Source organism: Oncorhynchus mykiss, chromosome 13 (assembly GCF_057628025.1).
Source record: "Oncorhynchus mykiss isolate SJ-2025 chromosome 13, ASM5762802v1, whole genome shotgun sequence".
Taxonomy (NCBI): Eukaryota; Metazoa; Chordata; class Actinopteri; order Salmoniformes; family Salmonidae; genus Oncorhynchus; species Oncorhynchus mykiss.
In genome coordinates, this window is record NC_143034.1 from 34397323 (window position 1) to 34469411 (window position 72089).

A 72089-nucleotide genomic window follows, 5' to 3' on the forward strand; every position below is an offset into this window, starting at 1 on the left:
CCTTCTCAAATATATATGTTTAGTCACTTTTTGGAAACGGAACGGAGAAAACAAGGGGTAGCTTGTTGTCTACGTCTTCTGATTCTAGACATATCAGTCATCATAGTAGGGCCGTCCGTTTTAGAGGTATTGACGAGCCAACTCCGAATATCCAAAGTAAAAAACACATTTAAGGCGGTACTTACTGGTGTTAATCAGATCTCCTATCTCCACCTCTTCGTCTTTCAATGTGACAGTAATCTCCCCTTCCTTCTTCACTCCAAAAACTGCATCCTTCAATCAGAATAATCAGAATACTGTTATGTTACTGTATATGTATGAATTTTCTTTTAATCCTAGTACTGAATATAATGTGTGTAATTATAATCAAGAATTAGAACAATGACTGTCTGTTCCTTGGTAGAAATGAATGAACTTATCGTCCGACTGGCTAGAATGCTTATCTACACAGGAAGACCTTGGCTCAGTCATACATTATGTAAATTGGTGAAAACGATGCGGGAAGGCTTGAGAACTATACTGCCATTGTACCAGAGACGGGACAGTTCGAAAACTAATGACGTTATTTTCAGTTTATAACCTGTGGTAAATTGTATCGTGTTCAGTACTCTCGAGAATAAACGCTACTGATTGATTTTGAGACTGGTCTCTGTCCATTTTATGCAAATAAGGGTCTTACAAATTCTTAGGAGTGGGCAGAGTGTTTAATTTAATTGGTTAAATGAAACATAAAGGAATTTAATTCCTGTAACAAGAGGTGGCCAAAGGAGGAATTGGCTTTGGGGGTGACCAGTGAGATTTACCTTCTGGAGAGCGTGCTACGGGTGGGTGCTGCAATGGTGACCAGCGAGCTGAGATAAGGCAGGACTTACTAAGGCAGGACTTACTACCTAGCAGGGTCTTGTAGATGACCTGGAGCCAGTGGGTTTGGCGACGAGTATGAAGCGAGGGCCAGCCAATGAGAGCGTACAGGTCGCAGTGGTGGGTAGTATATGGGGCTTTGGTGACAAAACGGATGGCACTGTGATAGACTGCATCCAATTTGTTGAGTAGGGTGCTGGAGGCTATTTTGGAAATGACATCGCCGAAGTCGAGGATCGGTAGGATGGTCAGTTTTACGAGAGTATGTTTGGCAGCATGAGTGAAGGATGCTTTGTTGCAAAATAGGAAGCCAATTCTAGATTTAACTTTTGATTGGAGATGTTTGATGTGAGTCTGGAAGGAGAGTTTACAGTCTAACCAGACTAGGGGTCGACCGATTATGATTTTTCAACACCTATACCGATACCGATTATTGGAGGACCAAAACAAAAGCCGATACCGATTAATCGGCCAATTATAAAAAAAAAGGTATTTGTAATAATGACAATTACAACAATACTGAATGAACACTTATTTTAACTTAATATAATACATCAATAAAAATCTATTTAGCCTCAAATAAATAATGAAACATGTTCAATTTGGTTTAAATAATGCAAAAACAAAGTGTTGGAGAAGTAAAAGTGCAATATGTGCCATGTAAAAAAGCTAACGTTTGAGTTCTTTGCTCAGAACATGAAAACATATGAAAGTTGGTGGATCCTTTTAACATGAAACTTCAATATTCCAAGGAAAGAGATTTTAGGTTGTAGTTAATATAGTATTTATAGGACTATTTCTCTCTATACCATTTGTATTTCATATACCTTTGACTATTGGATGTTCTTATAGGCACAATAGTATTGCCAGTGTAACAGTATAGCTTCCGTCCCTCTCCTCGCCCCTACCTGGGCTCGAACCAGGAACACATCGACAACAGCCACACTCGAAGCAGCGTTACCCATCGCTCCACAAAAGACGCGGCCCTTGCAGAGCAAGGGGAATAACTACTCAAGTCTCAGAGCAAGTGACGTTTGAAACACTATTAGCGCGCACCCCGCTAACTAGCTAACCATTTCACATTGGTTACACCAGCCATTAGGCTGACAGGCTTGAAGTCATAAACAGCGCTGTGCTTGCGAAGAGCCACCTAACCAAAACCCAGGATAAACCTCTGGTAGTAATTGGCAAACCCTAAAAACCGCTGCACCTCTTTCACCATGGTCGAAGTCGGCCAATTACGCACGGCTGTAACGCGGTCACCCTCCATCACCACCCTGGAGGTGGAAATACGATAACCCAGGAAGGAAACGGCCTGTTTGAAGAACACACATTTCTCCGCCTTGCAATATAGGTCATGCTCCAGCAGTCGCCCAAGTACCTTACGCACCAGAGACACATGCGCCGCGCGTGTGGCAGAATAGATCAAGATGTCATCGATGAACGCTACCACTCCCTGCCCGAGCAGGTCTCGGCGAATCTCATCTACAAAGGATTGGAAGGCGGCTGGAGATTTGTTCAACCCATAAAGCATGACATGGTACTCATAATGGCCAGATGTAGTACTAAATGCGAGGTAATGGGTAACTAAACCCCACTGTGATGGAATTTAGACCTCGATAATCAATGCACGGATGCAGACCTCCCTCCTTCTTCTTCACAAAAAAGAAGCTTGAGGAGACGGGTGATGCGGAGGGCCGAATGTACCCCTGTCCCAGCGATTCAGCAACATATGTCTCCATAGCTACTGTCTCCTCCTGGGACAATGGATACACGTGACTCCTAGGAAGTGCAGCGTTCTCCAGGAGGTCTATCGCGCAGTCCCCTCGACGATGGGGTGGTAATTGGGTCGCCCTCTTTTTTACTGAAGGTGATAGCCAAATCGGCATATTCAGAGGCAATGCGCATGGTGGAAACCTGGTCTGGACTCTCCACCGTAGTCGCACCAACGGCAACTCCTATACACCTGCCTGAACACTCCTCTACCACCCCTTAAGAGCCCCCTGTCGCCAGGAAATCACCGGGTTGTGCTGAGCTAGCCTTATGACTCCCCTGGGTTACCATGTCCAGCAGCACCGTGGCCTCCCTGACCACTCCTGACCCTAATGGTCGGCTATGTAAGGAGTGCACGGGAAAGGTAGGTCTAACGACACAAGGGGAATCCCTAGCCTTAACGCGAGCCCCTGATCCATGAAATTCCCAGCTGCGCCTGAATCGACTAGCGCCTTATGCTGTAGAGAGGGAGAAAACCCAGGGAAAGAGGTTAACACATACATATGACCGACAGGAAGCTCTGGGTGAGTCTGGTTCTGACTCACCTGGGGTGATCGAGTAGTGCTCCGCCTGCCCTCCCGACTCCCAGACGAGTTCCTCCAGACACTCCTCCTCCGGTCCCCCTCGAAGCCGCCCCCCCTAACTCCATAGGGATAGGAGCAGAAGGGCTGCGAGGTGGAAACGACAGGACCTGTTCCGAACGCATGTGGGCAGCCAGCAGGTTGTCGAGATGGATGGCCATGTCGATGAGTTCATCCAGCGTGAGGGTGGTGTCCTGACACGCTAGCTCCCTGCAGACGTCCTTCCTGAGGCTGCATCGGAAATGGTCTATCAAGGCCCTGTCGTTCCAGGTCAATGAATACGGCTGCACAGTATTCTTATTGATGGCAGTTATGATATCGTTTAGGACCTTGAGTGTGCCTGAGGTGCACCCATGACCAGTTCTGAAACCAGATTGCATAGCAGGGAAGGTACGGTGGGATTCGAAATGGTCGGTAATCTGTTTGTTAACTTGGTTTTCGAAGACCTTAGATAGGCATGGTAGGATAGATATAGTTCTGTAGCAGTTTGGGTCAAAAGTGTCCCCCCTTTTGAATAGAGGTATGACCGCAGCTGCTTTCAAATATTTGGGAATCTCAGATGACACATAAGAGAGGTTTAACAGGCTAGTAATAGGGGTTGCAACAATTTCAGCAGATAATTTCAGAAAGAAAGGGTCCAGATTGTCTTGACCGGCTGATTTGTAGGGTCCTGGTTTTGCAGCTCTTTCAGAACATCAGCTGACTGGATTTGGGAGAAAGAGAAATCGGGGAGGCTTGGGCGAGTTGCTGTGGGGGGTGCAGTGCTGTTGACCGGGGTAGGGGTAGCCAGGTGGAAAGCATGGCCAGCTGTAGAAAAATGCTTATTGAAATTCTCAATTATAGTGGATTTATCGGTGGCGACCGTGTTACCTAGCCTCAGTGCAGTGGGCTGCTGGGAGGAGGTGCTCTTATTCTCCATGGACTTTACAGTGTCCCAGAACTTTTTTGAGTCTCTGTTGCAGGAAGCAAATTTCTGCTTGAAAAAGCTAGCCTTGGCTTTCCTAACTGCCTGTGTATATTGGTTCCTAACTTCCCTGAAAAGTTGCATATCACAGGGGCTGTTCGATGCTAATGCAGAACGCCACAGGATGTTTTTGTGCTGGTCACGGGCAGTCAGGTCTGGAGAGATCCCAGGGCTATATCTGTTCCTGGTTCTAAACTTCTTGAATGGGGCATGCTTATTTAAAATAGCGAGGAAGGCATTTTTAAAGAAAAACCAGGGATGAGGTCAATATCCTTCCAGGATACCCGGGCCAAGTCGATTAGAAAGGCCTGCTCGCTGAAGTGTTTCAGGGAGCGTTTGATAGTGATGAGGGGAGGTCGTTTGACAGCTGACCCATTACGGATGCATTCATTGAGGCATTGGTCGCTGAGATCTTGGTTGAAGACAGCAGAGGTGTATTTAGAGGGCAAGTTGGATAGGATGATTATCTATGAGGGTGCCCGTGTTCGTTGGTAATTTGTTGGTAGGTTCGTTGGTAACAAGCTTAGATTGTAGGATGGCCGGGGTGTTAAGCATGTCCCAGTTTAGGTCACCTAGCAGAATGAGCTCTGAAGATAGATTGGGACAATCAGTTCACATATGGTGTCCAGAGCACAGCTGGGGCAGAGGGTGGTCTATAGCAAGAGCAACGGTGAGAGACTTGTTTTTAGAGAGGTGTATTTTCAAAAGTAGAAGTTCAAATTGTTTGGGTACAGACCTGGATAGTAGGACAGAACTCTGCAGGCTATCTCTGCTGTAAATTGCAATGATATAGTTAGTATGCCAAAAGTTCCCGGATGTCGTACTAAATTCGCCAAAATATGACGTAAACACTCAGTACGTTAGGGCTGCGTGATTCAGGAAATGGGCGTGGCTTCACATCGTTTTCAGATTTTAAATAAATGGCGGAAAATATTCAGCCGAAGTCCAACGAGAGCCGATACAAATTCATTGCTTTAACTAATTATGACAAATGTTAAGAAAATGTTGAGCAATGTAATAAAGTAATGGCTTTTCAAATAAGTTACCTTACACGTTATTTTGGCTGATAATTTGTTAGCATATTATTACAGCAGTATGTACCGGTATGTTAACTAGCTACCTAACATTAGTTGGCTACTTATACATCAAACTTGCCAGTATATTAACTATACTCTATCTAACTAACTACCCAACGTTTATTGACTTGATTATTCCCGTCATTCTTTGCTAAATGGTATAGGTGTGCTTTCTCAATGGACATTCGGTTGCTTTCATAAATCCTCTCTGTCTTTCTACTCCGATTTCAGAGCTCTCTCGTCTGAGTACCAGAGAGCAGAATAATGAATTTACTAGCGCTCAACACCCGTTCAATATGTCCAGGTGTCAGGAAATGGAGGCAAAAAAAAAAGTAATTTAAATGTTTTTACAGCAGCACAGTTACAGTCACTCTGGATAACATAACTGCCTAACCAGCTAAAATGGTATTCAATATTGAATTTAAAAACGCACCCGAAGTCTTCAAATGTCTAAACTAGTAATGTGTTATGCTAACTAGCTAGCAAGAGGTTGCATAGCAACAGTAGGAACTTCCGGTAGACAGGAGAAGAGTGCTCAACTGAAAGGAAACGGTTTGGTTACAGTTTACTACAATTAAATAATAGTATGTAGTATATACTCATTAAGTATGTAGTTACAGTATACTACAATCAACTAATAGTATGTAGTATATACTCATTAAGTATGTAGTTACAGTATACTACAATTAACTAGTAGTATGTAGTTTATACTCATTATGTATGTAGTTACAATATACTACAATTAACTAATAGTATGTAGTATATACTCATTAAGTATGTAGTTACAGTATACTAAAATTATATAATAAATAAAATTAACTAATAGTATATACTCATAACGTATGTAGTACACAGTATGTTAGTATGGTTATCCAAACACAGCTATTCGCCTTTTTTCTATTTATTTTCAATGCCATTACATTAAAGGCGAGATATACCTATATTCCATAAAATGTATAAATTGTTTGAAACCTTTGTATTAAACCCTTCTCAAAGTTGGTGCCTTGCCGGATTTGTATATATATTCTTTAAATAAAACACTACTTGACGTTCCTTGTATTTATGGCAGTGTAGTTCCCTTAAGGCTCAGTCAACTTTGGTACAACATACTATGGCGAGTCGCGACTTTGGTTGAAGAATCTAAAATCACACCTGAAAAGGCCAATGAAATCATCAACAGGCTGGAAGTCCCGTCTTCCACAGGTGATGAGCATCAGACTCGGATTCATTCCTTTAATTATTCCACTCTTCACCTCGGTGTGAACAGGAACGATTCATGCTACTAAAACAAACAATTGGAACACGAGACTGTCTTACATTGTACCAACTAATCTGACCCGAAGTGGTAGAGTGTGGTCAATCCCTGGACTTTGTGTGGTTCTCATAGTTTCCTAATCACAATGTCCTGGCTATAGCAATGAGTAAAATGGCTAAAAATGAGACCTGAACAAGGAAAGTTAAGCCGGGTTAGGTTAGAGACCATGCCCAAATGAATAAAAGTTCAAGTTTCCAACATGTTTCCATTGAAATGGCAGCAGCGGTATGAGAACCAGCTCGTTCTGGAGCAATACGGCTTTCCTCAGTAGGAAATCCTGGTGGACCCACTGTGATGCCAGACTGATAATGCTCATAGGGCTGACATCACTGGTTCAAATGTCAGTCGTGGCGCTAATAGCAGTGGCGCTAATAGCAGTGACGCCTGTAGCGAATAGTGGTGACGCCCGTAACGAATAGTGGTGACGCACGTAGCGAAAGCGGTGACGCCCGTAGCGAACAGCAGTGACGCCCGTAGCGAACAGTGGTGACGCCGTAGCGAACAGCGGTGACGCCGTAGCGAACAGCGGTGACGCCGTAGCGAACAGCGGTGACGCCCGTAGCGAACAGCGGTGACGCCCGTAGCTAATAGCGGTGACGCACGTAGCGAATAGTGGTGACGCCCGTAGCGAATAGAGGTGACGCACGTAGCGAATAGCGGTGACGCCCGTAGCGAACGCAGTGACGCCCGTAGCGAACAGCGGTGACGCCCGTAGCGAACAGCGGTGACGCCCGCAGCTAATAGCGGTGACGCACGTAGCGAATAGCGGTGACGCCTGTAGCGAATAGAGGTGACGCACGTAGCGAATAGCGGTGACGCCTGTAGCGAATAGCGGTGACGCAAATAGCAAGTAGCTCATGGATATGAGTTTTAACAAGACTGTAACTCTGGTAGGGCAACATCTGTAAAATAACGCCCACTTGGGAGTGTGTACAGGTGCTCGAACAGTCGGCGAAAGCCCACATCCTCCACGACAGAGAACTGTTGATTGTCAAGGGCAATGAATTCCATTATCTTGGCGTTAAAATGGGATTTCCATTATCTTGGCAGTAATGTATTTGATAAGATGGTTGTTGCTGTCAGGGGGAGGTTGAGGTGAAGTTATGGGTCCTACAGTAGGTATATGATGTTGTGGGTCCTACAGTAGGTCTATGTTGTTAGGTGAAGTTATGGGTCCCACAGTCGGTCTTTGTCACTGTTAGGTGAAGTTATGGGTCCTACAGTAATCTATGTTATTGTTAGGTGAGGTTATGGGCCAATTTGTTAAACACTTAGTGGACGAACCCTCATTGTCAGGCTGATGGCAAAGCTAGCCAAAGAGCATTATACTGGTTTAAGTGTTTCTTAAGTATAAAGCAGTTGATTTGCAACAATAACACAATAACACACAGGCCATTCAAACGAGCCTTACAATTATAATCCAAAAGTAATGTGAAATGCACTCATAATCAACCTGTAAATGGAGGCTATATTTGCTGTCAGCCTATGAGAACTCTCCTGAGTTTTCCGCCATGGTGGTGAATTAGTCAATAGACACAGAGCTTAATGTGAGTTTCCTTCAGTAGCACTCCTGATCTTCCACTGTAATATTCAGAATACTTTGTGAAAAACTAAAATCTTTGCTCACCATTTTTGCTCCATAACTAGTGGTTTCCTCATTACCAGAAATACTACATCCATAACTATTGGTTTCCTCATAGGCAGAGAGGGGTTTCTGCAATCAAACTGCGTGCGCATCGCCCTCATGCTGCAATTTTAGCAAACACAGAAAGGGGCTTATATTGAGATCAAGTCGTCTGGCGCAATGCTTAGGACTTCAACAACTTTAATAACTCTATTCTAGCCTACAATCATCGATGTTGCTACTGATGTGAAAACAAGACAAAATAGGACTTTCTTACTTGACTGTCTTAAGACAATTGTCAAATAATTGTAACATTCATTTCATACGCCAATTGTTGGACAACATCATGGCTATGCTGTTGGCATCACCTTTTAGTGGATTTCTGATGTTGTGGGCCTTTAACCATCTGTCTGACTTTGTTGTTCACACAGGAGAGAGCCGTGACTATCTTGGATCCTCTGGGGAGCCTCAACGACCTCATGATGCTGACAATGCAGCTGCTCTGACTGTGGAAAGAGTTTTGTTTCTTCAGGATGTTTAGAATCACACCAGAGAATACACACAGGAGAGAAATCTTATAGATGTAACATATCTATTCCCACATTGATCACATCTAGCAGTCTGACTAAACATCAGAGAACACACACAGGAGAGAAATCGTATAACTGTAAACAATGTGGGAAGACTTACAGTCAGTCATTCAGCCTGATATCACACCAGAGAACACACACAGGAGAGAAACCTTATAGCTGTGTTCAATGTGACGGGAGATACTCAGATAAAAAAATTCTGATCAAACATCAGAAAATACATACATGAAGGAGTTGTTTCATGATATCAATGAAATAATGTCACAATGTAGAATGTTTTAACATTGTAGTAGGAGTATTTTAATGATGTCACAATGTAGAACCCTAAATGTTTGTCCCATGTTCTATTGATTTTAGCCTCAGTGGAAAAATCCAGGCTCTGAATTGAAAAGTGTACTATTTATGTGGTCTAACAAAAAGTGACTAACAAAAAAAGAGTTGTGTTGCACTTACAGCATTGGTGACCCACTTGAATCAATATGTAGCTAGCTGTTTTCTACAAGTTGTCTTCTAACCAGTGATGTTTACATTATTCCCAGATTCCGTGTGGTTTTTGAGCTGTTAGTTTTAATGAACAAAGGGGTGTACATTTGGTGTTGATATTTTATATTTACAATTCATGTAATATTTAGCAATCATGATTATTTATGCAACCAACTGACCATTTTTGGTTGCAATTATATTGACATTGTTGCCCTGCTTTTAGAATATCATGGTTCATTCTCAGATGTGCCAACCCAAATGTACAAGAGCATGACATTGGGGACTGGGCCCCGATCCAACGACATGCCTATCGAGTGAACCCTGAAAAGAGAGAGAAGCTCCACAGTGAGGTGGAAAGTTACTAAGGATATTGCAGGAGCTTCCTCTTGAAATCAGACATGTCTGTGGTAAGGACAACTTGGTTGCTGATTGTCTCAAGGGTGGGCAGTCAAAAAGTTTAGTGTTTGACAGTGCGTTACCATGGATCACAATTTATTTTGACTGCAAGTTTTTCCGTATTGGAGATGAGTTTTGTTTGAGTTCTGGAGTTCTGGCTCTTTTTTGTTTGTTTAGCACGTAGGAAAAGGGATACCTAGTCAGTTGTACAACTGAATGCATTCAACTGAAATGTGTCTTCGGTGCACTGATTGGTGTCACCTCATTAGTCAGTATGTGTTACACCTGTGCTGGCTTGTCCATCTCGTTAGTGGGAAGGTGTTTCACCTGAGCTGGTCCAGGTTCAATTTAAGAGTGTCTGGCCCAGTGCTCCAGTTGTCTGATAGATGTGGAGAGTCAACACCTTTAGTTGCGCCACCTTTTAATTTTAAGATGTTTTCATTTCAGGTTGAAGCTTCTTTCTGAAGAGAGCTTTTTTTTTTTTTGAAGAAAAATGAATACAAACAAGCAAACCTGGTCGGTTCCGGGGATTGGTATAGCAAATACCGTAAGATTTTCATGGACTGAAAAGGAGATGGAACCTTGGGGCAGGGAAACTTTTGGAAGGACCATATTGATGGGATGCCTCAGGATAGAGGTGAAGGAAGTACTCTGCCTTCAAGGCAACCCAAATGAAAAGGGTTTTGATGTGACGTTTCACAAGCAAGAGAAACATGATGATGTATTGAAGATGGCAAAGGAAGCGGAAAGAAAAGGACCCCTGTGCCATTATGCAGTCAAGAGCACACCTGTGGCGTGATTGCCCGGCTCGTCACAGGTCATACGCGTCTGCAGCTGGGGGGGGAGCGGGGGATGGGGGGAGGAAAGAAAGGACGCGTGCGGATTGCATGGATGGCACAGGGGAAAAGACGGCGCAGGAAGAAGATGGGAAGAAGGATGAGGTGGGAAGAAAGAGGCGAGGAGAAGAAAAGAATGGAACAGAAGGAGAGAAGAAAAAGGGGACGGAAGAAGGTGGAGGAGCTGAGAAGAGGGAGAAGGGGACAGTGGTACGAGAAGGAGTGGAAGAGGGAACGGGGACAGTGACGGAGAAGGAGGGAGGAGTGGAGGTGGGAGGGGAGGGGGTGGGAGGGTGGGGGGGGGAGATGGGGGGGAAGGAGTGGGGGGACAGCCTGCCAGGCTTCCTCGAGGTCGAAATGAGGGATTTGGTGGAGGGGTTAGTGGGGATGGGACGTTGTGTCTCCCCGCTACCTCCTTCACCAAAGAAGAAAGGGATAAAGAGGGGGAGCTTGGCAGGAAGTGAGAGGGAGGGGGGTGTGGAGGGGGAGGGGGGGGGGGTTAAGAGAGTGGCGGGGGGGGGTAATTTGTCCTCCCGATTTGCCTCAGCCCCTTGCATTTTAGTGGATGACTCCAGTGAGGGGTCGGTGGGTTGTTTGCTAGAGGGATCCCAACTCCTGTTTGGGGAGATGGGGTCCCCTATATGCAGCCCCGAGGCAAACAGGGAGGGGGGGATGGTGGGTGGGGAGGGAGGACCCAACACACTGCCTGGATCATGGGTTGGGATGGAGGACGGGGGGGCGTCAGGAGAGGAGAGGACGTCCCCGCCGGTGGAGATGGACCAGGGGAGCATCGGGTGAGTCTCCTGGTTTTTCTTTGGGTTTTGGGGTTTTTATTTGTTGTAAATAATTAAATGAATAGTTCTGTTTCTTTTTTTAGTCTAAATGTTAGGGGGTTAAGGGATAATGTTAAAAGGAGGGCGGTTTTTTGTTATTTAGAGGGTGTGGGGTTTGATTTCTGTTTTTTACAGGAGGCTCACCTGAGGGATGGTGGGGATGTGTGTAGATTTAAGAGGGAGTGGGATAAGGGGGAATCTTTTTGGGGCATAGGAGGGGTGCACTCAACAGGAGTAGGGATTTTGTGTGGGCATAGAGAGGTTAAAATAGAGAACACTTTTGTAATAATGCAGGGTAGAGTTTTGGGGATAGATGTTAAGTTTAGAGAAGCTAGATATAGGTTAATTGGGGTGTATGGGCCACAGGTGGCGGCAGACAGGAGGGAGATGGTGGACTGTCTGGCGCCCCTGTGTGTTACAAACAGGCACTTGGTGATAGGAGGAGACTTTAATATAGATTTAGGGTTAGGCGGTGATAGCAGTGCAGGTGCCATCTCTGGGCTAATGGCTTGCCATGGTCTGGTTGATGGTGGCCTGCACACTACTCCGGCAATGGTCGGTCCTACATGGCGCAACTCCAGGGGGGTTGCGCGGAGGCTCGACTACATTTTTGTATCCAGGTCTTTGGGTCAGTTGTCTGGGCGGCTGTTGCCTGTTTTCTTCACGGATCACGACTGGGTGTTCCTGCAGGTGGGGTCGCCAGTCTGCCTCTTCGGTAGGGGGTACTGGAAGTTAGATCGGGATATACTGGAGGAGCAGGCTTTCGTTGATGCATTTTTTTGTTTCTTTCGGAGGCTTGACGGCCTCTGGTCCATGTGCGAGGGGGTGTTAGAGTGGTGGGATTTAGTCAAGGGGAGGATAAGGGCTTTTATAATAGGATATTGTAGAAGGAAAAAATGGGAGGAAAGGAGAGAGGTGGATCTTATCCAAAGGTTAATTGAACTCGAGTACGAGGCAGGCAACCTCGGCGGGTCGATTGACTGGGAGAGATTCGCAGCCCTAAAGGCGCAGCTCAGGGAGCTGCAGGAGCAGAAGGCTCGAGCTTTCCTGGAGCGTGCGCATAGTGGCTTTCTAGAACATAATGAGACTTGTTCCGCTATGTTCTTTAAGTCGGTTAGGGCCAGACAGAGTAGGAAGGTAATGAAGGGAGTTAGGGAAGAAAATGGTAGTATAGTAAGTAAACCAGAGGAAATGGTCAGGGTGACAACGGATCATTTCCAAGGTTTATTTAAGGAAAGGGAAATAGATGTAGAGCAGGGAAACGTGTTTTTAGAACACTTGTCCCGACGGTTGCCAGAGGACATTAGAGACGTGATGGAGGCCCAGATCTCACTAGAAGAGGTTGAGAGCGCTCTTAGGAGGATGGGAAAAGGGAAGGTGCCTGGGATGGATGGGCTGCCGGCTGAGTTTTACCTCAAGTTTTGGGGTATACTTGGACCAGTGGTTCTCAAAGTCTTGAAAGCCATCCTTGAGACGGGGGTCCCGGGGGGATCAATGGCTGTTGGTGTGCTGTCACTTCTTTATAAGAAGGGGGAAGCAACTGACCTTGGCAACTGGCGGCCATTGACCATGCTGTGCGTAGATTACAAGATTCTTGCAAAGGTTTTAGCAGACCGGTTGTGCACAGCCCTTCCCTACGTCGTCCACGAGGATCAGACGTGCGGGGTAGAGGGCCGCTCTATAAGATGGAACCTACGGTTGATCAGGGATTCCATCGCTTGGGTTGAAGATAGAGGGCTGCCTTTAATGGTAGTAGCGCTAGATCAGGCGAAAGCTTTTGATCGCGTGAATAGATGAATAGATCGCGTGAATGTTAGGTAGATTAGGATTTGGGGAGAAGTTTATAGGATGGAAGTTTATAGGATGGATCCGTACTTTATATGTCGGAGCGGGGTGTCGAGTTAGTGTAAATAGTCACTTAGGTGACGTTTTTGACCTCTCGTCTGGGGTCAGGCAGGGATGCCCACTCTCGGCTCTCCTCTTCGTTCTGTACATGGAGCCTCTGGGGCTGCCATTAGGGCAGACACAGGGGTGGAAGGCTTGTTGATCCCTGGAAGCGGTGGGCTGCGTGTTAAGATGACGCAGTACACCGACGACATTTCCTTGCTGTTGTGCAAGGACTCGTGCCTGACAAGGTCCCTTGCCATCTTTGGGGATTTCACCCGAGCGTCGGGAGCAGTTCTGAACCATGCAAAGTCTTCCGTCAAGTTTTTCGGAAGATGGCGCGGTAGAACGGATGTGCCTGGGGGGTTATCTCTCTGTGAAGGGGCCCTGAGGATTCTCTGGGTTCATTTTGAGACCTCCGGCTCAGCGACGCTAAACTGGAACATGCGTATCGCAGTGGTACAGAGGAAGCTAGCAATGTGGAAGGCTAGGTATTTGTCTTTTATGGGCAAAGTCCTGGTACTAAAGGTGGATGTGTTGCCGTCTCTTTTGTATGTGGCATACATCTACCCATTGCCGGCTTGTCTGAGGAGGCCTCTAGTGAGGCTTGTGTTTCAGTTTATGTGGAGTGGCAGGTGCGAGTGGGTCGCCAGGGCACGCATGATCTGTTCCATCGGGGAGGGAGCTAGGGGGGTACCACATTTCCCCCTCAAGCTGGACGCCATTTTTGTTTCTTTCTTGTTGACGGAGCTTGCTCGTCCGGTTATACACCCGTCCGGTTACCTCCTGCGGGTGTTCTTCTCGTATAAGGCGAGAAGCGTAATGGTGTGGTCTAACGCGGGTCCTCGGGCGGAACAGCTGTCGTGGCATTTTGGCCATGTGTCCAAGTGGCTGCGTGCGCACCCCGAGGTTGAAGTTGCCCGAGTAGGTTTAGACCACAGGCACCTGTACGAGGAGGTCAGGCAGGCAGGGAGTCCTGCGCCTGTAGCGGGCATCTCGTCAGTGGTCTGGGAGGGAGTGCAGGCGCGGGGCCTGGACAACAGGCTCAAGGACCTGAATTGGTTGGGCCTCCATAAGTGCTTGCCGGTACGTGCCATCTTGTACCGGTATAGTTTGGTGCAATCCCCCACCTGTCCAAGATCCTCTTGTGGCAGGGAGGAGACTGTGCGCCATGCCTTCTGGGACTGTGCCTTTGCCGGACTAGTCTGGGCTAGGGCACGGGTAATGCTAGGTGTGGTTAGGAGTGATTTTGTTTTGACATGGGCTAGGCTAGAGAGAGGCGTAGGGAGAGCAAAGGGAACGGATAGGGACAGGTTTCTGCTGTGGCTTCTCATGAGTCTCTTTAAAAAGGGACTGTGGGAAGCCAGGCAGAATTTAGTCAAGACAGGGAGAGATTGGGGGGTGGAAGGGATAGTGAGAAGGGTGGAAGGTGATTTGAGGGGGAAGATGAAGAGGGAGGAGAGGAAGTGGGGGAAGCATGCGGCACGGGAGAGGTGGAAAGGGGGTTTAGGGCTGGGAGTGTTAGAGTGAGTTTGGTAAGGGGATAGATTAGGGAAGGGGAGATAGGGAAAGGGTTAGGTATTGGTTAGGTATGACGGGGAGGGACGATGCTCCCCTGAGGTTTGTTTTTGTTTGATGTTTTTGTAAATATAATTAATTAAGAATGAATGAGAATTATGATTTTGTAATAGTATGAATGGTATTGATTGTAATAAATTATTTTAACCACTTCCTGTCTTTGAGTTTGGTGTGGGTTTTTCATTTGTTTGTCTCTTCTTGGGCAGATTTAGTGGGTCTCATTGTCACGCCCTGGTCGAAGTATTTTGTGTTTATCTTCATTTATTTGGTCAGGCCAGGGTGTGGCATGGGTTTTTTTATGTGGGGTGTTTTGTCTTGGGATTTTCATACGTATTGGGATTGTGGCTTAGTGGGGTTTTCTAGGTAAGTCTATGGCTGTCTGAATTGGTTCTCAATTAGAGGCAGGTGATTATCGTTGTCTCTGATTGGGAACCATATTTAGGCAGCCATATTCTTTGAGTGTTTCGTGGGTGATTGTTCCTGTCTCTGTGTTTGTTGCACCAGATAGGCTCAGTCATTTGTTTTTTTCTTTTCACTTGTTTTGGAAGAGAAGAGAACGAGCGCCATTCTCCTTGCGGAGATGGTGCTAAATACATCAACACGGTCGGTCCCTGGGATTGGGCTGGCTAACACGATTAGGTTTGCTTGGAAGGAAAAGGAGATGGAGCCTTTAGGACGGGAATCTTTTGGAAGGATAATATTGATGGGGATTCTAAAGCTGACGGTGAAGGACGTGTTTTGTTTCCAAGGCAACTCGTTGGAGGGAGCATACGACGTGGCACTATATACAGAGGCAAAACACGATGATATCCTGAGAAGGGCAAGAGCAGTGGGAGGTGAGAGGCCGATGTGCCACTACGAAATAACAAGCCTGGCGAAGAATAATTTTAGGGTTGTAACTGTCAACATTTACAACCCTTACGTTAAGGACGAAGAGGTGAGGGCTTTTCTGGGGAGATATATGGGTAACGTCTCCTCAGCAAGGCACCTCAAAGACTCCCTTGGGTTTTGGAATGGGAGGAGAGGTTTCCAGGCCCTCCTCAGAGAGGACCCAAAGGGACATGGTGGCTACCTCCATCCTCCTGCTATGTTCTCCCTAGGGGCTGACAGGGGGACGTTGTTTTATGCACGTCAGCCCCCATTTTGCAGACGCTGTATGGCCTACGGTCACATATTCGCCTCATGCAGTACAAGAAAATGCAGATTTTGTGCATCTGAGGATCATGAGGCGAGGGATTGTGACAAGCCTAAGACGTGCCATGGGTGTGGCTCGTCAGCACACCTGTGGCGGGGGTGCCCGGCCCGTCAGCGGTCATATGCGTCTGCGGCTGGGGGGGGAGCAGGGGCGGGGGATGGGGGAAGAAGAGGAGGGGAAGGAAGCACGCCTCATGATCAGAGTACAGGTCCAGAGGGGAAGGCCACAAGGAAGGAGGAGGAGCAAGAAGCGGCGGAAGGAAGAGAGAAGGAAACGGAAGGCACGGGAGTAGGAGAACCAGGAAAAGCGGCGGAAGACGGCAACCGAGTGGAGGAGCATGAGAGAGAAGAAAGCGATGGAGGAGTGGTGGAGAAGGAGACGGTGGAAGAGCAAGTGGACTGGGGGGAATGTGCCCTGGTGGAAGAGATGAGGGGTATGGTGGAGGAGCTGGCGGGGGGGGGGGGGTTGGTATCTCTCCACTGCCGTCATCACCAAAGAAGAGAATGAAGAGGAGGGAGCGATTGGCCGACAGTGAGAGGGAGGGGATGGCCAAGAGAGTGATGGGGGTGGGAGAAACCTCTGGGTTGCTGCTGGTTTCCACAGGCTCTCAATATCTGTTGGGTGGGGACACACCTAACAGGACTCAGGACTGGGTACAGGAGGAGGTGGGGAGTTTTTTGTTTGGGGACTCAGCCTCCCCGAATTTTTTCCAATCCAGCTGCAGCACTGGGGAGGGGGAGGATTGTGGGGGTAGACCCAGGGTGCAGGGCACCCCGGAGCCAAACACTATTCCTGCATCCTGGGTTGGTGAGATGGAGGAAGAGGGGGGGATGTTGGGAGTACAGATGGTGTCATCACCGGTAGATATGGAGCAGGGGAGCATCGGGTGAGTCTCCTGTTTTTGTTTTTTTCTGTCTGGGTTTAGAATTTGAGTGTATTACATGTTTTTATTTTATTCTTTCATGGGGTCTGATTTTACTTTTGTTAGTTTAAATGTAAGGGGTTTAAGGGATTGTGTTAAGAGGAGGGCGGTTTTTAGTTATTTGGAGGGTGTGGGGTTTGATTTTTGTTTTTTACAGGAGGTTCACCTGAGGGATGGAGGGGATGTTAATAGGTTTAAGAGGGAGTGGGACAAGGGGGAGTCGGTTTGGTGTGTTGGGGGGGTGCACTCATCGGGGGTAGGGATTTTGTGTGGGCACAGGGAGGTTAAAGTGGAGGATTCTTTTGTGGTAATGCAGGGGAGGGTTATAGGGGTGGATGTCACGATAAGGGATTGTAATTTTAGATTAGTGGTGGTGTATGGACCACAGGTGGTGGCAGACAGGAGGGAGATGGTGGACTGTCTGACACCCCTGTGTGTCACAAATAGGAAATTAGTGATAGGGGGGGATTTTAATACAGATTTAGGAAGAGGGGGGGATAGCAGTGCAGGCGCCATTGGCAGGCTAATGGCTTGCCATGGTCTGGTAGATGGTGGTCTGCACACTACTCCGAAAATAGACGGTCCTACATGGCGCAACTCCAGGGGGGTTGAGCGGAGGCTCGACTATATTTTTGTACCCAGGTCTTTGGGTAAGTTGTCTGGGCGGCTGTTGCCTGTTTTCTTTTCGGATCACGACGGGGTGCTCCTGCAGGTGGGGTCGCCAGTCTGCCTCTTTGGTAGGGGGTACTGGAAGTTAGATCGGGATGTGCTGGAGGAGCAGGCTTTTGTTGACGGGTTTTATGGTTTCTTTTGGAGGCTTGAGGGTCTCCGGTCCATGTGCGAGGGGGTGTTAGAGTGGTGGGAATTAGTTAAGGTGAGGATTAGGGCTTTTATAATAGGGTATTGCAAGAGGAAAAAAAGGGAGGAGAGGAGGGAGGTGGATCGTATCCAAAGGTTAATTGAACTCGAGTACGAGGCAGGCAACCTCGGCGGGTCGTTTGACTGGGAGAGATCCGCAACCCTAAAGGCGCAGCTCAGGGAGTTGCAGGAGCGGAAGGCTCGAGCTTTCCTGGAGCGTGCGCATAGTGGCTTTCTAGAACACAATGAGACTTGTTCTGCTATGTTCTTTAAGTCGGTTAGGGCCAGACAGAGTAGGAAGGTAATGCATGGCATTAGGGAAGAAAATGGTAGTATAGTTAGAGAACCAGAGGATATGGTCAGGGTGACAACTGATCATTTCCAAGGTTTATTTAAGGAAAGGGAAATAGATGTAGAGCAGGGAAATGGGTTTTTAGAACACTTATCCAGGCGGTTGCCAGAGGACATTAGAGAAGTGATGGAGGCCCAGATCTCACTAGAAGAGGTTGAGAGCGCTCTTAGGAGGATGGGAAAAGGGAAGGTGCCTGGGATAGATGGGCTGCCGGCTGAGTTTTATCTCAAGTTTTGGGGTATACTTGGACCAGTGGTCCTCGAAGTCTTGAAGGCCATCCTTGAGACGGGGGTCCCGGGGGGATCAATGGCTGTTGGTGTGCTGTCACTTTTATATAAGAAGGGGGAAGTAACAGACCTTGGCAACTGGCGGCCGTTGACCATGCTGTGCGTAGATTACAAGCTACTTGCAAAGGTTTTAGCAGACCGGTTGCGCACAGCCCTTCCCTACGTCGTCCATGAGGATCAGACGTGCGGGGTAGAGGGCCGCTCTATTAGATGGAACCTACAGTTAATCAGGGACTCCATCGCTTGGGTTGAAGATAGAGGACTGCCTTTAATGGTAGCAGCGCTAGATCAGGCGAAAGCCTTTGATCGCGTGAATAGATCATTTTTATTCAGAGTGTTAGGTCGATTAGGATTTGGGGAGAAGTTCATAGGATGGATTCGTACATTATATGTCGGAGCGGGGTGCCGAGTTAGTGTAAATAGTCACTTGGGTGACGTTTTTGACCTCTCGTCTGGGGTCAGGCAGGGGTGCCCACTCTCGGCTCTCCTCTTCGTTCTGTACATGGAGCCTCTGGGGGCTGCCATTAGGGCAGACACAGGGGTGGAAGGCTTGTTGATCCCTGGAAGTGGTGGGCTGCGTGTTAAGATGACGCAGTACGCCGACGACACTTCCTTGCTGCTATGCAAGGACTCGTGCCTGACAAGGTCCCTTGCCATCTTTGGGGATTTCACCCGAGCGTCGGGAGCAGTTCTGAACCATGCAAAGTCTTCCGTCAAGTTTTTTGGAAGATGGCGCGGTAGAACGGATGTGCCCGGGGGGTTCTCTCTCTGTGAGGGGGCCCTGAGGATTCTCGGGGTCCATTTTGAGACCTCCGGCTCAGCGACGCTAAACTGGAACATGCGTATCGCAGTGGTACAGAGGAAGCTAGCAATGTGGAAGGCTAGGTATTTGTCTTTTATGGGCAAAGTCCTGGTTCTAAAGGTGGATGTGTTGCCGTCTCTTTTGTATTTGGCGTACATCTACCCATTGCCGGCTAGTCTGAGGAGGCCTCTAGTGAGGCTTGTGTTTCAGTTCATGTGGAGTGGCAGGTGCGAGTGGGTCGCCAGGGCACGCATGCTTTGTCCCATCGGGGAGGGAGGTAGGGGGGTACCACATTTCCCCCTCAAGCTGGACGCAATTTTTGTTTCTTTCTTGTTAATGGAGCTTGCTCATCCAGTGATACACCCGTCCGGTTACCTCCTGCGGGTGTTCTTCTCGTATCAGGCGAGAAGCGTAATGGTGTGGTCTAACACGGGTCCTCGGGCGGAACAGCTGCCGTGGCACTTTGGTCATGCGGCCAAGTGGCTGCGTGAGCACCCTGAGGTTGAAGTTGCCCGAGTAGGTTTAGATCACAGGCACCTGTACGAGGAGGTCAGAAAGGCAGGGAGTCCGGCGCCTGTAGTGGGCATCTCGGAAGTGGTCTGGGAGGGAGTTCAGGCGCGGGGTCTGGACAACAGGCTCAAGGACCTGAATTGGTTGAGCCTCCATAAGTGCTTGCCGGTACGTTCCATCATGTACCGGTATAGTTTGGTGCAATCCCCCACCTGTCCAAGATCTTCTTGTGGCAGGGAGGAGACTGTGCGCCATGTCTTTTGGGACTGTGCCTTTGCCAGAGTAGTATGGGCTAGGGCACGGGTGTTGTTAGGTTTGGTAAGGGGGGATTTTGTATTGACGTGGGCCAGGTTAGAGAGAGGTGTAGGGAGAGCGAGAGGGACGGATAGGGACAGGTTTCTGCTCTGGCTTCTCATGAGTCTCTTTAAACGGGGGCTGTGGGAAGCCAGGCAGAACATGGTGAAGACAGGGAGAGATTGGGGGGTGGAAGGGATAGTGAGGAGGGTGGAAGGAGATTTGAGGGGGAGGATGAAGAGGGAGGAGAGGAAGTGGGGGCAGCATGCTGCCCGGGAGAGGTGGAAGGGGGGTTTAGGGCTGGGTGTCATTTAGATTTGTAAGGGGATAGATTAGGGACGGGGAGATAGGGAAAGGTAGTTTGTAGGATGACGGGGAGGGAAGATGCTCCCCTGAGGTTTTGTTTGGGGTTTTTGTTTTGTTTAAATTAAAATACCACTATTTGAGAGTTTGTATGGAAATTATGAGTTGTAAAGAATGAATGGTATTGATGATAATAAATTATTTTTATAAAAAAATAAATAAATAGGCAGTATAGGTTTTCACGTTACGTTTATTGTTTTGTTCGTGTTCCGTCTTTATTAAAGATGTATCGAATCAACCACGCTGCATTTTGGTCCGATCCTTGCTACACCTCTTCGTCTGAGGAGGAGATAGTAGAAAACCGTAACACTCATGGTGGGTGTCTTTTATGTCCCAGTTGTTGTTACTAATCAATTTTCAATGGACACCCCCATAGTGTCTTTCAGAGGCCTTCCTAAAAAACAAGCTTATATTTTGGGTTGGATATTGCATCCAATTAATATTTTAATCAATGGCATTTCCTTAGGGTGCCCATTAGTCTTTCAGTTGCTAGTCTTCTGTTTGTGTAATAAATATATTTTAAATGTTTTTTTTCTTTCTGTGAAGCCATTGTGTTGCATACATGTCTGAAATGTGCTGTATAAATGAAGCTTGATTTGATTTCAACAAATGAACCCAATTATTGACCAATCAACAGACTCTTGGTCCCTCTTAGTATGAAAATCAGTATCAATCCCACTTTTCAAGCCTGCTGAAGGTGTGGAGGAATGGTAAACACCACCCCTGGCTCTACCAGGGGCTTGAGGTGGTCTCCCACAACTCTGCTTATGTCATGTTCTGTGGCCTTGCTGTTCAATTTCTTGACTGCCCCTGCAACACAGAAACACATTTAGTCATATTTAAAACATTCAAAGTAATGGATATGGAGCATCTACGGCCTCAGTTACACCTGGTACCTAAATGTGACTTCTGTCATCCAATCACTCCAAGCTGCATTAGGTTCAGATCTACCAGGATGGGCCTTTGACATATTCTGGATGCAGTCAGACCACCGAATATACATAAGCAATGTAAAGAGATGTGGGGAAAAGTACATTTGACACAAATGACCTTCATAATATCAAAGAACAAATGTGTGTGCCTGAGGGGCAATTCACTTTCATACAGCCAAAAGGGGTGAGAAATTACACCAATATCAGTGGACAATTTGCACAAATGTAAATAAACATAGATGGAACATATGCCCTTTTGCTGACGTGATGAACCGCTAAGGGGACATAAATATTTATCATCTAAACCATTTGTCACCTCTCACCTCTCTGGCTGTAGAAGTGTTCTTCCTAACCAGTTCCTCAACAGCTCCCTGACTGAGCTCCACTCTCACTGGGTCTTCAGAGAAGAGGAAGGCTGAGGAGGGATGGAGGATGAATGGATCAGTCAGTCAATAAAATGTATAGCTGCTGTCTGACAAAATCACTATTTTAGTAGTTCATTAAAGTAAATAAGGCTTTATGTCTGCTGAATACCAACTATCTATCACTTAGATCATGTATTTTCAGGTAGAGATACATCTTTGGGACGTCCCTGGCCCATTGAAGTTGACATTTAAAATGGTTAAGGTTAGGGGTTAAGGTTAGGGTTTAGGGTAGGGATGTCCCAAGGATCCCAGAAAGCATTGACCATTGTGCATTCTTCTGTCTCTTTTACATAGCAGGTGATGGGTTCTGACTTCTGTACTTTTAAATACAAAATATCCATATTATGTGAAATTGAATGAAACAATGATGAATGTTGATGCGATTATAATGTACAATATTCCCTGATGTTCCTATATGATATCAATAACGTAATATATTTAATATGCCATATAAACTTTTTTAACAGTTTCAATAATTAACTTAATCATTATGATTCAACGTCAGTTCACTGTCTCACCTCATACTGTATTGGAGCAGCAGCAGCTGACTGCCCTGTTCAACATCAGTTCACCGTCTCACCTCATACTGTATTGGAGCAGCAGCAGCTGACTGCCCTGTTCAACATCAGTTCACCATCTCACCTCATGCTGTATTGGAGCAACAGCAGCTGACTGCCCTGTTCAACATCAGTTCACAGTCTCACCTCATGCTGTATTGGAGCAACAGCAGCTGACTGCCCAGTTCAACATCAGTTCCCCGTCTCACCTCATACTGTATTGGAGCAGCAGCAGCTGACTTGATCGTTGATGCTAATCATCATGTTTTGAATCTGAGAGTAAATAGAGCCGACTACACTCTAAAAATGAAGGGTTCAACTGGAGTTGTTCTCAGGTCCCCTAAGAACCGTAGGGTTCTTGGTCAATGAAAAATAGCCCCAAAAGGTTCTTCAAAGAACTTGTTAGAAGGTGGGTTCATCGAGGAACCTCCGTTGTTGCTGGACTTCTTCCGGGAACTTCGCAATTAAAACTGAAAACGATGGTGACAAGTTTGGATGAGACAACAAGTTAAAAAAAAAAAGTTGGGTTGATGTTTGGCTCTGAATATGTCTCGAAATAATTTATATAATAATATAACATACTAATGAATAACGAAGACAATGGTGGTTTTCTGTGAATATCTTCCATAACGTTACTATAGTTAATTACCGTAAATATTAGAAAGCCGGGTTTGACCGTCAGGGTTGTATGAGCTACAGTACAGTACCGTTATCTAGCTAGATAAGATTATGTCCTAACTAGGCACAACTAGGTTTGGATTATTTCTCTCAACTATATTATTTCCCATATATTGTATATAGTTTCCAATATGGCTTTACGCTGATTAAAGTAAGTTTCCAATCTAGAGCAGTTCTCACTTTTGTGATAATTAACTAGCTAACGTTAACTAACTAACTAATGACGGTGACCTGTCCAGACGAGATGTTACAACGAACTGAATCGTCAATGGAGGTCTTCCTCTTTATATAGTCTGCTACAGCATGCAATACTATTAACTCACAAGGGGGCGTAACGTTACATGGACAATACTCTCCCATTTTGGAAACGTTACATGGACAATACTCTCCCATTTTGGAAACGTTACATGGACAATACTGTCGCATTTTGGAAACGTTACATGTACAATACTATCCCATTTTGGAAACGTTACATGGACAATACTATCCCATTTTGGAAACGTTACATTGCCATGCAGCAAAATGTTGCATATAATCTTTCAAGTCAGCCTGATAACATATTGAACAATTTGTGTACCAAGATATCTTGAAATATGATATTAGGTCTGTATGTAAGCAATTCTTCCTTTGGCCGCCTCTCCTTCCAGTTCTCTGCTGCCAATACTGGAACGAACTACAAAAATCTCTGAAACTGGAAACAAAATAACCAATAACCAAATACTTATTTTCCACAATAATTTGCAAATAAATTCATTAAAAATCCTACAATGTGATTTTCTGGATTTTTTTCTCTCATTTTGTCTGTCATAGTTGAAGTGTACCTATGATGAAAATTACAGGCCTGTCTCATCTTTTTAAGTGGGAGACCTTGCAATAATTGGTGGCAGACTAAATACTTTTTTTGCCCCACTGTATAGCCTCTCTACTGTATATAGCCTCTCTACTGCATAACACCTCTCTACTGTATAACACCTCTCTACTGTATATAGCATCTACTGTATAACACCTCTCTACTGTATACAGCCTCTACTGCATATAGCCTCTCTACTGTATATAACCTCTACTGTATAACGCCTCTCTACTGTATATAGCCTCTACTGTATAGCCTCTACTATATATAGCCTCTACTGTATATAGCCTCTCTACTGTATAACACCTCTCTACTGTATATAGCCTCTCTACTGTATAGCCTCTACTGTATAGCCTCTCTACTGTATAGCCTCACTACTGTATATAGCCTCTACTGTGTAGCCTCCCTACTGTATATAGCCTCTCTACTGTATATAGCCTCTCTACTGTTATTTTTCACTGTCTTTTTACTGTTGTTTTTATTTCTTATCTATTGTTCACCTTATAGCTTTTTTTAACTTAACAGTTGTATTACATTTCCTTTACAGTTGTGTTACATTCCCCAGTTTCTGTGTGTTGTGCATGCGTGTAATTTCAGGAAATAGCTTCCTGGATTCCAAAGCAGCTGATTGGTCGGCCCATCACTAATTGGAGTTCTGAACCTGCCCTCTTGTCAGGGGATAAAGTTTTCTGCAATTACCAACTCCTTCTGCAGCTTGAAAAGCCAGTGTTCCTTTGTTAAGAGGGAGAGCTTCTTTGTATGTCCTGTGTTGGTTGTTGGTCTGGTAAATTGGTTAGAAAGTGTTTTGTAGCCGCTCCTGTAGAGGTATGTGTATACCATAGTACCTAGTGTTTTTGATTTATTCAAATTGTTCACTAAGTTGGGTTAATTATTTGGCTTCGTTTTTTCCCCGAGGGGGGGGGGGCATCGTGGGAGTGTTTAAGCAAGAGGCCTGAGGGCATACATATACCCATAGTATGTACTCCGTCTATGCACACTAGGTAAGACCTGGGCGGACCACCCCCCGTATTTTGGTTAGGGTGCCAGGCAACCAGTGGATAGGCAGGTAAGGTAGGAGAGGGGGAACTTTAACTTTCTTTACTTTGGTTCCGTCTAGCCCCTTTTCCCCACATTACCGTGTGAAGGAAGAATAAATTCCCTGTAAACAGTAATATTCTCTGTCTCTGTCATCCTTATCCGCCCCTACAATATCATACCTTTTTTCACTCCACGGGGAGTTGAGTTATAGCAAGGTGTTATGTTCCCTCCTCCAAGAGGCGTACATAACAGTTGTATTACATTTACATTAGTTACATAGTTGATTTACATTTCCACTCTAGTTACATTAGATGTGTTACATTTCCATTAGTTGTCTTACATTTACATTAGTTGAATTACATTTACACTACAGTTGTATTACATTAGTTACATTTTATTTACACAACAGTTGTTATTACATTTCCACTACAGTTGTTATTATTATTTAGTGGTCAGCCAATGTGATGCAACAGTAACAATATACCGCTCCTAGCCTGCCGGAGAACCGTTGGATTCACTGCTATTTATTTACCCGGTAGGGTCTGGTTTTCCAGACAGATTTTGTGGCATAATGAGTGAAGTGTTTGTCAGTAAGGAGGCGGTCTGATAGCTAGCTAGCTGAGCCCATGGACAACACTCGTCTAGAGCAGATAGCTAGCTAGCTGAGCCCATGGACAACACTTGTCTAGAGCAGATAGCTAGCTAGCTGAGCCCATGGACAACATTTGTCTAGAGCAGATAGCTAGCTAGCTGAGCCCATGGACAACACTTGTCTAGAGGAAATAGTTAGCTAGCTGAGCCCATGGACAATACTTTAGCTTACAGACATCGCAGAGGCGAGTTGCAAATTACCTGACTCAGCAGCAGTAGTAGTCATGTGCCTTTTACTGAGGAGTGACTTCCAACTGGCCACTCTACAATAAAATACCTGATTGTTGGAGTTCTGTAGAGATGGTTGTCCTTCTGAAAGGCTCTCCCATCTCCACAGAGGAACTCTGGAGCTCTGTCAGAGTGACCATCGGGTTCTTGGTCACCTCCCTGACCAAGGCCCTTCTCCCCCGATTGCTCAGTTTGGCCAGGCGGCCAGGTCTAGGAAGAGTCTTGGTGGTTCCAAACTTCTTCCATTTAAGAATGATGGAGGCCACTGTGTTCTTGGGGCCCTTCAATGCTGCATAATTGTGTTGGTACCCTTCCCCAGATCTGTGCCTCGACACAATCCTGTCTCGGAGCTCTACGGACCATTCCTTCGACCTCATGGCTTGGTTTTTGCTCTGACATTGCACTGTCAACTGTGGGAGCTTATATAGACAGCCTTTCCATATCATGTCCAATGAATTCAATTTACCACAGGTGGACTCCAAATTGTAGAAACATCTCAAGGATGATCAATAGAAACAGGATGCACCTGAGATCAATTTCGAGGCTCATAAAGGGTCTGAATAAATAATAGTATATTTGCATTTCTAAAAACCTGTTATCGCTTCGTCATTAGTAAGAAAATGTGGAAAAAGTCAAGGGGTCTGAATACTTTCCAAAGGCACTTGTATGTATTTTTATATTTCACCTTTATTTAACCAGGTAGGCCAGTTGAAAACAAGTTCTCATTTACAACTTCCACCTGACCAAGATAAAGCAAAGAAATGCGACACAAACAACACAGTTACACATGGGATAAACAAACATACAGTCAATAACACAATAGAAAAATCTATATACAGTGTGTGCAAATGTAGTAAGATTGGGGAGTTAAGGAAATAAATAGGCCATAGTGGCAAAATAATTACAATTTAGCATTAACACTGGAGTGATAGATGTGCAAAATATGAATGTGCAAGTAGAGATACTGGGGTGCAACGGTGTAAAAAAAACAATATGGGGATGAGGTAGTTGGGTGGGCTATTTACAGATGGGCTGAGTACAGGTTCAATGACCGGTACGCTGTTATGACAGCTGATGCTTAAAGTTAGTGATGGAGCCAGCTGGGAGGAGGTGCTCTTGTTCTCCATGGACTTTACAGTGTCCCAGAACATTTTGGAGTTAGAGCTACAGGATGCAAATTTCTGCTTGAAAAAGCTGGCCTTTGCTTTCCTGACTGACTGCGTGTATTTGGTTCCTGACTTCCCTGAACAGTTGCATATCGCGGGGACTATTCAATGCTATTGCAGTCCGCCACAGAATGTTTTTGTGCTGGTCGAGGCCAGTCAGGTCTGTTCTTAGTTCTGCATTTTTTGAACGGAGCATGCTTATCTAAGATGGTGAGGAAGTTACTTTTAAAGAATGACCAGGCATCCTCTACTGACGGAATGAGGTCAATATCCTTCCAGGATACCCGGGCCAGGTCGATTAGAAAGGCCTGCTCGCAGAAGTGTTTTAGGGAGCGTTTGACAGTAATTAGGGGTGGTCGTTTGACTGCGGACCCGTAGCGGATACAGGCAATGAGGCAGTGATCGCTGAGATCCTGATTGAAGAGGTGTATTTGGAGGGCCAGTTGGTCAGGATAACGTCTATGAGGGTGCCCTTGTTTACAGACTTACGGTTGTACCTGGTGGGTTCCTTGATGATTTGTGTGAGATTGAGGGCATCTAGCTTAGATTGTAGGACTGCTGGGGTGTTAAGCATATCCCAGTTTAGGTCACCTAACAGAACAAACTCTGAAGCTAGATGGGGGGCGATCAATTCACAAATGGTGTCCAGGGCACAGCTGGGAGCTGAGGAGGATCGGTAGCAGGCGGCTACAGTGAGAGACTTATTTCTGGAGAGATTAATTTTTTTAATTAGAAGTTCGAACTGTTTGGGTATGGACCTGGAAAGTATGACATTACTTTGCAGGCTAACTCCTCCCCCTTTGGCAGTTCTATCCTGACGGAAAATGTTATAGTTGGGTATGGAAATCTCATAATTTTTGGTGGCCTTCCTAAGCCAGGATTCAGACACAGCAAGGACATCAGGGTTGGCAGAGTGTGCTAAAGCAGTGAGTAAAACAAACTTAGGTAGGAGGCTTCTGATGTTTACATGCATGAAACCAAGGTTTTTTCGATCACAGAAGTCAACAAATGAGGGTGCCTGGGGACATGCAGGGCCTGGGTTTACCTCCACATCACCCGCAGAACAGAGGAGGAGTAGGATGAGGGTGCGGCTAAAGGCTATCAAAACTGGTCGCCTAGAGCGTTGGGGACAAAGAATAAAAGGAGCAGATTTCTGGGCGTGGTAGAATATATTCAGGGAATAATGCGCAGACAGGGGTATGGTGGGGTGCGGGTACAGCGGAGGTAAGCCCAGGCACTGGGTGATGAGAAGAAAGGTTGTGTCTCTGGACATGCTGGTTGTAATGGGTGAGGTCACCGCATGTGTGGGAGGTGGGACAAAGGAGGTATCAGAGGTATGAAGAGTGGAATTAGGGGGTCCATTGTAAACTAAAACAATGATAACTAACCTGAACAACAGTATACAAAGCATATTGACATTTGAGAGAGACATACAGCGAGGCATAAAGTAATCGCAGGTGTTGATTGGGAGAGCTAGCTAAAACAACAGCTAATCAGCTAACACAACAACAGCTAATCAGCTAACACAACAACAGCAGGTAAAATGGCGATGACTAGGCAGAGAGGGTCGGATTAACTACACACAGAGCCTGAGTTCACGGCTGGGGCCGACCGATAAAAAATAAACAGAATGGAGTACCGTGATTAATGGACAGTCCAGCATGCATCAGCTATGAAGCCAAGTGATCATAGTGTCCAGGGGGCAGCAGTAGATGGAACAGGGGAGCCGCCACTACGCTAGCGACACAGCGTTTAAAGTTAGTAGCCCTGGGCTAGTAGGAGCATCTGCTCCGACGGAGGCCGGATGAAGGCACAGCGGATGGAGTATTCGTTGGCAGACCAGTCGTGGTGGTGCGGCGGGGCACTGTGTCTAGAGGAGAATCCAAGCCAGATGGCGAAAGAGGTATTGTGGAATTTAGTTTGCTAGCCGGGAGATGTGCCTGGCTCACGGTTAACTGGTGCTAGCTTCGTGGTAGTGGCGTTAGCCACTATATCCAATCAGTAGCAGCGGTGATCCGGTGCCAAGGTCCAGAGTTTACAGCAAGGATCCGGTGGAGTTTGGGGCTCTAGCCGTGTATGAGTGGGGTTCGGGTGAACAGCTGAGTAGGCCGGGAGTTGGGCCTAGCTTCGGTACTGGGTGCCACGGTGAGTGAAAGCTAGCTGTGAAGATCAGAAGTAGTGGTCCAGGGATTACGGCAGGAATCCGGCATTGTTGTGGAGACAGTCCGATATTGGTAGACTAGCGAGTATTATCCAGGCTAAAAACAGGGCTGGTATCTGTGCAGAATTTAAAAGCCGCTAGCAGTGGCTAACAATGACTAAATAGCTTGTAGCTAATTAGCTGGTTAGCTTCTGGAGATTCTTGAATGTGTTCTAAAACTGAAAATAATAGCGATTCCGTATCACATTGGGTGAGGCAGGTTACCGGAAGGTATAATCGGATAAAAAAAATCGAAAAGAGACTGAAAATAAATTGAAAAAAAATTGAAATATATATACAAAATATATGAAAAATCAAAAAGTACACGAGAGGACAAAACAAACACGTCTTCACTGCTACGCTATCTTGGTAATTATAGATGGGTTTAGCAACAAACCCAACACGTGCTCAAATATGGGGCAAAATAGACGGGGTTGGTCTAGATTATTGACAACATGTACACTATATTTCTCAAATTATTGATTGAAAACAAATAAATTGGCACAATGAGCACCTGTTGTCTCTCAGATACATTGTTACAGTTGGTTTGCCAGCTAGCGAAGTTTAACATAGATGTGCCGTCAGTCAAAACACCTCAAAACGAGACATGTATCAAGGACAAGATAAAACTATGTGAAACGAGCCACCTACGATTCCCCACATGGCAGCTTCTTGTCATTGTTCATAGCTATCTGGCCATCCAGAATCACAACAGCACACTGACTTCTGCCCCATGGATGCACACACATTGTTTTCGTCATGTCAGTTAACCTGTCTAACTCTAACCTTAAATTAAGACCAAAAAGAGCAGATGTTTTTTTTTTAAAGAAGAAGCATCTCATCCTCTAGATTATGTCACGCTAGAAGCATTGCCTGAAAGACGCACATCGCCTGAAAGACGCACATCGCCATCTGCTGACTGGAGTGGATACAGGCAATGTTTAATTTATTTTTCATTTCTTTCAAAAGTTTTATATTATATTGAGACTTAGAAAGACAAGTTATTGTTGATCGATTAGTGAGAATTTTAAATAAACTTCACATCTACTACACATCTGTATTCTATGCAAATTCTGATTCAGTCAAACAAAAAGATCATTTCAAAATAAACAACTCTCTAAACTACTTCTACATAGTGGAATTGATGGGAACATTCATGTTTTTCATGTCAACAACTTATCAAGGTTGTTATAAAAACACCATCACATTTTCATCGTCCTTTAGCTTGACGACTAGTAAACAAATGAACTCAATGAAACAAAAACGACTAAATTCAAGAGATTTCAAAGTTCAAAATCAAGAAATGCACATTCTATTAATCGATTCAATAATTTACATGGTGAAATATCTAAATCATGTAATACAATTGATTTAGTGAAAAGCCAGATCACATCACATTCAAGAGGATAAATGTTAAAATCAAGAAATCCAAAACTACATTAATCTATATAATAATATCCCCAAAATATAATGAACAATAGAGGGTTTATAGTTGTATCCATTAAAGTTCATAATCAAAACAAAACTCCAAATTGTATTTAATCTGAGTTTAGACATGATCAGGGGCCTGTTGCACAAAAGTAGAATTAAGACATCCGGGATAAATGACTCAGCTGAGCTCAATGAAGCCAAAACATGTGCGTCCAGGCTTAATTGGTTGCACAAAGACCAAGCCAGGATGAGCAGACACGGATTCATTAAGCCAGGTGAAACCAATCCTGGATAGGTGCGCGCTCACGGCTCACTCAAATAGACCCCGCCACAGATCACAGATTAACTGATTTACCATGGCAACTAGAGCCGCGTACTTTTCCCCGTCGGAAGCACAAATCCTCATGGAGGCATACGAGGAGGTAAAATATATAATTAAGAAGAAAGGCAACACCGCCACAGTGATAAAGCAAAGAGAAAAAGCGTGGCAAAGTATTGCAGACCGCCTGAATGCGTAAGTAGTGCACAATTACACACTCACCGCTCCGCTGAAACATCACAATTACAATTCAAATATTTAATTCACATCTCCAAAAATGCAGTTGTACTGTAATTATGAAACGGTTCATTTTTTTTATTGAAATGCACTGCAGATATGAGTGAAATTGTGTAAAGTAACTCCATCACACTGTATAAAGCTATGATAAAATTTTTGATATTTTTACTGAAAACAAGACAAAAATACCAAGTAATTTTTTGCAGTGTGACTCCATTAAGTGTGTGTGTGTGTGTGTGTGTGTGTGTAGATTAAACATGAACGGGCCAAAACGGACATGGCAGCAGGTCAAAATCAAATACAAGAACATTCTGCAGAATGGTATGGTCCCTGACTAATATTTAACAAAGCACAAGCATATATTGTACCCAGAAGGTGCCTGCTCACACATTGTCTGTACTGTTTTAGCAGTGAAAAAGAATACCCACAGACAAGGCACGGGTGGTGGGTCACCAAAGGCTGACCTTACCCCAGCAGAGGACATGGCCTTGGAGCTAAATAAAGGCAGGCCCGTCTTAGAGGGGATCCCTGGGGGGAAAGAGACGAGCATAGGTTCCTCCCAAGATGCCACCCGCTTCATTCAAGGTATGTCCTTCCATCTCTACATGGGATACAACCACATTCATATTGAATCAATTTGGACTGTCTGACTTTGGTTTACCTATTGCCTTGCAGTGTCTGGCAGCACTGTGTTCCTGTTAGAGCCACCAGCACAAGCACCAGACGATGCTGATCCAGTGAGTACTCCATCAAAGGCATACTGTAGGCCTGGCATGTCTTGTCTACTAGCTTCAATATGAATCCGATTAAATGTGATAGGGTGAAGGCCCCAGTGCAGCAGCAACAGCACATGATGGAGACGATGATGAGGAGGAGACCATCTCTCTGGATTCCAGAAGGCATGAGGTATCATGTTAAGACTGTGAAAGTACTATTTACTCTACAATGGTGAGGAGTCCTCATCAAAATCAAAAAATCTAATTTCTTTTACAGGACCCAGATGCTATACAGTGGGAAAACCAGCCTGGCAACATAGTGCGTATTAATAAAAGGACACCACATCCTGCCAAATTCCAGCTGCGCTAATTGTATTGCGTTCACAGAGCTCACAAGCTATCAGAAAGTTGTATGGCAACCACCTCCGGTGCCAAATAGAACTGGCAGACATAGACATTCAGTACAAGAAGAAAAAGATGGAAAATCTTGCACTGGAGTTCGAAATAAAAAAGAGGACAATTAGGAAACTGGACCTTGAAATAAAAAAACTTGAGAGGGAGGTGAGATATGCCTTCAATGTACACTGTATGCTAACTGTAACACAAATATATTAATCATTATTTTTCTTTCCTCCCCCAGCTCCAAGAAGATGACACAGCTCAAAATAAAAATTAGGTATATTCTCGTAAAGTCAAGTGAGCCATGACATATGAGCTCTTATTGTGAGCACACAGGACGGTGGCATCTTTCTAAGGTTTTTTTTATTTTCCCAGCAATCAGTACAACCAAGTCATCGTTATAAGGCATCGCCCTCTTTTGCCCACCCCCCCCAGCACCAGGTGTGGCCACTAGCCTATATGAAGGCCCAAAATTGTGTGTTCCTTTCTGCTCTGACAATGGCATGCCCATTCGTGCGAGATGTGGTGGATGAAGAAGCACTTGTGCTGAGGAGAGCCTTCAGGTGAGAAAGGGTCTTCAGGGACCGGTTGGACCCACTGGCCTTCCCTGATGACCATCTATATGAAAGATACAGGTTTTCTGCAGATGGCATCAGGTATCTATGCAGACTACTGGGTCCCAGGATTAAGCACCGCACTGCACGGAGCCATGCACTGAGTGTGGAGCAAATGGTTTGTGTGGCCTTGCGCTTTTTTGCTAGTGGAGCCTTCCTGTACTCAGTGGGGGATGCAGAACAGCTGAACAAGGCCACAATTTGCCGCACAATAAGGAGTGTGTGTCTGGCTATCAAAGCATTAGCAGATGTCTTCATCTCCTTCCCTGGCCACAGAAGACTCTGTGACATCAAAGAGGAGTTCTATAGGATTGCAGGTAAGAGGATCTACAAATTACAGGACAACTGTTAACACATAGTAGGATACTCATTACTTTGTGTGACAGGTTTCCCCAATGTCATTGGTGCAGTGGACTGCACACACATAAGGATAAAAGCCCCCTCAGGTGCCCATGAGGCCGATTTTGTGAATAGGAAATCCTTTCACAGCATTAATGTTCAGGTGAACATAACTTTTTGATATTGTCCATTGACGAACACTCTGCATTGCCAGTGATGTGCATTGATTGGTGTAATATTCCTCATCTTATGATTTCAGATGGTCTGCAATGCTGACTGTGTGATCAGCAATGTTGTGGCAAAATGGCCTGGCTCAGTCCATGACTCCAGAATCTTTCGGGCCTCTGAAATCTATCAGTGCCTATCACAAGGTAAGCCACACAACCCCTATTTATAACCATCATGGCTGTGTCAAGAATATCACTGTGTTTATGAGGTAGTAATGATGAGATTTTGTGTTGACAGGTGAATTCTCTGGTGTGTTGCTGGGAGACAGGGGGTATGGCTGCCAGCCTTTTCTCCTGACACCTTTCACAGACCCCCAGGAAGCACAGCAGGCCTACAACCATGCCCATGCCAGGACCAGGGCCAGAGTTGAAATGACCTTTGGCCTCCTGAAGGCACGCTTTCACTGCCTTCACAAATTAAGGGTCAGCCCTGTTAGGGCATGTGATATTACTGTGGCTTGTGCTGTCCTCCACAATGTGGCCTGCCTGAGGAAGGAGAGGGCCCCCAGAGTGCCACCAGCCATGGACTGGGACAATCCGGCAATCTTCCCTGACGACAGTGGTCGGCTGCTGAGGGACCAATATGTGTTGAATTATTTTAGTTAGTATGTGTGCTTTCAATTTTGGTTAAATATGTCCTGCGGTGGCAGAGGAATTTGGGTTTTTTTGGGTTCGTTTTTTGACGAATTTGGCCTCTTATGATGTTTGTGCGGTATACTGTGTGTAATACAAGGCTGCAGGGAGGCTACTGCATCCATTCATTTGTCTGTTCAGTTGATGTGTATGGATTTGTCCTGCATTTATTTTAGTGTGCAGACATGCAGGGTGTGTTATACACATTCAAAGGTCTGTATATGTATCATTTTGTATAATATGCTTAGATTCTGTGCTTTCCATCTTGTAGAGTCACTGTGACTTCAGTTTTGAAAGGAGCTGATGGTTTACCTGCTTTGTTTTGTCCTTATTCAATAAAGGAACATAATGTTACACATTGTTTTTATATTCATATGGAATGTGTATTTGTTTATATGACAGAGTACTAGGGCCACACTGAAGAAAAAGGATAAAGTCATAAATTTATGAGGCTGGTTCTTTCTGCAGAAAAGCTACATATTGTTTTTACAGTTTTGATACTTATGACAATGTGATACTTAATATTCTGGCACATCAGCATGTCTTTGTTTATGAAACCATACTGAAGTACAATTTCACGAAATGCCCCACATCTGTCATTTTAACCACTGTCCTCCTTTAAAACAACTGGTTACAATATTATGACTTGTGTTTTTTCCCCTCTGTGGCCCTAATATTCTAGCATTTTATATATAGCCTTATAGTCTATGGGAAACTGTAAATTATCTAATGATAGCAACATCATCTAAAAATCATTTTTTATCCAAAATCATTGAAATTAATGATCACAAACGTTTAAATAACAGTGGGTCTAGTTATATGTGATAACAATGTATAGTGAGCAGTGAAATAACTATTGGTTTCCATTTGTGGTGACTGCTGACTGACATTAGGGATGAGATTAAATAGATCCTGGAATTTAGCCTGGTCTGGAGCAGGCTAGCTCCACAGAATAAATCTCCATGGTAATTTATACCATAACATATCCTCCTGCCCCCTATCCATCTTTAGTGCAACCGGATTACGGATCAATTGAGCCAGGATCACCAAGATATCCTGGCTTAATCCCTTATCCTAGTTTTGTGCAACAGGCCCCAGGTCTCCAGATGAAAACTTAAACATAAGTAGGTCTATTTTGTTAATGATTTCATATAAACAATAGGATTTCATTTGGCATAAACCAAAACACATTCTCAGGTCAAAAACACAAGTCAGAACAAAGTCTCTCTATTCTCTCATGTGATTTAAGGTCCTCTGACTGGGAAAATGTCTTTCCACACTGAGAGCAGTGGTATGTCTTCTCTTCCTGTGCATGTATTATTGTATGCTTATTCAGATGTCTTAAATTGATAAAACTCTTTCCACACAGGGAGCATTGGTAGGGCTTTTCTTGTGTGTGTATCCTCTCATGTTGCTTTATGCTCCCTAACCAGGCAAAATTCTTTCCACACTGGGAACAGTTGTACGGTTTCTCTCCAGAGTGTATTCTCTTATGCTCCCTCAGGTTTCCTAACAAAGTAAAACTCTTTCCACACTGGGAACATTGGAAAGGCCTTTCTCCTGTGTGTATCCTCTCATGCCGTTTTAGGTCCCATGATAGGGAAAATCTCTTTTCACATTGGGAGCAGTGGTGTCGTCTCGCTGGTTTGGGTGTCACTGGGTCTGGTCCCCCTGAAGGACTCTTTCCACTGTCAGAGTGAGCGTCTGGTCTCTCTCCTGCCAAAGACAGATTATTTAGTTAAATAATTATTAGAGACCTGAATAAAACTTCTACATGATAAAACTGGCTCCATGTTAGAGGAGGAGCCTGGTGAAGAGCTCCGGTCTGAGTAGCTGACTGATGCTGCTCCCTCTGTGACATCGCTGCTCCCTTCTGTGACATCGCTGCTCCCTTCTGTGACATCGCTGCTCCCTTCTGTGACATCGCTGCTCCCTTCTGTGACATCGCTGCTCCCTCCTTTTAAACTACTGCACAGCCTTTCTGAACTGCCTGACTGAACAACACCTTATCATCTGAAGCTGTGGAAGACCATCACTACTATTGTTATACTATCAGGTTTAGTCCATCAGATGTAGTCCATCGGGTGACGCATTCCAACCGATGTCGTTGCGTGAACACCATGTACCATGTAAGCACGAGCTGACAATAACTGACTATATTTGACTGCTGTCATATCGACCCATAATGTATTCATTACAATGTCATTATGAAGATAGACGGGGGTACAGAATGGTGTTGTCTGCGTAGAGGTGGATCAGAAAATCACCAGCAGCTAGAGCGACATCATTGATGTATACAGAGAATAGAGTCGGCCCAGAAAATTTAACCCTGTGGCACCCCCATAGAGACGGACAGAGGTCCGGACAACAGGCCCTCCGATTTGACACATGGAACTCTGTCTGAGAAGTAGTTGGTGAACCAGGCAAGGCAGTCATTTGAGAAACCAAGGCTGCTGAGTCTGCCGATTGCATAGCGGAGAAGGTACAGTGGGATTCGAAATGGTTGGTGATCTGCTAGCTTTCGAAGACCTTAGAAAGGCAAAGTAGGATAGATATAAGTCTGTAGCAGTTTGGGTCTAGAGTGTCTCCCCCTTTGAAGAGGGGGATGACCGCGGCAGCTATACAATCTTTGGGGATCTCAGACGATACGAAAGAGAGGTTGGACAATTTCAGCAGATCATTTTAGAAAGAGAGGGTCCAAATTGTCTAGCCAGGCTGATTTATAGGGGTCCAGATTTGGCAGCTCTTTCAGAACATCAGCTATCTGGATTTGGGTGAAAGAGAAATGGGGAGGCTTGGGCAAGTTGCTGTGAGGGGTGCAGGGCTGTTGACCGGGGTAGGGGTAGCCAGGTGGAAAGCATGGCCAGCCGTAGAAAAATGCTTATTGAAATTCTCGATTATCATGGATTTATCGGTGGTGACAGTGTTTCCTAGCCTCAGTGCAGTAGGCAGCTGGAAGGAGGTGCTCTTATTCTCCATGGACTTCACAGTGTCCCAGAACTTTTTGGAGTTTGTGCTACAGGTTGCACATTTCTGTTTGAAAAAGCTAGCCTTTGCTTTCCTAACTGCCTGTGTATATTGGTTCCTAACTTCCTTGAAAAGTTGCATATCGCGGGGGCTATTCGATGCTAATGCAGTGCGCCACAGGATGTTTTTGTGCTGGTCAAGGGCAGTCAGGTCTGGAGTGAACCAAGAGCTATATCTGTTCCTGGTTCAACTTTTTTTGAATGGGGCATGTTTATTTAAGATGGTGAGGAAAGCACTTTTAAAGAATAACCAGGCATCCTCTACTGTCGGAATGAGGTCAATATCCTTCCAGGATACCCAGGCCAGGTCGATTAGAAAGGCCTGCTCGCTAAAGTGTTTTAGGGAGTGTTTGACAGTGATGAGGGGTGGTCGTTTGACCGCAGACCCATTACGCACGCAGTCAATGAGGCAGGATTGCTGAGATCCTGGTTGAAGACAGCAGAGGTATATTTGGAGGGCAGTTTGGTCAGAATGATATCTATGAGGGTGCCCGTGTTTATGGATTTGGGGTTGTACCTGGTAGGTTCATTGATAATTTGTGTGAGATTGAGGGCTTCAAGCTTAGATTGTAGGATGGCTGGGGTGTTAAGCATGTCCCAGTTTTGGTCACCTAACAGCACAAGAAGTGAAGATAGACGGGGGGCAATCAATTCACATATGGTGTCCAGGAACAGCTGAGGGCAGAAGGTGGTCTATAGCAGGCGGCAATGATGAGAGACTTGTTTCTTGAAAGGTGGATTTTTAAAAGTAGAAGCTCAAATTGTTTGGGCACAGACCTGGATAGTAAGACAGAACTCTGCAGACATGGGAGTGGAGCTATGCACTGCAGGGCTTTGATTAACCTCCACATCACCAGAGGAACATAGGAGGAGTAGGATAAGGGTATGGCTAATGGCTACAAGTACAGGTCGTCTAGTACATTCGGAACAGAGAGTACGAGGAGCAGGTTTCTGGGCACGGTAGAATAGATTCAAAGCATAATGTACAGACAAAGGTATGGTAGGATGTGAATACAGTGGGGGTGAACCTAGGCATTGAGTGACGATGAGAGAGATATTGTCTCTAGACACATCATTTAAACCAGGTGAGGTCACCACATGTGTGGGAGGTGGAACTAAATGGTTGGTTATGGCATATTGAGCAGGGCTAAAGGCTCTACAGTGAAATAAGGCAATAATTACTAACCAAAACAGCAATGGACAAGGTATATTGACATTAGGGAGAGGCATATGTAGCCGAGTGATGATAGGGTCCAGTGAGTAGCTGGGCGAGCTGGAGACACGGCGATTCAGACAGCTAGCGGGCCGCGGCTAGGAGGCTAGCAGATGGGCATTCAGGGGAAGTCGCGATTCAGGAGAGCAAATTGAAAAAAAAAAAAAACTTTGTGCGGATCACGTCGGTAGTACAGTCGAAGGATTGGAGAATTCAATACATTTTTTTATGTGAATAAAAGCTTTCTAGAATGACCAAAGTCAGCATTTTGACATGTCCCTCCGTCAAACATGTATCACTTCCAGGATCATTTTAACCCACTTAATTCCAACATGCTGTAAATTTCCCCATAATTGTAAAGCCCAAAAGGTTTAATTGCTACCTTTATAGGGTTACTGTTCCCACATGGCCATATTTCCATGTTACAGCGTGTTTGAGGAAAACAGATGTAAGACAGATGAAAGACAGAGGCACACCTGGCCTAATTAGCTATCAGCGACTTCTAACACCTGTGTGTAAACGGAATACGGACGCCACAAAGGTGTTGTCGCTGAAAAACACTGTCGGCTGCAACTGTGTTAAAACCGGTTAGAACAGTGTTCTGCAGTAAGAGTATATTTGTGAAATTATTTCTGATGTGATATGAAAGTATAGAAATGTAGGTTTCTGGAGCCATACAAAAATTGAGAATCGATTCACATTTAAATGTAGTATTTGTCTGTTTTGGGGACAATTCGCCTCAAAGAAGAACATGTCTGGTCCATAGACTATATTGAGTCACGTCAGACTTCTTTCGTCCATTATTGGGCTAACAGAGGTTGTGATCCTGTTATTAAGAAAGTACTTACTGGTCTTAATCAGATCTTCTGTCTCCTCCTCGTCGTCTTCTTTCAATGTGACAGTCATCTCCCCCCCCTCCCCTGCATCCTCCTCTTTCTCTTCCTCCTCTTCTTTTACTGTAACATCCTCTTCCTCTTTCATGAGAATAGTTCCTCAAAGTATTTGAAAAATATTTCCAGCTCTCACCCTTTCGATAACCACTCGGCACGAAAGGGAAAAACATAATGCTCTGATCCAGTGGAAATATCAAAATACCTGATTACTTCTTATCCCTTTCACAAATAGCCTACAACTGTGTCGGTCGAGAACTCACTGGCGCGGGAAACTGAGGGCCCAGAATATTTTATACAATGTTGCAAGCTTGCTATCTCGAGTTTTGGGCCGACCCAGTTGATAGTTGATCCAATGTTTGCAGTTCGTTGCAGACAGGCCATGTGTAACCAATGAGATTTATATGATATTTATTTATCAGGATATTTTATACATGCAGGCTGCAATGCTAGCATTTTTTAGCTTTATGTTGTTTTTTTTGTTTTTTTACTTAACAACGGCAATAAAAAATTTGCTTTATAATTTTCATTTAAATAGAATATAGATTAACCACAGAAAATGATGTTGAGAAAAATACTATTATAATAATTATGAATAAATTAAATGAAACTGTTCCAATAAAATGTGAATATGAAAATCCTAACTGGCACCAGATCAGTAGAAATGGTCAGATAACTACGCACCAAATGGAAAAGGTTGCTGACTGCTGGTGTGGCCTATTACCAGAAACTATAGGAGCATAACGACTGCTGGTGTAGCCTATTACCAGAAACTATAGGAGCATAACGACTGCTGGTGGTCTATTACCAGAAACTATAGGAGCATAACGACTGCTGGTGTAGCCTATTACCAGAAACTTTGGGAGCATAACGACTGCTGGTGTAGCCTATTACCAGAAACTATAGGAGCATAACGACTGCTGGTGTAGTCTATTACCAGAAACTTCAGGAGCATAACATCAGAATATACGAAGGCCAGCAGCAGAGGGGGGAGGAAGAGTTTTTTTCTGATGGTTAGGCTATCTTGATCTCTGGCTCCCGAGTCATTTGTGCGTCTTAATTATTTCATCAAACAGCGTGCTTAAAGCATCAGACCAGCTCAGTACATATAGTTGATTTCATTAAAACACATGGGGTGTGTCTATATAAGGAAAAATATAAGTTATAACATTTCGACTCAATTAAATCAATGAATTATGTTTTGAGGATATACAGTGTTTGTTTTTGTACATTTACTGATAAACATTGGAGTAAAAAAAAACGTATATTTTTGGGTTCTGATGGGGTACGACAGTTGAACTAAGCTCATGATGCATTTATAAGTGATTTCTTCAAGAAACAATGGGTTCATATCATTAATGTATAAGTCCCACAATGGATGTAACAACTGCTGATTGCCCCTTTAAGACTACATCTTGGGCTAATCTAATAGGAGATAGAGGACTACAGTATTTCAGGCATTGTCATTGGATGCATTTGATCAATTGTTAACGTTTTGTTGATGGTCCACTCTTGATGTTCTACACGTTACAGTGTAGCTTCAGCCATTCCTACAGAACAACATTAAAGTGTAGAACCCATTTACTGTATATTGGTTCAACGACTGCAGAGACGGTACTTACTGGTGTTAAACAGATCTCCAACCTCCTCTTCTTCCTCCAGTGTGACAGTGATCTCCCCCTCCACCTCTTTCACTCCAAAAATTGCATCCTCCTCCTTCTCTTCTTTTACTGTAACATCCTCCTCCTCTTCTTTCACTGAAACGTCTTTCTCTTCTTCTTTCACTGAAACGTCTTTCTCTTCTTCTTTCACTGAAACGTCTTTCTCTTCTTCTTTCAATGTAACAGCCTCACCCTCTATTTCTTGTTTTACAGTAACATCCTCCTTTTCCACAACAATGTTCTGCCACAGACCCTCTTCCTCCGTCCAGCAGACCTCCTCTTCTTTAACAGGAGGGGAGTAGTTTAGGGAGTTCATGGTCGGGGATGTTAGTTATCTATCATTAGCAACTAGGCCAGTGCTAACTTAACCAGCCAGCTACTATAGCTGACTAATACAAAATAACGTAATATTAAATTAAATAGGTTAACAAGTAGATACGACAGAAGTGTGTCTAAAACAGAGTAGCTTATATACATCGAAAGCGTATAAATAGCTTGAATCTTTCGGCTATGTTGGTTAGCAAGCTACCGAGGTGGTTGACGAGCTGTTTCTGAAGAACCGTCCACTAGATTATACGTCACGCTGGCTGCGTCGCCTGAAAGACGCACATCGCCGTCTGCTGACTGGAGGGGAAACGCAGTTGAGGATCATATTTTATATTCAGACAAAGTTTATTTTAAATTGATTTAATTAAATAATACTATTATATTAACACATACAAAGACAAGAAAGTGTTGATTGATTAGTGCGAATAAAAACATGTTTACTACAGAACTTAAGACAGTTTCATTAAGTCAAAATACATCTAAATAAGTAGCTCGCTACTGTCGGTCTATACTGCTCCTACGTGGTTTACCAATACATCATGTAGATGTATATAATGAACAGACTAGGTCTATACTGCTCCTACATGGTGTAACAATACATCATGTAGATGTATATAATGAACAGACTAGGTCTATACTTCTCCTACAAGGTGTAACAATACATCATGTAGATGTGTATGTAACAGTATAACTTTGGTCCGTCCCCTCATCAACAGTTACCCTCGAAGCATCGTTACCCATCGCTCCACAAAAGCCGCGGCTCTTGCAGAGCAAGGGGAACCACGACTTCAAGGTCTCAGAGCAAGTGACGTCACCGATTGAAACGCTATTAGCGCGCACCACGGTTAACTTGATAGCCATTTCACATCCGTTACATGCACTACCGTTCAAAAGTTTGGGGTCACTTAGAAATGTCCTTATTTTTAAAGAATGCACTTTTTTAAACCATTATAATAACATAAAATTGATCAGAAATACAGTGTAGACATTGTTAATGTTGTAAAGAATATATATTTTTTTAAATAAAAAAATGCACCTTTATTTAACCAGGAGGTCATGATGTCAAAATGATAGTTTAACCAGGTGGCCAGTTGAGAACAAGTTCTCATTTACAACTGTGACCTGGCCAGCAGTGAGACACTAACAACAACAACTTGTTCTTTAACAAAGCTTTTGTAAACAGTGTGTGCATGTCTTCTTGTTCTTTAACAAAAGATTTGTAAACAGTGTTGTTACATAACAGTCAGGCAGTAGAACAACAATAATCATCACCCTCTTGACCAATCTTCCCTCCCCTTAACGTTGGGTTTGATTCAGACCCTGCCAGTGTGCCAGGTGGTCATTGGGTTTGATTCAGACCCTGCCAGTGTGCCAGGTGGACATTAGGTTTGATTTAGACCCTGTCAGTGTGCCAGCTGATCCAGGAAATAATTTCATGAATGCCAGTCAAATGACAAACATCACAACATGCAACAACAACCAAAGTGCTTCTTCATTCTTCACTCTGGTCAAGACAGTTATGCCGTGCTCCACGTTGGATCCAACATCCCTAACAAATTGATGTTTATAATGTTTTTGTCTGCTTGATTTATAGTAGGGTCTCGTGTCCAAACAGACTAACAGAGATACTTAGCTCATAATGTGTAGAGAACTGTTCCTTGATGGATACGCTGTTGTACAACACACAGAGTTATTTTCATATATTTGTTAGGTGAAGTTATGGGTCCTACAGTAGGTCAATGTTATTGTTAGGTGAAGTTATGGGCCAATTTGGCAAACAGTGTACAAACCCTCATTGTCAGGCTGATGAAAAAGCCAAGAAGCATTTTACTGTTTGGAAGTTTTTTTTAAGTACAAAGCAGTTGATTTGCGATGATGACACAAACATTATATTAAGCAGGACATTCAAATTACAATTATAATCCAAAGTAGTGTGAAATGCACTCATAAGCAACCTGGAAATGGAGGTTACTTCCCTGAGTTTCACCCATTCAGAATGTTACTACTAATGTGAAAACAAGACAAAATATGACTTCTTGCTCATTTTAAGACAATTGTCAAATAATTTTAACATTCATTACATATGTCAATTGTTGTACAACATCATGGCTACGCTGTTGACATCACCCTTTACAGTGGATTTCTGCTGTTGTGGGCCTTTAACCATCTGTATGCCTTTCTCATTCACATAGGAGAGAGACATGACTATCGTGGATCCTCTGGGGAGCCTCAACAACCTCATGATGCTGACGAGGCAGAGAAGAGTCTCTCCAGATCGGAACTCAAGAAACACCAGCAGAGACCCACAGGGAAGATAATTCACCGCTCTGACTGTGGGAAGACATTCACCTCATCAGCAGGCATTAAAATTAATCAGAGAATCCACACAGTAGAGAAACGTTATTCCTGCACTCAATGTGGGAAGGGTTTTATTCAGCTATGCAACCTGATATCACACCAGATAATACACACAGGAGAGAAAACTTATAGCTGTGATGAATGTGGGAAGAGTTTTACTGGGTCGAGCAGTCTTACTCTTACTCTTCACCAGAGAACACACACAGGAGATAATTCTTATAGCTGTACTCAATGTGGGAAGTTCTTTTTTTAATTTTTTTTTTACATCTAGCCTGGTGAAGATACACCAGAGAAGACACACAGGAGAGAAATGTTATAGCTGTACTGTATGTGGGAAGAGTTTTGTTCAATCTGGGGAACTGAAGATTCACTGAAGATTCACCGGAGAACACACACAGGAGAGAAATCTTATAGCTGTACTCAATGTGGGAAGAGTTTTACTTAGCCAAACGGCCTGATATCGCACCAGAGAACACACACAGGAGAGAAATATTATAGCTGTGATCAATGTGGGAAGAGTTTTGTTCAATCTAGCTCTCTGAAGATACCCCAGAGAACATACACATGAGAGAAACCTCATGGCTGTGATCAGTGTGACCAGAGATTCTCTGAAAAAACGATCTCTGATAAAACATCAGAAAATACATACATGAAGGAGTTGTTTCATGATATCAATGAAATGACGTCACAATGTAGAGTGTTGTAACATTGTAGTATGAGTATTTTCATGATGTCACAATGTAGAACCCTAAACGTTTGTCCCCTGTTCTATTGATTTCAACATGATATGGATATTATCCTCAGGGGGAAAATCCAGGCTCTGAAATGGAAGAGTTACTATTAATGTGATTTAACAAAAAGTGACTAACAAAAATATTTGTTACACTTACCACATTGATGACCCACTTGAATCAAAATGTAGCTCGCTGTTTTCTACAAATTGTCCTCTAACCAGGGATGTACACAATTCTCCCAGATTCCGTGTGGTTTTGAGCTGTTAGTTTTAACAGTACGTGCAACCTCATCTCCCTCCTCTCGCACAAATTATTTTAGCATGATATCGATGAGTTATGACAAATAAGTGTTGCGTTCCTTTGTTTAGTGACCCCTAAATTTAAATATATCACTCCCAAATGTAGCTGACTGTCTTCTGCAGGTTGTCCTCTAACCAGTGAGGTCAAATATATCTCCCATTTCCGTTTTTTTTTGTGTGTGTTGTTAGTTTCAACAGCACATACAACCTGATTTCCCCCCTAATCGATATCAGTGATTTATTTTAACTTGTCAAAACAACAGCGTTTCTGGTGCTTTTGCAGTTTATAAGGTGCTTGTTTTAAAAAATCCAAGAAATGTGATTATTGTGGCAGATGTTTGTGTATTTAGAACATTTTGTGTTTAGGTTTTCAATTTACCACAAACTTTTTCTGCATTTGGACTATTGATTTGGACACGTTAAAACTGTGACATTGGGGCTATCCCACCTAGCAAAATGTTGTTGAAAATAAGACTTTGTCCAACGTACAATATAAGTTTGGTTTTAGTTGAAATTGAAAGTTGAAAATAAAATTTAATTTCAACATACTTGCAGCCTATACATATGGTCGCAGTATAATAAATTGGTCTATAATCATTGTTACTCAGCTTTTAGAATATCAGGGGTCATTCTCAGATGTGCCAACCCAAATGCACTAGAGCATGACATTGGGGACTGGGCCCTGATCCAAAAACATGCCTATCGAGTGAACCCTGAAAAGAGAGAGAAGCTCCGCAGTGAGGTGGAAAGTCACTATGGATATTGCAGGAGATTCCTCTTGAAATCAGACATGTCCGTGGCAAGGACAACTTGGTTACTGATTGTCTTCAGGGGGGTGTAGTCAAAACGTTTTGTGTTTAGCCAGTGCGTTGCCATGGATTACAATTTATTTTGACTGTATGTTTTTCCATATTGCAGATGAGTTTTGTTTGGGCTCATTCCAAGGGGACGAGAGTTCTGGAAGCTAGTGAGTTTTTCAGAAAAATATATATATTTAGAAATGTGTTTTTTCTTGTTTTTAATTGTTGACATCCAGTATTACAGCCATGTTTATATTGTAGAAGGTGGTTAGTTGATTATAATGTGAAATGGAAGTTGTTTTCTGTTGGTTGTGAGCAAACTTGTCCAACAAAAATATAGGATATATTTGTTGTCTTAAAAAGGGGAAGGTGTTCCAGGCTTTGGTTTTTCCATTTATGTTTTGAGGTTGGACTTTAGCACGTCTGGCCTGTTAGGACGTTGGGCGCACTGATTGGTGTCACCTCGTTAGCCAGTATGTGTTACACCTGTGCTGGCTTGTCCATCTCGTTAGTGGGAAGGTGTTTCACCTGAGCTGGTCCAGGTTCTATTTAAGAGTGTCTGGCCCAGTGCTCCAGTTGTCTTGATTGATGTGGAGAGTCAACATCTTTAGCTGCTCTACTTTTTTGGTTTGTGTCCTGTCTTTAAGTTTGTTGTGGGTTATTCCTTTGTTGCCTCTTCTTGGGCAAATTTAGTGGGTCTCAGGGTTAGTGTCATTTAGGTCCCAGTTGTTGTTACTAGTCAACTTTCAGTGGACACCCCCATAGTGTCTTTCAGAACCCATCCTAAAACCCCACCTGTTTAGTTGTGGTTGTCAGTGACTCTTAGTTAGTTCCTCCTATTTAAGTGACATTTCTGTTTTTCTTGCTGGGGAATGTAACAACAATGTAGTAAAACAATGGCATTTCCTTAGGGTGCTCATTAGTCTGTCAGTTGTTATTATTCAGTTTTTTTATCCTTTTATGTTGTGTGCTAAATATATTTTTTCCTGTGAACCCACTGTGTTGCATCCATGTTTGAAATGTACTATATAAATACAGCTTGATGTAAACATTAAAAAAACAAATTAACCCAATGACTGACAATCAACAGACTCTTGGTCCATCTTAGTATGAAAAACAGTATATATTCAGTATCTTCCACTATATCAATATAGTGCAAGGTATGTTTATCACTTTTCAACCAACCATTTTGTTGAAAATTAGTATTTGAAATCAACAATACGATGAAGGACTCAACTACTGAACTGAAATAAACAAATGGATAAATCCCACTTTTCCAGCCTGCTGAAGGCGTGGTGGAGTAGTAAACACCACCCCTGGCTCCACCAGGGGCTTGAGGTGGTCTCCCACACCTCTGCTTATGTCATGTTCTGCGGCCTTGCAGTTCCATTTCTTGACTGCCCCTGTAACACAGAAACACATTTAGTCATATTATACAAAACACTAATGAATATGGAGCATCTACTGCCTCAGTGACTCAGTGATCACTCCAAGCTGCACTAGGTTCAGAACAACCAGGATGGGCCTTTGACAGAGTCTGGATGCAGTCAGGCCACTGAATATAAATAAGCAATGTAAAGAGATGGGGTGAATAAGTGGGGCAATATACATTTGACACAAATGACCATAATATTAATGAACAAATGTTTGTGTCTGAGGGGAAATTAACTTTCATATAGCCAAAAGGGGTGAGAAATTACACCAATATTAGTGGACAATTTGCATTAATGTTTACAAACATCGATGGAACATATTCCCTTTTGCTGACGTGATGAACCGCTAAGGGGACATAAATATTTACCATCTAAACCATGTGTGACCTCTCACCTCTGGATGTAGAAGTGTTCTTCCTAACCAGTCCCTCAACAGCTCTCTGACTGAGCTCCACCCTCACTGGGTCTTTAGAGGAGAGGAAGGCTGAGGAGGGATGGAAGGATGAATGGATCAGTCAGTCAATAAAGTGTAGAGCTGCTGCCTGACAAAATCACTATTTTAGTAGTTCATTAAAGTAAATAAGGCTTTATGACTGCTGAATACCAACTATCAATCACTTAGATTGTGTATTTTCAGGTAGAGATACATCCTTGGGACGTCCTTAGCCCATTGAAGTTGACATTTAAAATGGTTAAGTTAGGGGTTAAGGTGAGGGTTTAGGGTAGAGATGTCCCAAGGATCCCAGATTGCATTGACCATTGTGCATTTGTAACCGATGTGGAATGGCTAGCTAGTTAGTGGGGTGCGTGCTAATAGCGATGGTAACGATGTTAAGTGGGAGGCAGTTGTTGATGTGTGCAGAGTCCCTGGTTCCACCCCAAGTAGGGGTGAGGAGAGGGACGGAACTATACTGTTACACATTCTTCGGTCTCTTTTACATAGCAGGTGTAAAAGAAACATAGACAAGACAAGTAGGCGCTCAGGTCATTATGGTCAATGTAGTTTAAAAAAAATAGCATCTAATTATGCGTAACTGTATGTGGGGTTGTTAGAGAAGAATGTGATTGTCAGCCTTAACAATCCATTCTAGCACCTCATAAGGTTCTAAAAACTCTTCATTCTATTCCAGGGCACAGCAGAGGAACTTCATCGATACAAGCAGTGAACATCTGAAATTCACCTTCACCTTTAATGCACATGAAACAAGTTATCCGATGGTTGGACTATACTTTTCTCATCAATCATCTTAAATATTATACTTAAGGTGAGAAATACAATTTGAGGCCATGTGGCGGACAGTGATGCAGGAGCTGGAGAAGGAGGTGTGTTCTAGTGGGTCTGGGCAGGTGTGATGTAGTTAATGGAGATGGAGGTGTTCTAGTGGGTCTGGGCAGGTGTGATGTAGTTCATGGAGATGTGTTCTAGTGGGTCTGGGCAGGTGTGATGTAGTTAATGGAGATGGAGGTGTGTTCTAGTGGGTCTGGGCAGGTGTGATGTAGTTAATGGAGATGGGGGTGTGTTCTAGTGGGTCTGGGCAGGTGTGGTGTAGTTAATGGAGAAGGAGGTGTGTTCTAGTGGGTCTAGGTAGGTGTGATGTAGTTAATGGAGATGGGGGTGTGTTCTAGTGGGTCTGGGCAGGTGTGATGTAGTTAATGGAGATGGGGGTGTGTTCTAGTGGGTCTGGGCAGGTGTGATGTAGTTAATGGAGATGGAGGTGTGTTCTAGTGGGTCTGGGCAGGTGTGATGTAGTTAATGTTTGTATGATATTGTAATTTGTATGTTTTGTATTGTTTATAAAAGATCAAATGAAATATTTTTTAGTCCCAATGCAAAGTTACAGCTTTTACATAAAACCAATCAGAATTTAGAAGAATGCCAAAGTCAGGTGTGAAGTTATATGGAGGACCAGCCTATTCCCTATGATGTTAACTACAACATAAATAACTTCAAATTAAACCAATCGTTTGCACTTATGACTTGAGTGATTAAAGTAAACCAACGTTTTGGAAATACATAACGCCATCTAACCATATATCAAAGAATGTTAGCTATATGCAGTTATCTTAGCCAGCCAGCTGACATGAGCTATTCAGCCAACTAGCTATTAGCCTAACCAGTGTTGCCAACCAGCGCGGTTATGGTCTGCGAGACCAACTAACAGTAAGCCAAGGTGGGAAAAGTTACAGAACTCCCGTAGTCTAATTCACAGAAAACATGCTGAAAAGTAGTGATGGGGAAACAAAGCTTCCTGAAGCATTATCTCTTTCCAGCCAATTGTGTCAAAAATGGGTTCATTATTCAAGGCTTTGAGCGACACAGAATTTAGAACAGCCACATGTTTATAGCTGAAGTCCCGCACACCGTAGCAGCGTAGCCTTTATCTCATATATTAAATCACGTGTTCGAGAGCATCAAATCCATGCTGCGTTGTGGGTAGTAAACCGTGACCTGCACTGTCGGCTGCAATGTCGAACGAGCCCAAATTCATCAATACCAAACCAATCAGGTGGTTGTTCGACGAATTGAATCTTTAGACGTCATTAATCACGTGCTGCTGATAAAGTGACACTGCTTTGAATTATACCGCTTAGCGACTTCAGTACATGCCTCATAGCTCCAGTCTCAAACTTAACCCCGTTCCTGCTGAAGAAGAAGAGGTCTGCTGGATGGAGAAAGAAGCTCTCGTGAAAGTGGAGGAGGAAGAGGAGGCTGTTACAATACAAAAACAAGTAGAGAGTGAGGCTGTTACAGTGAAAGAAGAAGAGAAAGACGTTTCAGTTAAAGAAGAGGAAGATGCGTTCAGAGTTAAAGAGGAGGAAGAAGATGTTTCAGTGAAAGAAGAGGAGGGGGAGGTGACTGTCACATTGAAAAATGAAGAAGAGGAGGGACCTGGATATCTGGGCCCGGTTTCACAAACTCATCTTAAGGCATCCAATGGTTCTAACAATGAACAGGCCCTGATTAACACTAGTAAGTACTGTCTTAAAAACAGAAGCACAAACTCTGCGGTTGTTGAACTGATGTGTGGTGTTAAAGGGGATGTTTGCAATTGCTACATCCATATTTTGACTTTTTAAATGATTTATTTATAGGCATTGATTCTTGAAGAATATAACACATGCCTCATGAGCTGAGTTCAACTGTTGTACCCCATCAGAACCCCAAATAAGCTTTTTTTACTCCAATGTTTAGAAACAATGTAAACCAACACTGTATAGCCTCAACATGGTTAAAACTATAATGTTGATATCATGGATGGTCAGTCCTTTCATCCATAGGTATGTCTGTGAATTTGCGAAAAGTTACATTTCTCCATCTTATTACCAAAACAGTGGTGGAATTACAGCTTTGTTATTGTTTGAACTGCAGATTGGTTGATTGATTGTTGTGTGGCTTTTTTAAAGGACCAGCCTAGTTTTTAAACAGAAACAAAATGGCTGCCCAGAGACCTGATCTGTGTTAGAATAGTCATACTAACTACTATTTGTGATGTTAATTGAGTATATAGGATGATATAGTTGGTATGCCAAAAGTTCACGGATGTCGTACTAAATTCGCCAAAATATGACGTATACACGCAGTTCTTTAGGGGCCATAATGCAATTCTTCAGGAAATAGGCGTGGCTTCACATCTTTTTCAGATTTGAAGAAAATGGAGGAAAATATGCAGCCGAAGTCCAACGAGAGCGGATACAAATGAACTGCTTTAAATAATTATGACTAATGTTGAGCAATGTAATAAAATAATGACTTTTCAAATAAGTTACGTTACACGTTATGTTAGCTACACTATCCTTACAAAACGCATAGCATATCTTTACAGCAGTATGTACCAGTATGTCAGCTAACTACCTAACGTTAGTTGGCTACTTATACATCAAACTTGCCAGTATAGTAACTATATTCTAACTAACTACCCAACGTTTATTGACGTTTATTGAGCGCAGAATAACTGAAGAATTTAATAACGCTCAACACCCGTTGAATATGTCCAGGTGTCAGTAAACATCTGCAAAAAAGCTCAAATTAAATTATTGCCAGCAGCACAGTTAGTCACCAACGCTCTGGATGACATGAAAACAGCCTAACCAGCTCTGCTAGGGCAATTAAAATGGTAAGAGTGAGGTTTTCTCTGATTTGTGTCTAGCAAGCTATCCAACGTTCGCCAGTTAGCTTGGGTGCTTTACTGTCATTGTGAGGTCAGAACGCTTGGCTGGACCCTACTCCTCAGCCATATAGTATTAGTTTACACCCAACAGTGGTGTTATACGAGCTTATGTTTTGGTTTCTGGTGTGGTCATACGGTTGAAACATTTGAGGCATTTATAAGTTATATTCTTCAAGAATCAATGGTTATATAGTAAATGGGTCTTTCTATAACTGCCAGTGTAGATTTCCTGTTGGTCAAATTGTTAGAGCTGTTGAGAAGTCATTGTATAATATTCTGGCAATTCTTTTCATGCCGTTACAGTAAAGGGGAAAGATTGTCTTTTCTTAGCAAGGTGTTGCTCAAATAATGTTAGCAGCTAAACGCTAGCCTGGTACCAGTGCTGGTGTAGGCCTAGATAAGCATGTTTGTGCAGCGGTATCTTATCAGAGAGGAATAAGAGAAGTATGAATATGTTGGCTAGCTAGCCGGCTACATGAAGTAAGAAAACAACATGTAATGTAACATCTAATTCGGGTCAACTGGAAACATTAACCAACACTTTGGTTCCTACCATGTCTTCTTCTCTGAGGTTTATTGTCAGACTACACTCATCAGGTGTATTGCTGCCACCTACTGTACAGGGTTGTAAAAAATAACCAAAATGAAAAAAAATTGGGATAAACAAATCATACTAATTATGTAAAATAAAAAACAAACACGAACCAAATTCACTCCACTACCCTAAATTTCAAACGAAAAATGATACTTCAGATCCCTACACAGGTTCAGGAACCTGGGAGGGGGGAACGTCTTCATTCAGTCCTCCCTGTAACATTTTGTCTGAAGTCCTAGAGATCCAGAAATCGATTTGCCGCCTTCACAATGATGTCTAGCTTCTTAGATGTTTTATTGGTTTATTATTAATGCAAATTATCACTGCGGCAGTAAGGGCAATGTAAACGCAATTTTGTTGTAGAAACTCCTCCAAGCTAATGCGGAAACTGCTAGTTTTAAACACAACAAAGTCCACCTTGTTCACAAATAGTTTGTTGGGATCCTTCTCCTGCATGGCTTCACTGTGGGACATGAACTACCTTCTCCTCTCTACTCCTTCAGCTATTTTCACTGCCTCCACATAGGACACCTGCTGGATGGGCCTGATCATCCTAGCTACTGTGACATCCTTCATCCTTACAGGGCACTCCGGGAACTCGGGAACGTGATTCCCATCACAATTACAACATGCTTCATCTGACTACGACATATTAATTCCTTCGACAAACACTTGCCACATGTCCAAAGTGCTTCTGTACAGTGGGGAGAACAAGTATTTGATACACTGACGATTTTGCAGGTTTTCACACTTACAAAGCATGTAATTTTTATCATAGGTGCACTTAAACTGTGAGAGACAGAATCTAAAACAAAAATCCAGAAAATCACCTTGTATGATTTTTTAAAGTAATTAATTTGCATTTTATTGCATGACATAAGTATTTGATACATCAGAAAAGCAGAACTTAATATTTGGTACAGAAACCTTGTTTGCAATTAGTGATCATACGTTTCCTGTAGTTCTTGACTAGGTTTGCACACACTGCAGCAGGGATTTTGGCCCACTCCTTCACACAGACCTTCTCCAGATCCTTCAGGTTTCAGGGCTGTCACTGGGCAATACGGACCTCCAAAGATGTTCTATTGGGTTCAGGTCTGGAGACTGGCTAAGCCACTCCAGGACCTTGAGATGCTTCTTACGGAGCCACTCCTTAGTTGCCCTGATTGTGTTTCGGGTCGTTGTCATGCTGGAAGACCCAGCCACGACACATCTTCAATGCTCTTACTGAGGGAAAAAGGTTGTTGGCCAAGATCTCATGATACATGGCCCACTCCATCCTTCCCTCAATACGGTGCAGTCGTCCTGTCCCCTTTGCAGAAAAGCATCCCCAAAGAATGTTGTTTCCACCTCCGTGCTTCACGGTTGGGATGGTGTTCTTGGGGTTGTACTCATCCTTCTTCTTCCTCCAAACACTGAGAGTGGAGTTTAGACCAAAAAGCTCTATTTTTGTCTCATCAGACCACATGACCTTCTCCCATTCCGCCTCTGGATCATCCAGATGGTCATTGGCAAACTTCAGACGGGCCTGGACATGCGCTGGCTTGAGCAGGGGGACCTTGCGTGCGCTGCAGGATTTTAATCCATGACGTCGTAGTGTGTTACTAATGGTTTTCTTTGAGACTGTGGTCCCAGCTCTCTTCAGGTCATTGACCAGGTCCTGCCGTGTAGTTCTGGGCTGATCCCTCACCTTCCTCATGATCATTGATGCCCCACGAAGTGAGATCTTGCATGGAGCCCCAGACTGAGGGTGATTGACAGTCCTCTTGAACTTCTTCCATTTTCTAATAATTGCGCCAACAGTTGTTGCCTTCTCACCAAGCTGCTTGCCTATTGTCCTGTAGCCCATCCCAGCCTTGTGCAGGTCTACAATTTTATCCCTGATGTCCTTACACAGCTCTCTAGTCTTGGCCATTGTGGAGAGGTTGGAGTCTGTTTGATTGAGTGTGTGGACAGGTGTCTTTTATACAGGTAACGAATTCAAACAGGTGCAGTTAATACAGGTAATGAGTGGAGAATAGGAAGGATTCTTAAAGAAAAACTAACAGGTCTGTGAGAGCCGGAATTCTTACTGGTTGGTAGGTGATCAAATACGTATGTCAAGCAAAAAATGCAAATGAATTACTTAAATCATACAATGTCATTTTCTGGATTTTTGATTTAGATTCCGTCTCTCACAGTTGAAGTGTACCTATGATGAAAATTACAGACGTCTACATGCTTTGTAAGTAGGAAACACTGCCGATTTTGCAGGTTATCAAATACTTCTTCTCCCCACTGTATATCTCACTTACCCAGGTTTTACATAAGATGGGAGAGCCACTTCACCAAACCACAGTAAAACCTTCCGTCTATCATTCATTTTAATTAACGTGCGTCTACCTGAAATGTGTAACCTAAACCACACAAAGCTTTCTCCTTTTGCGCTGTTGACACTCAATAAGAATCATACCGCTCCTGGTCACTCGAACCGATTCCACTTCACCCAATTCATCCTTCACTATCTTTGAGACCATTAACAGGTCACCCACAAAAACATCCTTGCTGATGATTCCCACTCAGACACTAAACTGCTGTTCATTACCAACTTTAGCCCTTTTCACTCCACTGTTCTTCACCATCGTCCACTCAGTCTCACCAACTGTTCTCACGCCAAGAGAATCCTACAATGCTTCCTCCATTGCTCCTCCAGTCATCCCCTGGACTCCCTCACTCTGTGCTGTGAAATATGTGAGTTTGTGTTCTCAAAGTAGCATCTATATTGTGCTCATTCCATCTATATTGTTCTCATTCCAACACATCTGTTGTTTCACCAACTTGTTATCCCTTTTGTCTGCACTACTTGCTGTCATTTCCCTTCCTGATTTTCCTCTCTTGGACGTCTCCACCACGCTCCTACTCTGTCAGTAATTCCTCCCTGGTTTGTTATTTGGTAGTCAAACAACAATATTCCAGATGCTGCACATTCTTTTCCAAATCCAGAATTAGAATCGTCATTATGTTTCCATGATTTCAACAGTTCACCAGTTAAGTAAGCCTATAATGTGGACACCAAGGATGTGGATACCAAGGAACTTGAAGCTTTCAACTGCTCCACTATAACCCCTTCGATGAGAATGTGGGCGTGCTCAGTGTTTAGTCCCAGGGTCCTTAGCTTAGTGATGAGCTTTGAGGACACTATGGTGTTGAACTCTGAGCTGTAGTTGATGAATATCATTCTCACATGGGTGTTCCTTTTGTCCAGGTGGGAAAGTGCAGTGTGGAGTGCAATAGAGATCGCATCATCTGTGGATCTATTGGGGCAGTATGCAAATTGGAGTGGGTCTAGGGTTTCTGGGTTAATGGTGTTGATGTGAGCCACGACCAGCCTTTCAAAGCACTTCATGGCTACAGATGTGAGTGCTATGGGTCGGTTATCTTAGTATTCTTGGGCACGGACTGTGGTGGTCTGCTTGAAACATCTTGGTATTACAGAGTCAGACAGGGGATGAAAATGTCAGTGAAGACCCTTGCCAGTTGGTCAGCGCATGCTTGGAGTACACGTCCTGGTAATCCGTCTGGCCCTGCGGCCTTGTGAATGTTAACCTGTTTAAAGGTCTTACTCACATCGGCTGCGGAGAGTGTGATCACAAAATCGTCTGGAACAGCTGATGCTGTCATGCATGTTTCAGTGTTACTTTCCTCGAAACGAGCATAGAAGTCATTGAGCTCGTCTTGTAGGCTCGTGTCACTGGGCAGCTATCGGCTGTGCTTCACTTTGTAGTCTTTAATAGTTTGCAAGCTCTGCCACATCCGATGTGGGTCGGAGCCGGTGTTCCATGGTGTTCAATGGATATATCAATCTCCCCAGGGTAGCAGTAATACGTTGAGAGATTTGTCCACAAAGGGTTACCCCTCCCATAGTTGGCTCATTATTGGGATTCATTGCTGATTCCTACCTGTAGCTCACTATGACATTTCTAGTGATACAGGTTAAGGGCCCTGTTGGAGATTGGTGGTTGGTAGTGGAGTCGAGGGAACAAGCAGGGTTGGACACGGCCATGTTATTATCCCACACGGTTTCTGTTTCATTTGAACCCCGTTCCTGGGAATTAGATTTGATTACAAATCGTCCCAGTCTGTTACCACAGAAGGGGTCGGTTTGACACATTTCCAGAAAGGTTACGAGGCGCTTTGTCATTTCCAGAGTCCGTTTATTTTGGTGCTGTCCATTATGTAGCTTGTTTTTGGTCACAGAATGGCTGAATAAGTGCAACATTTTACCTGGAGCTAACTATGCAGAGCATAGCGCATGTCGAATGACTTTAGCTTCACTCCAGGCCTGAGGGCACACGCTCTCTAGTAGGCTTAAATTAAAGATACGGAAAATAGGAGTGGCAATGTAGTCCCCTATTATCCTCATTAATTTTGCATTTAGATTGTCAGACCCCGGTGGCTTGTCATTGTTGATAGACAACAATATTTTTTTTCACCTCTTCCACACTGACTTTACAGAATTCTAAATTACAATGCTTGTCTCATAATTTGGTCAGATATACTTGGATGTGGAGTGTCAGCGTTTGCTGCTGGTATGTCATGCCTAAGTTTGCTAATCTTGCCAATGAAAAAAACATAAAAGTAGTGGGCTTTGTGATGAATGAGCCATCTGATTCAGTTAATTTTTTCCCAAAATTGTATGTAAGGTTCTCAAAAGCTTTTTACTATCATTCTTTGTCATTTATCTTTGTTTCATTGTGTCGTTTTCCTTTTTTTTATTCAGTTTAGTCACATGATTTCTCAATTTGCAGGATGTTTGCCAATCAGTTGTACAGCCAGACTTATTTGCCATTCCTTTTGCCTCATCCTTTTCAACCATACTATTTTTCAATTCCTCATCAATCCAAGGAGATTTAAGTTTCGACAGTCATTTTCTTAATGGGTGTATGGTTATTAGTAACTGGAATAAGCAATTTCATAAATGCGTGCAGTGTCTGGTTGCTCCTCATTACACACCACAGAGCAGCAAATATTCTTTACATCATCAACATAGGAATCCCCCGTTTCATTAAATAATTGAGACACACAAATTACTTGAGGGAACCAGAGATAGCCTAACCATAAAAAAAAAAAACTCTTCTTCGAAAATTCTGACGTTATGCTCCTAAAGTTTCCAGTAATCATGGAAACAACAGACTACAACAGCAGTCGGCAACCTTTTCCATTTGTAGTGCCAATTTATCTTCCCATTTCTACTGATCTGGTGCCAATTATGATTTTAATTTTCACATTTTACTGGGAGAGTTTAATTTAATTTATAATAGTAATAATTATTATAAGTCTTTATCTCAAAATCATTATCTGTGATTAATCTATATTCTATATAAATCGAAGTGAAAATTATACAAATTTAAATAACTTTTATTGCCATTGCCAACTACATAAAAATGGCCTACATAAAGCCAACAAATAAAAACAGCTAGAAAATATCCAGATAAAAATAAATCACATTGGCTGCGCATGGCCTGTCTACACAGAACTTGAAACAGTGTATCAACTATCACCCGTCGGTCTGAAACTTGATATAAAATATTCTTGGCCCTCAAAGTTTCCCGCGCCAGTGAGTTTGGGACAGATACAGCTGTAGGCTATTTGTGTAAGGGGTAAGAAGTAATCAGGTATTTTATGACATTTCCACTGGATCAGATTATTACACTTTTCCCTTTCATGTCGAGTGGTTATCAAGAGGGAGAGCTGGAAATATTTTACAAATACTTTGAGGAACTATTGTCATTTGCCAATTGATTTTAGTAAGACTTTGTTTACTTGCTGTTTGAGGTGAAGAAAAATTACTTTGAGAAGCTCCACAAATCATTAGTGGGGGTGCGTAAATACTATCAGACATCCCCAAATAGGTGCATCGCTCTCTGCATCGCTCTCTGCCCTCTGTTTGCTAAAACGCAATTTGGTTGCAGAAACTCCTCCATGCTAATGCAGAAATCCCTAGTTATACCAATACCATAGACCTACTGTAGGAACCATAACTTCACCTAACAGTAACAAAGACCTACTGTAGGACCCATAACTTCACCTACCAACAACATAGACCTACTGTAGGACCCATAACTTCACCTAACAACAAAATAGACCTACAGAAAGGTGCCTATATTGGAGACCAAAAGTTGTCTGGCACACTGTTTAGGATTTCAACAACTTAAAAAACTTATTTCTAGCATACAATCGTCGATGTCACTACTAATGTGAAAACGAGACAAAATATGACTATTGTTGTTCACTTGACTTAAGACAATTGTCAAATAATTAACATTCATTAAAGACGTCATTGTTTGTACAACATAATGGCTACGCTGTTGGCATCACCTTTTTACAGTGGATTTTTGCTGTTGTGGGCCTTAAACCATCTGTTTGACGTTTTGTTCACACAGGAGAGAGACGTGACTATCCTGGATCATCTGGGGGGCCTCAACAACCTCATGATGCTGATGAGGCAGAGAAGAGTCTCTCCACATCAAAACACCTCAAGAAACATCAGCAGAGATCCACAGGAGAGAAACCATACTGCTGCTCTGACTGCGGGAAGCGTTTCTTAAGATCAGATTCACTAAAAATACACATGAGAATTCACACTGGAAAGAAATCTTATAGCTGCTCGAACTGCAGGAAGGGTTTCTTAAGATCAGATTCACTAAAAATACACATGAGAATTCACACGGGAGAGAAACCTTATATCTGTGATCAATGTGGGAAGAGTTTTACTACATCTCACCAGCTGACTTCACACCAGAGAACACACACAGGAGAGAAACCTTATAGCTGTAATCAATGTGGGAAGAATTTTCATACATCAAGCCATCTGATTCGACACCAGAGAACACACACAGGAGAGAAGCCTTTTAACTGTGATCAATGTGGGAAGAGTTTTCCTACATCTAGTCAGCTGACTTCACACCAGAGAACACACACAGGAGAGAAACCTTATAGCTGTAATCAATGTGGGAATAATTTTCCTACATCAAGCCATCTAATTCGACACCAGAGAACACACACAGGAGAGAAGCCTTATAGCTGTGATCAATGTGGGAAGAGTTTTCCTTCATCTAGCCAGCTGACTTCACACCAGAGAACACACACAGGAGAGAAACCTTATAGTTGTAATCAATGTGGGAAGAGTTTTACTACATCTAGCCAGCTGACTTCACACCAGAGAACACACACAGGAGAGAAACCTCATAGCTGTAATATATGTGACAAGAGATACTCTGATAAAAGATCTCTGATTAAACATCAGAAAATACATGGAGTTGTTTCATGATATCAATTAAATAATGTCACAATGTAGAATGTTTTAACATTAGTAAGAGTATTTTTAATGATGTCACAATGTAGAATGTTTTAACATTAGTAGGAGTATTTTAATGATGTCACAATGTAGAATGTTTTAACATTGTAGTATGAGTATTTTAAAGATGTTCTACCTTATCGTTTGCCCTGTTCAATTGATTGCAGCATGATATGGATATTATCCTCAGGGGAAAATCCAGGCTCTGAATTGAAAGGGTATTATTGAACAAAAAGTGACTAACAAAAGAGCTGTGTTACACTTGAACCAAAATGCAACACTTCAAAATGTAGCTAGCTGTTTTCTACAAGTTGAAGAAAATACTTGTAACATGATAATTGTTGCAGATGTTTGTGTGTATATATTATATACACATGGATGCAGTATAATAAATTGTTCATAAAATTGATTATAGACCAATCAAACATCACTCCAGTATTTCTTGACAACACTTTTTGCTAATTGTCTTTATTCCACTACTGAAGAAGCATGCTTCAAATCACCTACTCATATTTCAAACATTACATGATTTTTTTTATTCCATGCCTCACCATTAAGTGAATTATTGCCAACCCATATTAACAATGGGGTGAACATTTGGTTTTGATTTTCATATTTACAATTTATGTAACATTTAGTAATCAAAATTATTTATGCAACCAGCTGACCATTTTTGGGTACAATTATATTGACATTGTTGCCCTGCTTTTAGATAAAATTATATTGGTGTTACCCTTCTTTTAGAATATCAAGATTCATTCTCAGATGTGCCAACCCAAATGCATGACATTGGGGACTGGGCCCCGATCCAACAACATGCCTATCGAGTGAACCCTGAAAAGAGAGAGAAGCTCCGCAGTGAGGTGGAGAGTTACTACAGATATTGGAGGAGTTTCCTCTTGAAATCAGACATGTCCGTGTTAAGGACAACTTGGTTGCTGATCGTCTCAAGGTTGGCAGTCAACAAGTTTTGTGTTTCGTCAGTGAGTTGCCATGAATCACAATTTATTTTGACTGCATGTTTTTCCGTATTAGAGATGAGTTTTGTTTGGGCTCGTTCCAAGGGGATGAGAGTTCTAGAAGCAAGTGAGTTTTAGGAAGACGATAGTTCTATAAACTAGTGAGTTTTAGGATTCTTTATAAAGAAAAATGAGAAAATATATTATTGTATATTATTATTTAGAAATACCTGTTTTTTTTTTCTTGTTTTTAATTGTTGATAGCCAGTAGACACTATGTTTATATTGGTGAAGGTGAAGCATTGTAGTTGATTATAATGTAAAACGGAAGTTGTTTTCTGGTGGTGAGCAAACTTGTCCAACAGGAATATAGGATATATTTGTTGTCTTAAGGGGGAAGGTGTTACAGGCTTTGGTTTTTCCATTTATGTTTTGAGGTTGGACTTTAGCTCGTCTAGCTCGTTAGCACGTAGGACGCACTGATTGGTGTCACCTCGTTAGTCAGTATGTGTTACACCTGTGCTGGCTTGTCCTTCTCGTTAGTGGGAAGGTGTTTCACCTGAGCTGGTCCAGGTTCTATTTATGAGTGTCTGGCTTAGTGCTCCAGTTGTTTTGATAGATGTGGAGAGTCAACACCTTTTAGTTGCTCCACCTTTTTGGTTTAAGATGTTGTCATTTCAGGTTGAAGCTTCTTTCTGAAGAGAGCTTTTTTTTTAAGAAGAAAAATGAATACAAACAAGCAAACCTGGTCGGTTCCGGGGATTGGTATAGCAAATACCGTAAGATTTTCATGGACTGAAAAGGAGATGGAACCTTGGGGCAGGGAAACTTTTGGAAGGACCATATTGATGGGATGCCTCAGGATAGAGGTGAAGGAAGTACTCTGCCTTCAAGGCAACCCAAATGAAAAGGGTTTTGATGTGACGTTTCACAAGCAAGAGAAACATGATGATGTATTGAAGATGGCAAAGGAAGCGGAAAGAAAAGGACCCCTGTGCCATTATGCGGTGACCAGCCTGGCAAAGAACAACTTCAGGGTGGTCACCGTAAACATGTACAATCCGCACGTGAAGGATGAAGAAGTGAGGGCCTTTCTGGGGAGATACATGGACAATGTCTCCTCAGCGAGGTACCTCAGGGACTCCCTGGGTTTCTGGAACGGGAGGAGAGGGTTCCAGGCGTTACTCAGGGAGTCCCCGAAGAGTGTGGATGGCTACCTCCATCCTCCGGCGATGTTCTCCCTGGGGGCTGACAGGGGAACACTCTACTATGCACGTCAGCCCCCGTTCTGCAGCCGTTGTATGGCCTACGGCCATATCCTGGCCTCGTGCAGCGCCAAGAAATGTTGTTTTTGTGGGTCGGAAGAGCACGAGGCCAAGGAGTGTGACGAGCCCAAGGCTTGCTACGGGTGTGGCTCAAGAGCACACCTGTGGCGTGATTGCCCGGCTCGTCACAGGTCATACGCGTCTGCAGCTGGGGGGGGAGCGGGGGATGGGGGGAGGAAAGAAAGGACGCGTGCGGATTGCATGGATGGCACAGGGGAAAAGACGGCGCAGGAAGAAGATGGGAAGAAGGATGAGGTGGGAAGAAAGAGGCGAGGAGAAGAAAAGAATGGAACAGAAGGAGAGAAGAAAAAGGGGACTGAAGAAGGTGGAGGAGCTGAGAAGAGGGAGAAGGGGACAGTGGTACGAGAAGGAGTGGAAGAGAGAACGGGGACAGTGACGGAGAAGGAGGGAGGAGTGGAGGTGGGAGGGGGGGAGATGGGGGAAAGGAGTGGGGGGACAGCCTGCCAGGCTTCCTCGAGGTCGAAATGAGGGATTTGGTGGAGGAGTTAGCGGGGATGGGACGTTGTGTCTCCCCGCTACCACCTCCACCAAAGAAGAAAGGGATAAAGAGGGGGAGCTTGGCAGGAAGTGAGAGGGAGGGGGGTGTGGAGGGGGAGGGACGGGGGTTAAGAGAGTGGCGGGGGGGGGAGGGGAGGGTAATTTGTCCTCCCGGTTTGCCTCAGCCCCTTGCATTTTAGTGGATGACTCCAGTGAGGGGTCGGTGGGTTGTTTGCTAGAGGGATCCCAACTCCTGTTTGGGGAGATGGGGTCCCCTACATGCAGCCCCGAGGCAAACAGGGAGGGGGGGATGGTGGGTGGGGAGGGAGGACCCAACACACTGCCTGGATCATGGGTTGGGATGGAGGACGGGGGGGCGTCAGGAGAGGAGAGGACGTCCCCGCCGGTGGAGATGGACCAGGGGAGCATCGGGTGAGTCTCCTGGTTTTTCTTTGGTTTTTTTTATTTTTATTTGCTGTAAATAATTAAATGAATAGTTCTGTTTCTTTTTTAGTCTAAATGTTAGGGGGTTAAGGGATAATGTTATAAGGAGGGCGGCTTTTTGTTATTTAGAGGGTGTGGGGTTTGATTTCTGTTTTTTACAGGAGGTTCACCTGAGGGATGGTGGGGATGTGTGTAGATTTAAGAGGGAGTGGGATAAGGGGGAATCTTTTTGGGGCATAGGAGGGGTGCACTCAACAGGAGTAGGGATTTTGTGTGGGCATAGAGAGGTTAAAAGAGAGAACACTTTTGTAATAATGCAGGGTAGAGTTTTGGGGATAGATGTTAAGTTTAGAGAAGCTAGATATAGGTTAATTGGGGTGTATGGGCCACAGGTGGCGGCAGACAGGAGGGAGATGGTGGACTGTCTGGCGCCCCTGTGTGTTACAAACAGGCACTTGGTGATAGGAGGAGACTTTAATATAGATTTAGGGGTAGGCGGTGATAGCAGTGCAGGTGCCATCTCTGGGCTAATGGCTTGCCATGGTCTGGTTGATGGTGGGCTGCACACTACTCCGGCAATGGTCGGTCCTACATGGCGCAACTCCAGGGGGGTTGCGCGGAGGCTCGACTACATTTTTGTATCCAGGTCTTTGGGTCAGTTGTCTGGGCGACTGTTGCCTGTTTTCTTCACGGATCACGACGGGGTGTTCCTGCAGGTGGGGTCGCCAGTCTGCCTCTTCGGTAGGGGGTACTGGAAGTTAGATCGGGATATACTGGAGGAGCAGGCTTTCGTTGACGCATTTTTTTGTTTCTTTCGGAGGCTTGACGGCCTCCGGTCCATGTGCGAGGGGGTGTTAGAGTGGTGGGATTTAGTCAAGGGGAGGATAAGGGCTTTTATAATAGGATATTGTAGAAGGAAAAAAAGGGAGGAAAGGAGGGAGGTGGATCGTATCCAAAGGTTAATTGAACTCGAGTACGAGGCAGGCAACCTCGGCGGGTCGATTGACTGGGAGAGATTCGCAGCCCTAAAGGCGCAGCTCAGGGAGCTGCAGGAGCAGAAGGCTCGAGCTTTCCTGGAGCGTGCGCATAGTGGCTTTCTAGAACATAATGAGACTTGTTCCGCTATGTTCTTTAAGTCGGTTAGGGCCAGACAGAGTAGGAAGGTAATGCAGGGAGTTAGGGAAGAAAATGGTAGTATAGTAAGTAAACCAGAGGAAATGGTCAGGGTGACAACTGATCATTTCCAAGGTTTATTTAAGGAAAGGGAAATAGATGTAGAGCAGGGAAACGTGTTTTTAGAACACTTGTCCCGGCGGTTGCCAGAGGACATTAGAGACGTGATGGAGGCCCAGATCTCACTAGAAAAGGTTGAGAGCGCTCTTAGGAGGATGGGAAAAGGGAAGGTGCCTGGGATGGATGGGCTGCCGGCTGAGTTTTACCTCAAGTTTTGGGGTATACTTGGACCAGTGGTTCTCGAAGTCTTGAAGGCCATCCTTGAGACGGGGGTCCCGGGGGGATCAATGGCTGTAGGTGTGCTGTCACTTCTTTATAAGAAGGGGGAAGCAACTGACCTTGGCAACTGGCGGCCATTGACCATGCTGTGCGTAGATTACAAGATTCTTGCAAAGGTTTTAGCAGACCGGTTGCACACAGCCCTTCCCTACGTCATCCACGAGGATCAGAAGTGCGGGGTAGAGGGCCGCTCTATAAGATGGAACCTACAGTTGATCAGGGATTCCATCGCTTGGGTTGAAGATAGAGGGCTGCCTTTAATGGTAGCAGCGCTAGATCAGGCGAAAGCTTTTGATCACGTGAATAGATCTTTTCTATTCAGGGTGTTAGGTAGAATAGGATTTGGGGAGAAGTTTATAGGATGGATCCGTACTTTATATGTCGGAGCGGGGTGTCGAGTTAGTGTAAATAGTCACTTAGGTGACGTTTTTGACCTCTCGTCTGGGGTCAGGCAGGGATGCCCACTCTCGGCTCTCCTCTTCGTTCTGTACATGGAGCCTCTGGGGGCTGCCATTAGTGCAGACACAGGGGTGGAAGGCTTGTTGATCCCTGGAAGCGGTGGGCTGCGTGTTCATATGATGCAGTACTCTGACGACACTTCCTTGCTGTTGTGCAAGGACTCGTGCCTGACAAGGTCCCTTGCCATCTTTGGGGATTTCACCCGAGCGTCGGGAGCAGTTCTGAACCATGCAAAGTCTTCCGTCAAGTTTTTCGGAAGATGGCGCGGTAGAACGGATGTGCCTGGGGGGTTATCTCTCTGTGAAGGGGCCCTGAGGATTCTCTGGGTTCATTTTGAGACCTCCGGCTCAGCGACGCTAAACTGGAACATGCGTATCGCAGTGGTACAGAGGAAGCTAGCAATGTGGAAGGCTAGGTATTTGTCTTTTATGGGCAAAGTCCTGGTCCTAAAGGTGGATGTGTTGCCGTCTCTTTTGTATGTGGCATACATCTACCCATTGCCGGCTTGTCTGAGGCCTCTAGTGAGGCTTGTGTTTCAGTTTATGTGGAGTGGCAGGTGCGAGTGGGTCGCCAGGGCACGCATGATCTGTCCCATCGGGGAGGGAGGTAGGGGGTACCACATTTCCCCCTCAAGCTGGACACCATTTTGGTTTCTTTCTTGTTGACGGAGCTTGCTCGTCCGGTTATACACCCGTCCGGTTACCTCCTGCGGGTGTTCTTCTCGTATAAGGCGAGAAGCGTAATGGTGTGGTCTAACGCGGGTCCTCGGGCGGAACAGCTGCCGTGGCATTTTGGCCATGCGGCCAAGTGGCTGCGTGCGCACCCCGAGGTTGAAGTTGCCCGAGTAGGTTTAGACCACAGGCACCTGTACGAGGAGGTCAGGCAGGCAGGGAGTCCTGCGCCTGTAGCGGGCATCTCGTCAGTGGTCTGGGAGGGAGTGCAGGCGCGGGGCCTGGACAACAGGCTCAAGGACCTGAATTGGTTGGGCCTCCATAAGTGCTTGCCGGTACGTGCCATCTTGTACCGGTATAGTTTGGTGCAATCCCCCACCTGTCCAAGATCCTCTTGTGGCAGGGAGGAGACTGTGCGCCATGCCTTCTGGGACTGTGCCTTTGCCGGACTAGTCTGGGCTAGGGCACGGGTAATGCTAGGTGTGGTTAGGAGTGATTTTGTTTTGACATGGGCTAGGCTAGAGAGAGGTGTAGGGAGAGCAAAGGGAACGGATAGGGACAGGTTTCTGCTCTGGCTTCTCATGAGTCTCTTTAAAAAGGGACTGTGGGAAGCCAGGCAGAATTTAGTCAAGACAGGGAGAGATTGGGGGGTGGAAGGGATAGTGAGAAGGGTGGAAGGTGATTTGAGGGGGAAGATGAAGAGGGAGGAGAGGAAGTGGGGGAAGCATGCGGCACGGGAGAGGTGGAAAGGGGGTTTAGGGCTGGGAGTGTTAGAGTGAGTTTGGTAAGGGGATAGATTAGGGAAGGGGAGATAGGGAAAGGGTTATGTATTGGTTAGGTATGACGGGGAGGGACGATGCTCCCCTGAGGTTTGTTTTTGTTTGATGTTTTTGTAAATAGAATTAATTAAGAATGAATGAGAATTATGATTTTGTAATAGTATGAATGGTATTGATTGTAATAAATTATTTGAACCACCTTTTTGGTTTGATTCCTGTCTTTAAGTTTGGTGTGGGTTTTTCTTTTGTTTGCCTCTTCTTGGGCAGATTTAGTAGGTCTCATGGTTGGTGTCTTTTAGGTCCCAGTTGTTGTTACTAGTCAACTTTCAGTCGACACCCCCATAGTGTCTTTCAGAACCCCTCCTAAAAAACAAGCTTATATTTTGGGTTGGATATTGCATCCAATTAGTATTTTAATCAATGGCATTTTCATTGGTCTTTCAGTTGTTAATCTTCTGTTTTTTTTATCCTGTTATGTTTGTACTAAATATTTCTGTTTATTTTCATTGTTTTTTTCCTGTGAAGCCATTGTGTTGCATCCATGTCTAAAATGTGCTGTATAAATCAAGCTTGATTTGATTTCAACAAATGAACCCAATGATCGACCAATCAACAGACTCCTGGTCCCTCTCCGTATGAAAAACCGTATCAATCCCATGTCAAATAATTAAACTGAAACAAACAAATGGATCAAACAGATCAATCCCACATTTCCAGCCTGCTGAAGGAGTGGTAAACACCACCCCTGGCTCTACCAGGCGCTTGAGGTGGTCTCCCACAGCTCTGCTTATGTCATGTTCTGTGGCCTTGCTGTTCTTGTTCTTGACTGCCCCTGCAACACAGAAACACATTTAGTCATATTATATAAAACATTCAAAGTAATGGATATGGAGCATCTATGGCCTCAGTTACCCCTGGCACCTAAATGTTACTTCCGTCATCTGATCACACCAAGCTGCATTAGGTTCAGATCTGCCAGGATGGGCATTGTGTTCGGAATATGAGTCTGGCCACCGAATATTCATAAGCAATGTAAAGAGATGGGGTGAATGAGTGTGGAAAAGTACATTTGACACAAATGACCTTTATAATATTAAAGAACAAATGTGTGTCTGAGGGGAAATTAACTTTCATACAGCCAAAAGTGGTGAGAAATTACACCAATACCAGTGGACAATTTGCACTAATGTAAATACAAATAGATGATGGAACATATTCCCCTTTGCTTACGTGATGAACCGCTGTACCTGTACACAGCCTATCTGTAAATAGCAGCCGACTACCTCATCCCCATGTTATTACTTACCCTCTTGCTCTTTTGCACCCTAGTATCTCTACTTGCACGTCATCATCTGCACATCTATCACTCTAGTATTAATGATAAATTGTAATTATTTTTGCCTCTAGGGCCTATTTATTGTATTGCCTTACCTCCCTACTCTTCTACATTTGCACACACTACAAAGATTTTAAATGTTTCTTTTGTGTTATTGACTGTACGTTTGTTTATGTGTAACTCTGTTGTTGTTTGTGTCGCACTGAGAACTAAATGAGAACTTGTTCTCAACTGGCCTAACTGGTTAAATAATAAATAAAAAATAAATAAAAAGGGGACATGAATATTTACCATCTAAATTATTTTTTACCTCTCACCTCTCTGGCTGTAGAAGTGTTCTTCCTAACCAGTCCCTCAACAGCTCTCTGAGTCTTCAGAGGAGAGGAAGGCTGAGGAGGGATGGAAGGATGAATGGATCAGTCAGTCAGTCAATAAAGTGTAGAGCTGCTGTCTGACAAAATCACTATTTTAGTAGTTCATTAAAGTAAATAAGGGTTTATTACTGCTGAATACCAACTATCAATCACTTAGATCATGTATTTTCAAGTAGGGATACATCCTTGGGACGTCCCTAGCCCATTGAATTAGACTTTTAAAAGGGTTAAGTTTAGGGTAGGGATGTCCCAAGTTGTGCCAATCTGTATGTGGGGTTGTTTGAGAAGAATGTGATTGTCAGCCCTAACAATCCATTCTAGCACCTCATCAGGCTCTGAAAAAGTCTTAATTGATGACGTGTTCCTTCTATTCCAGGGGACAGCAGAGGAACTTCATCAATTCTACTCCTCCATCAAGACATGCAGTGAACATCTGAAATTCACCCTCACCTTTGATGCATGAAACAAGTTATCTGGACATTTTGATTAAGAGGGAGTGGCTTTAGCACAGACCTATACAGGAAGCCAAAGGACAGGAATTCCCTGTTACGCGGAGACGGCTTCCACCCTAGCTGTCTGAGATACATTGGTATCAAACATGTTAAGACTCCTAGGGGAGTGGTGTCACGTGATGTTGCGAAGCTAAGAAAGAGCTCCCGATAAATCTTTAACAAACTTGTACTAAAACTCGATAACTTCACGCATACTGATTACTACACTTTAGCGAAGTGTGGTGATATGCCTACGAGTCAAAAAAAAGACAAGGGAAGCACCGAAACAGGCCAAGAGTCGGCGAAGAACCTCTGACCATGGCCTCCTCGAAACACAAGATGGCCTTATTACTGCTAGCTGGGCTGTGTCCCACTACCCTGCCTTATAACTGCTAGCTGGGCTGTGCCCCACTACCACACTTTTATTTAATGAAAGAAATGTAAAAATGCACTTTTTGTCTGGAAATAAAAGAAACATTTATCTGCGTTACCCACTCCAGTCAACAGATGGTGATGTGCGTCTTTCAGGCAATGCTATCAGCGTGACTTATGATCTTGGAAAGTCTACACATTCTAGTTATCACTAGTTGTGCAATTTAAATGTTTAAATATGAAATGTAATTTTAGGTTCTAAATGAGAGAATTGTTTTCAAAGTAAACTGGGCTCAATCAGTGGCCACGCCCAAGTGAACAGACATTGGTTGAGTACTATGAAACACGTCCTTCTCTCCCCCACTACAAAAGGCCATTGACAGAAGTCAACCCTATGTTCCAGATGAGGGTTACGCTGGAAGGATGAATTTCGACTCCAGCCAGAATATAGTACGAACTGAGTTGAGGCAACTTGGTAAGAACTTTGAACTCTTATTCACTGAAGAAGAACTGATACATCCTAAACGTTGAGTTATCAGCTGCATGCAGCTGTAAACATATGTGGCCTAGGATATGACAGACAATCTCCTGAGAACGACAGGGTACAACATATCCGTTTTATGACACTACGACCAGACAGATTCTACAAGGGACGAGGGCGATCTCTGCTGGGCAAACCAATCTTCCATTTTCGACCCATCATGACACAGTTACAAGAATGTTAATATACTTTTATAATATTCTACAGGAAGGCCGTCCACACCGGGTGATTTCCCTGCTTTCACAGATAAAATGGCGGCTCTAGCCTCCTCTTCTGCTATAGTCCAAATTTAAATCACTATTTTTTATCATCAATAACGTACCTGAAAAAGGGGAGAAATAATCACGAGAGTGATACGATATCATTTCCTCAATGAGAACTTTTAGTGCAATGAGGAAAGACCGCGATTTCCCCGGGAACTTGGGTGGAGACCAGAGCAATCGATCTCAGGCTCATAGATTAAGAGCATTTAGTAGACAGATTAACACTTCTACCCTTCCATTAGGCACCACAAAATAAAGTAATCAATATAACGTTTACACATTCCTCTCACAATTCGTACCCTTTGTACGCTTGACGGATTTGAACTATATAACACAATTATATGAATGTTATCAATCTCTATCAACTAATACTGAATGCATGATCTTTTTAACCTTAGATTGTTTCTTGAATAAATCACTTATAAATGCCTCATGAGCTTAGTTCAACTGTCGTACCCCATCAGAACCCAAAATATAAGATTTTTTTACTCCAATGTTTATCAGTAAATATAAACCAACACTGTATATCCTCAAAACATGATTCATTGAGTCTCAAGAATTTCTAAAGTATTTAACATTTTCATTTAATTCTTAAAAAAAAAAATCTAATTTAGAATAAGTAACGTAACAAAATGTGTTGAAAGAATTGTCTTTTCTTTCTACCAACCGATTGGTAGAAATGTTATAACGTGTATTTTTCCATATATAGACACACCCTATGTGTTTTAATTAAATCAACTATATGTACTGAACTGGTCTGATGCTTTAAGCACACTGTTTGATGAAATAATTAAGACACATAAATGACTCGGGAGCCAGAGATCAAGATAGCCTAACCATCAGAAAAAAACTTTTCCTCCTCCTGCTGCTGCTGGCCTTCTGAAAAGTTATCTCATCTCCACAGAGGAACTCTGGAGCGCTGTCAGAGTGACCATCAGGTTTTTGGTCACCTCCCTGACCAAGGCCCCTCTCCTCCAATCGCTCAGTTTGGCTGGGTGACCAGCTCTAGGAAGAGTATTCCATTTAAGAATGATGGAGGTCACTGTGTTCTTGGGGACCTTCAATGCTGCAGAATTTTTTTGGTACCCTTCCCCAGATCTGTGCCTCGACATAATCCTGTCTTGGAGCTCTACGGACATTTCTTCGACCTCATTGCTTGTTTTTTTCTCTGACATGCACAGTCAACTGTGGGACCTTATATTGACAGGTGTGTGCTATCCAAATCATATCAAATCAATTGAATTTACCACAGGTGGACTCTGAACAAGTTGTAGATACATCTCAATGATGATTTGGAAACAAGATACACCTGAAAGCAATTTCGAGTCTCATAGCAAAGGGTCTGATTACTTATGTAAATAAGGTATTTCTGTTCATTATCTGTTGTCATTATGGGCTATTGATGACACCCCTCTGAAACAAGATAACCATCAGAAGAAACCTCTTCCTAGCCTACTCCTCCTGCTGCTGGCCTTCGTAAATTCTGATGTTATGCTCCTATAGTTTCTGGTAATAGACTACACCAGCAGTCGTTATTCTCCTATAGTTTCTGGTAATAGGCTACACCAGCAGTCGTTATGCTCCTATAGTTTCTATTAATAGGCTACACCAGCAGTCGTTATGCTCCTATAGTTTCTATTAATAGGCTACACCAGCAGTCGTTATGCTCCTATAGTTTCTGGTAATAGGCTACACCAGCAGTCGTTATGCTCCTATAGTTTCTGGTAATAGGCTACACCAGCAGTCGTTATGCTCCTATAGTTTATATTAATAGGCTACACCAGCAGTCGTTATGCTCCTATAGTTTCTGGTAATAGGCTACACCAGCAGTCGTTATGCTCCTATAGTTTCTGGTAATAGGCTACACCAGCAGTCGTTATGCTCCTATAGTTACTGGTAATACGCTACACCAGGAGTCGTTATGCTACTATAGTTTATGGTAATAGACTACACCAGCAGTTGTTATGCTCCTATAGTTTCTGGTAATAGGCTACACCAGCAGTCGTTATGCTACTATAGTTTCTGGTAATAGACTACACCAGCAGTAAGCAACCTTTGCCAAGTTATCTGACCATTTTTACTGATCTGGTGCCAGTTAGGATTTTCATATTCACATTTTATTGGAACAGTTTCATTTAATTTATAATAGTAATAATAATTATTAGTCTTTATCTCAACATCATTCTCTGTGGTTAATCTAAATTCTATTTAAATTAAATTTGTAAAGTTTTTTTTTTGTTGCCGTTGCTAAAATTAAAAAAAAAACTACATAAAGCTAAAAAATGCTAACATTGCAGCCTGCATGTATAAAATATCCTGATAAATAAATATCATATAAATCTCATTGGCTACACATGGCCTGTCTGCAACGAACTGGAAACATTGGATCAACTATCAACTGGGTCGGCCCAAAACTCGAGATAGCAAGCTTGCAACATTGTATAAAATATTCTGGGCCAGTGAGATCTGGACAGACACAGCTGTAGGCTATTTGTGAAAGGGATAAGAAGGAATCAGGTATTTTGACATTTCCACTGGATCAGCGTATTACGTTTTTCCCTTTCGTGTCGAGTGGTTATCGAAAGGGCGAGAGCTGGAAAAATGTTTCAAGTACTTTGAGGAACTATTCTCATTTGCAATTGATTTTGACCAGACTTTGTTTATTTGCTGTTTGAGGTGAATAAAGCATTACTTTGAGAAGCTCCAGAACTCATTAGTGGTGGTGCGTTAAGACAATCAGAAATACTATCAGATCCCCAAATGGGCACATTTATAGGCCTACATTTGCGCTCAGGCAAGGTAGACTAGTCCTACTTCTATATGCGTAATTGGGTGTGTGTCCTTACTCAACATTGACAGGAGTGTTTCAAACAAAATACAATTAATAAATTGACATTTTGTGAAGTAAGGTCTGGGTAGTCTGCCAGGGGCCGTTTAATTTAGTATCCGTTTAGGTCAGCATGGGGAATGATTGTATTTTCCCATAGTATGTTTTACCCGAAGTTGACCGACTGAAAGGGAGTGTAATTTTATGACTGGATTCGGGCTAAACTTTTAACATTGAGATATTAAAACCATGATAGATCAGACGCAGAGTATATAAAGGAGTGAGATCTGTAGAAAGACAGAGTGGCTGTGGAATGTGCTGGGTGGACGGGAGGAGAATACAGGATTGCTATAAGGGAAGCGGATGGACATCTGTGGATT

General features: G+C 43.6%; 2 protein-coding genes and 1 long non-coding RNA gene across 3 annotated transcripts; 2 read left to right on the plus strand and 1 right to left on the minus strand.

Moving 5' to 3' along the window:
• The first annotated feature begins 30918 nt into the window (after positions 1-30918).
• On the plus strand, positions 30919-31827 carry LOC149978837 (uncharacterized). Its single transcript, XR_016485847.1, has 3 exons — positions 30919-31410; positions 31498-31674; positions 31765-31827. It is a non-coding gene; the product is annotated as an uncharacterized LOC149978837 (long non-coding RNA).
• Positions 31828-34368: 2541 nt separating this feature from the next.
• Positions 34369-41354, minus strand: LOC149978838 (uncharacterized). Its single transcript, XM_090196080.1, has 2 exons — positions 40769-41354; positions 34369-35733 (listed from the first exon to the last, which is right to left on the minus strand). The coding sequence occupies exons 1-2, from the start codon at positions 41121-41123 to the stop codon at positions 35216-35218; spliced, it is 873 nt and encodes a 290-aa protein (XP_090052206.1). The 5' UTR covers positions 41124-41354; the 3' UTR covers positions 34369-35215.
• Positions 41355-49262: 7908 nt separating this feature from the next.
• On the plus strand, positions 49263-58919 carry LOC118938250 (uncharacterized). The gene is made up of 2 exons (XM_036940697.2): positions 49263-49729; positions 57945-58919. The coding sequence occupies exons 1-2, from the start codon at positions 49363-49365 to the stop codon at positions 58829-58831; spliced, it is 1254 nt and encodes a 417-aa protein (XP_036796592.1). The 5' UTR covers positions 49263-49362; the 3' UTR covers positions 58832-58919.
• Positions 58920-72089: the final 13170 nt, after the last annotated feature.

Coding starts and splice junctions, on each gene's coding strand:
- LOC149978838 (XM_090196080.1), bottom strand. CDS start 41,123: ATGAACTCCCTAAACTACTCCCCTCCTGTTAAAGAAGAGGAGGTCTGC. Junction 35,734..40,768: donor TGGAGATCTGTTTAACACCA/GTAAGTACCGTC, acceptor TGTCTTTGGCAG/GAGAGAGACCAGACGCTCAC.
- LOC118938250 (XM_036940697.2), top strand. CDS start 49,363: ATGCCTCATAGCTCCAGTCTCAAACTTAACCCCGTTCCTGCTGAAGAA. Junction 49,730..57,944: donor ACAGGCCCTGATTAACACTA/GTAAGTACTGTC, acceptor TTGTTCACACAG/GAGAGAGACGTGACTATCCT.